Genomic DNA, 71,432 nt, shown 5'->3' on the forward strand with positions numbered 1-71,432 from the left:
GTAACAGTGGTACATGTAGACTGCAGCCAGAAACTCCTGAATGCTCAGATGAACAAAGCTGTAGACTGTTTTCTGGAAGATCACACTCTCTCTTTTGAAGATCTCTGTACAAACTCCTGATAACACAGAGGCCTCTGTGACATCAAGACCACATTGCTCCAGGTCTTCTTGGTAGAACATGATGTTTCCTTTCTCCAGTTGTTCAAACGCCAGCCTCCCCAGCTTCAGAAGAAGGTTCCTGTCAGCCTCTGTCAGCTCCTGTGGACTCGTCTCATGTCCCTCATCATACTTGTTCTTCTTCCTCTTTGTCTGAACCAGCAGGAAGTGTGAGTACATGTGAGTCAGGGTCTTGGGCAGCTCTTCTCTCTGGTCTGGAGTCAACATGTGGTCCAGAACTGTAGCAGTGATCCAGCAGAAGACTGGGATGTGACACATGATGTGGAGGCTCCTGGATGTCTTGATGTGTGAGATGATTGTGCTGGACTGCTCTTCATCACTGAATCTCCTCCTGAAGTACTCCTCCTTCTGGGGGTCAGTGAAGCCTCGTACTTCTGTTACCCTGCTAACACATGAAGGAGGGATCTGATTGGCTGCTGCAGGTCGGGAAGTTATCCAGATGAGAGCCGATGGAAGCAGCTTCCCCTTGATGAGGTTTGTCAACAGCACACTGACTGATGACTTCTGTGTGACATCAGACACGACCTCACTGTTGTTGAAATCCAGTGAAAGTCTGCTTTCATCCAGGCCGTCAAAGATGAACAGAACTTTACAGACAGCGAGCTTCTCTGCTGTGAGCTTCTGTAATGTTGGATAGAAAACACGGATCAGCATGATCAGACTGTACTGCTTATCTTTGATCAAGTTCAGCGCTCTGAACGAGAACAGAATCAGCAGACTGATATCTTGGTTTTTGGAGCGCTGTGCCCAGTCCAGAGTGAACTTCAGCACTGTGAAGGTTTTTCCAACGCCAGCGACGCCGTTCATCAGAACCACTCTGATGTGTTTCTGTTGGCCAGGTAAGACTTTAAAGATGTCCTGACACTTGATTGGAGCGTCATGGAGGGTCTTCATCTTGGAAGCTGTTTCAAGCTGCCTCACCTCATGTTGAGTATTAACCTCTTCACTCTGTCCCTCTATGATGTGGACCTCAGTGAAGATGCTGTTGAGGGGGATTTCACTTCCTGCTTCATCAGTTCCTTGAGTCACACATTCACATGTGCTGCTCAGACTGATCTGATGTTCATCTAAAAGCTCCTGCACACCACTTTCTGCTGAAAGACAGAAAAAGAAGGTATCATTAAAAATATATTTTCAGCAGGATAGAGGATAGATTCCTGTCCTGTTCTCAGAGATGATGACATCAGCAGACAGATCTTCAGTCTTACTTTGTACAGTGCTGGTCTGACTGTCTGTCTGCAGTCCAGCTCTGGTTCTGGATCCTTCTGCACACTGGGGAAAGGAGGATTCTCCTGATGAAGCAGACTGCTCCTCCACAGAAACAGCACTCCTCTTCCTCTCTCTGAGGACATGAAAACATTCTTTATGACACATGACATTAGTGGAGGCCAAGCGACAGCTCACATGCTTCATGCAGCTCTTTCCCTTCATAAACAGTCCACACTCTCAGTATTTGGATATGACTACATGTGTGTTCTTCAGGCTCTTGAGTAGGTTTACATCCACAGTGAAATAACTGTGTGTTTGCTGTTGGTTTAGTTTCTGCAGCTACATTTACTCTCAGTCACTGGATTCATTTACTGCATCATTAAAGATGGCATGTTTTTCAACAGTGTTTCAATCTGCTGACATGAATAGTTGGAAGGTGTTTTTCTGTAACTTGCATCATTTAGATAGAAATTAAAAAGTACTCATAAATAATTAAACAAGTGAATGAATACATGAATATTAAACTGTCATTGGTTACAGCCTATTATCACTATCAAATATGAATTTAGGACATTCAATTTAGAATAAAATAATGGATACTTCACGTGCAAAGCTTCAGAATTAGTGACAACAAAGCACCAACAAAGACAGAAAAAAAGAAGACTACAAGTAAATATGGATGTAAACAATGAAGGATTTAAGAATCCCCCCCTTGGGAGATCAATGAAGTTACCTTATACCCCATAAGATAAGAATTTACATGCATGCACCTTAATACATTAATTTGATTGATGAAGTTACTAGAAATGTCCTGTATCTCATGCAAGTCCACTCTAATATAAACTTTGTAACTTACCTCAGGTTATATTATATAGCCTGTTTCAATGAGCACATTGCAGGATAAAAGAGAAAAAACAGACGCTGCTACAATCTGCTTAATAATAATAATAGTAATAATAATAATAATGATAATAATAATAATAATAATAATGATGATGATAATGATAATCTCTTTTACAGGAGATCAAGGTCACATGTCAATAGAAAATGGGATCAATTATTAATTCTTCTGTTGAGCAAAAGCTTATAGATATTTACATTGTTCTCTTTCTCCAGATGTAGATAAGATGTAAACCAGTAACACTGGAGACATTCACACTGTAAAATAAACCAAGTCCTGCCTCTCAAGTTAGCAGCTTCCTATACATGACATGACTTTAACTACTAAACACATTAGTGACTGACTTTAAAAAAACAAATAGTGTTGTAATGTAGTTTATGAAATGCCATTTAAAAACTGAATCATCTTCAGGTCAGTTTACAGTAGAAACAGTCTCTTACTTTGTGTCTGAGGGTCCAGGTTCATTACTCAAGTCTTGAGGATCACCTTTAGACCCATCTCTCTTCATAGACTCATAGCCAGATGTTAGAGACTCTGCTCCGTCCTCCTCTTCCTCCTCTTTCTTCATCTTCTGGAGTCTGAGAGGTAAACCAGTAACACTGGAGACACCCACACACATACACACTATAACTATAATTAATATACATCCAGTCCTGCCTCTCAAGTTAGCAGCTTCTTATTAGTTTACATGACTTTAACTACAACTATGTGTGTTTTCTAGTCATCATAAAGATAAACTTTGGTTAAACTCTGGTTTAAATCCAACAATCAGACTTCAGATTCAGATTCAGATCATTTAGATAGATTTGTTTAACAGTGAGTGAGTCATCTCATGTTGTTAGGCCCACAGACAGTACAGGACAAGAACATGATAGACAAAGTGACGACAGTGCTCAGACTGAAAGGACAAAAGAAGATCGGCCCCAAGAAAACAAGATACAAGAGTAAAAAAGAAAAATTCAATAAATAAGAAAAATAAAAGACATAAGACACATAAAACCAAGTTAAGAGATCAAATATGTGCCATTAGTAAAAACAAGATAAAAGAAACAATACAAAACATGAAAACATAAATAAAGTTACATTAAGCAGTTTCTGATGGCTGCTGGTGCAAAGCTGGTTTTGTATCGTTTGGTTTTCAAGCAGGTCTCATAAACCTCCGTCCTGATGGGAGCAGCAGGAACTCACCATTAAGAGGATGGGACTTATCTTTTAAAATAGAGCCAGCTATCCTCTGTAATCGTCTGCTGTACAGAGATTCTGGATAAAGCTGAGACTCTCCAATCAGTTTGCTCGACCATTTCACGATTTGGTGTAAACAAGTTTTGCTTTTGAAGGAAACGATTCCAAACCATGAAACAAGACAGAAAGATAAACTGATTCTATAAAAGCATGATAAAACAAGGTCAGCATGGTCCTGTCAATGTTCAAAGTGAACAGTTTCCTCTAACAGAAAAGGCGCTGGTCCCTTTTTACACACAGCTTCACAGATAAACATCTGTGTGATTCCTAGCTGTGACTTCTCTCTACTTTAATCAAACCGATGTGTCACATTACATCACTGTGAAGATACAGAAACCAGGAGAAAAGAGGAAACTACTTTTAAAAGACACTAGGCCAGAAAAAAAATAAAAATGAAACACCAACGGCAGCGACAGATGAGGGGAAATTTAAAGGAACCTTAACTTATATTGTTGAGCGACCAATGCTCTGTTTTTCTGCACTTCTTACTGTTATAATAGCGTGTTAGTCATTAGATAGAGCCGTACTGTTTTCTGAGACACATTCACATTTATTTCATTTGTGGAAAAATAACAAAGGGAAAGCTTTTACCTATTTGTGTAAATGCATTTGTTACGTCCCGTCAGAGGTGTGTATGGGGTGTGTATGTGGGTTCTCTGTGTGTTCTCTTTCTTTTGTTTAGTTCCCTCCTCTCCTGCCTAGCCAATCCCTGGTCCTGGCTCCTCCCACTCCTCTGGCTCCATCTCTGGTTCCTGATTGGTGCAGAGTTGGTGGTGTGCTCCAATCCCTAGCTCCAATTAGAGTATGAGCTTTTAAATGCTCTGCAGCCTGACATTCAGGGCGGCTAGATCTTTGTGGCCAGTCCGCCTCTCTTTGCTGCTGCGCTGTGCTAGGTTTTGTTACCGTGAATTGTTGCATGTGGGCCAAGTCTTAGTTTTCACTGACACACACCATCCTTAGTTATTTATTTGTATTAGCTCACTAGGAGTAGGGGTGCTGCTCACCTTTTGTATTTTTGTAGCAACTATTAATAGAGGTTTGGTAGGTTTCCTTTCTGTTTTTTGTTAGTTGTTTTAGGATTCCTCTTTTGGTTCTATTTCTTTGTTTATTTGAGCAGCATCAACCGGCCCTTCTTTTATTCCTCTAATCCCGTGGTTCTCAAAGTGCGGAGCGCGCCCCACTGGTGGGGAATAGAGACATGACTGGTGGAAAATGGGAGGAAATTTTCCTTTTTATGACTATTTATATCAATGCCTTTCTTTAATGACAACAAAGATCATACATTCAAAACAAAACACCCAAAACAAAGTAATCATTACTAGCCTACATACAGCCTGAATTAAAAGAACATTAGATAGGAGACCCCGAGAAAAATGTAACCTGGAACCAAAGTGTGCAGCCCCGCTTCTGCTTGCGCTCCCTCCGCCGGCTCTGCCGCCTGCCACTCGGTATGATCATCCACGGAGGCCCCAATGGTCTGGCTATCTCTGCTGGTATCCGGTGACTATGGGGGCAAAGTATCCATATCGGGTAGTTGTTGTTGCGTGATCCCGATTTGTAATAGGGATTCTTGACTGTACTGTATTAAGTTTGATCTACCTGAGTGAAATTCAAAATGAGTGCTATCAGAACAACAACAAACATGCATACATGCATTTTATTTATGTTGTATGCTACTTACTAACTGGAATGGATTGTTGTCAAACAAATTTCTTTGTGTTTATTATGCAATGACAAATAAAGTAAGCCTATTTATTTATATTCTATCTGCAGCACCTGCTGATTTTAGGTCTGCTGAGGAGGACCAGTTCATTGAAATGACATCTGACTCCACCCTGAGGCTGAGGTTTACAGACTCTTTGTGAATTCTGGTTTGGAGTGGAGAGGGAGTACCCACTCATTGGTCAGAGAGCTGTGTGCATTCTTCTTCCCTTTGCCACATCATATCTCTGAGATGGGCTTTTCAGCTGTTGCTTCACTGAAAACAAAACACAGATCTCAGCTGAACATTGAGCATGACTTGAGAGTGGCAGTATCAAGCCTGCAACCCCGCTTTGAAAAGATGTGCAATGCAAAACAGGCTCATTGCAGCCACTAATGCAGGGGTAAAACTCATATGTTCACTTGCTCACCTGTCTTGCCAAATGCATTTATTTTCTTTTCTTAACAGATTGCAAAGTGGCACTTTCATTTTCTCTATTTTTGAACTTAATACAGGTTATGAAACAGCTGCACTTTTATTTTCTCTATTTTTGAACTTAATATAGGTTATGACACAGCTGCACTTTTATTTTCTCTATTTTTGAACTTAATACAGGTTATGACACAGTTGCACTTTTATTTTCTTTATTTTTGAACTTGCTGTTATTTTATGTTATTCAGTTAGAATTTAGATACAACATGATGTTACTTGATGTTATACTTCAATAAATTGGAACATTTTAAGCTTGCAGCTTTGCAGCCACTAATGCTGGGATAAGTCTCATAAGTTCACTTGCTCACCTGTCTTCCCAAATGCATTGCTCGTCTTTTTTTTTTCTTTTAAACAGATTGCAATGTGGCACTTTTATTTTCTCTATTTTTGAACTTGCTTTTATTTGATGTTACTGAGTTAGAATTTAGATACAACATGATGTTACTTCAATAAATTTGAAAATGTTAAGCTTGGCGTATTTCATTAGCATTGTGTTGGGTCGATGGGGGCAGGTGTGGCTTGAAAATTCCCCCTTGTCCAAAGTGGGGAATGACGGAAAACGTTTTAGAACCACTGCTTTAATCCTTGGTTAATAAATAATTTAGTTTAAACCTTAACATCTGGTTTTTATGTTACATATTTCCTTTAACGAGCTGGGTTGTAACAAATTAAAGGCAGATTTCACTGTTTTGTTTCATCTATTCCTGCATGGTCTGAAGTGGTCTACATATGACTAACACGCTGTTATAACAGTAAGAAGTGAAAACAATACAAAGGATCAGTCACTCAACAATAAGCAAACTCTCTGGCTGCTAGTCTAGTGCTAGACTCACACACCAATGACTGAATATGATCAGAACTCCATTGCTTTCATATCAGAGGACAGATGAGGTGGAGCTGCCTCAAGACAAAGATGGTGACACAGGGAGAAGCAGCAGAAGCACAAAGTTGCATGAAATGCAAATTATATCAAACATAATCAGAAAATAAAATGATTCTCTCAAGTCCTGTCTACCTGCTCCTCTATTAGAAACTACAGAAAATAAGACAACTTTGTCTTTTACATGTTTTACTACTTTACATTCTGGCAGAATACATCATTATGACCTACTTAATTATTCCCTGGATTTTGTATCATCAGTCCCTAAATGTATAAAATACAGGAAATCGAAAACATTTTTGTGGTGGAGGGCCCCCCCAGACCCCCCCCCCCCACTTCTCAAACCAAAGTTACACCCTTGCATACACAACATATTATGTTCTCCATATGAGCACTACAGACCAGCCACCTACGAGAAAATAAAGTTAAAAGAAATGTCGAAGTTTACATTTGGATGGACCAGATCTCACCAGAGCAAAAGACAATATAACAGCAGTTATGTGTCTATCATTATGAACCAGAGGGGAATGTTTGAATGTGCTTTCATCACGCAGTAAATGACGTCAGCATCCAGGTATCATTTTGTTTTGGGCTGACCTCAAACAGCTGGTTACTCTGGGCTTGCCTTGAAAATACTTGAACCTTTTTCCTTGAAGGTACAAACATATTTAGCTCTTCTTTACAGCTCCCACAACACTACACATTATGACAAAGAGTGATGTTTAAACAGTGATGATGTGACTCAGACAGTACTATCACTAATCATTATTTATAGTGCTAATATTAACACTCACCTGCCTTAAAAACGCTTTTTCCTTCTTCTGCTCCGCTGACTTAAAATGGCATCTAAAGACTGAATAGTTTCACTTCCTGTTTGCTTCTCTTTACTAGCAGTAAAGATGAAGTGTGTGTGTGTGTGTGTGTGTATGTGTGTGTGTGTTTGTGGTGAAAGAGGAAACGCAGAAGGGCAAAGAACAAGAGCAATTGCAGGTCAGCAGTAAATACTAAACATGAACTGACAGCGAGGGTGTTTTTTTACAAACATATATATACACACACATATATATATATATATATACACATACATACATACATAGTTGATATAAACACTATGTAGTGTAAACATGTTGACATTTGACTGCATGAGGGTTAGTTATCATTTAAAAAAATGATGTGCAAGAAACTGATAATAATGATGATGATGAAAATAATAATAAACATCTTAAAATTAAAACAATGTGAATAATTGCATTGCAGGTTGATTTAAGGTGTGCCCACACATGTTCTGCTTGTGCTCCTAAAAATTTCAGTCAGGGGCTCCAGTGCTCCTAGTAAATAAAGTTAGTCTGGAGCCCTGAACTCACTTATATTTCCCTTCTCTCCTTAATGTTCTGTTTCTCTCTCTGTAGCTAAAAGTCAAGATAAGTGAACCGTCTGCTTTAAAGTTAGTCAGTTTGACAGAGTGAAACTTTGCTTGACTAAACAGGCATCATTTTGCCTCTGTTGGCATTTCTATCTTCTACATCTGCTAAACTTCTGCTAATCATAATGTAAAATTCTTCTCAACTTTACAGAATCACTTCACAGCTCAAAGTGTGAGCAGAGAAGAAAAACTCTAGTACTTGAATGCACATATAATTCTCACATGTGATTCTGTGTCCTTGTATGTATATTTTAGTACAAATACATCTTCCAATCCTTTTAATAGATGTGTGATACACATGAATAAATACATAAATAAATAAACATTTTCCTGAGGTCTAGACACCACCAGACCTGTCCCACCAGCAGATGGCAGTATGGTGTCACTGGAATAGACCAGTAGCAGTGACTTTTACACAGTCCTGCAACATTGTCCATCATCGGTTGAGAAAACTGGATTTATTTTTTTAAATTAGACTTTTGACTTCATCAGTGTGCTTTAACTATTATTCTATTGATTTGTTACTAGTACATTAAATCTGTTTTAGTCATCAGAACATGCTGTATTTGACCATCAATTTTATAATTCCATTAATTCATGACCATAAAACAATACTAAGAATATAAACAACTTCTTTAAGTGATCAGAGTTTGCCTGACAAAGCTATGAATGGAAATAATACAAACCTCATCAGTCCATGGCATGTTGAAACCCTTTAGTGTACAAGTTAACATAATAAATGACCTCCTTGGTGGAAGTACTTCAACTGTAACTTACTATATGTGGGATTCCTCTTTTCAAGATGATGCAGTACTCGTCCTTCTTGTACTTGGGACTTTTATCTTGGCCTCTCCATCTGTTGTCTGAGTCCCTGTGGTCTGCATTCTTCTTGTAGTGCATGCATGCTAAAAGCAATCCAAATATAAAAAAGGGACTATTAGTAGGCCTACAACACATGAGGATATCTAAAGTAAAAAGTAAGAGGCTTAAACATTATGCAAAATGTTAATGGATAAAAGAAATGACTTCCCAAAAGTTTTAGTACCTATGAAGTATGATATGATAAAACAAGAAGCAGGGTTTCAACATGAACTCCATGAAAATGTAAATAAGTCATAAAGTTATAGATTAAAATCAAACGTGACCAGCACAAAGGAAAATAAAAGTGCATTTTTATTGTTGTATATTACATGAATAATATTATATGAAGATTAATGTATGATTTTAATTTTTGCTTCTTTAAGAATGTCAAAACAGCTCTAGCAGCCTCTTTAATAATCAAAACAGATTTGTTACACTACTTTGGCTGTTTCTTTGTTGATAAAAATAAATCTCATATCTGTGATTTTTAATTCAAGAACAGTCATGAAAAAGTATGAAACAGTTTCAGGATGTCAGCTGCATCATTCACATGCTGTAGACTGACATGTAAATGTCTCACTTGGTCAAAGCTGTGCTGCATCTTCACAGAGGGAGCTGGACACTTTTGGGGACGACCTCATCGTGGTGGTGGTGGTGAATATTCTGCACATGGTTGGTGATGGAATTGCACTGAGCTCCTTCACCACTCTCTCTCCAGTGCAGGTGGTTTAAGGTGTTTTTCTCCTCACAGCCACTTTCCTCCCTGAGTGTGTCCAAATTCTTGGACAGGCCTTTAAAAAGGGTGAATAAAAATTGTGACTGAGATACATTACTATTACAATTAAATGATAAATACTGTAAATTTGATGTTTTCACTTTTTATCAGTTAACCCATCAATAACCAAAATGTATGAAAAATATGTTAAATTCAAATAAACACAAAAACATGATCAATTTACACAGTTCAATATAAACTGTGTAGAACAGTGCAACTACTGGCTCAATCTCACTGTTGCGTCTTGTTGCCTGTCTCAGTATCCTAACGTGTGATTCTTTGAGCAGTTATCCGGTTGCCATCCATGATTCCATCACTTCTCCCTGGTCTGCTGAACTCCGCTCAGTCCTGTGCTCCAGCCAGACTCACCTGACAGAAGTCCCGCTCTGTCCTACCACTGGATTCAAGGAAAGAGACACTCACCTTCATGGATCCAGCCGGTCCTGCCTTGACCACTCTGTTGTCAATAAACCTGTTTGGTTTTTGTTTTGTTCACCACCTAACCTCTGAGTCCAATGTGGGTCTGAACAATAGACATTATGAATGAAGAGAGGGAGCACTGACACTGAAAGCCGGTGACTCTAACCAGTAAAACATTATTTTCTGATTGTTTCACCGCTTGATTTGGTGTAAATATGTCCTTATCAAGCCTCTGAATCCAGATGGTGACTGTGTGGGACTTTGTTTGTTTTTGTTTAGTTTAATAGCTTCACCAGAATACTGACATGCGCACTTCATCTTTCAGTTGATGGGAGGTAACGGCTCAGTGGATTCACACACATTATGTTACAGGGAGAAAACTACGACAGAGTTTAACTATTCATTTCAGATTAATTCCTTCTTCTTTTGTCCTAATTCATGACACAACACTTAAGGCCACACTTTACCTTTATATCTTCGGTTGCCAGTCGTCCTCAGCGAAAACTAAAGGGTAAAAACAGCAGGGAGATAGAGAGCACTGTTATCGCTAATAAAAACATAACATAATAACATAATAACCAAAACATAGTAAACAACGGTCCAAATATTTCCAGACGAGGTAGCTAATGTCCCAGAGTTACTATAATTAAATTAACATTACACCAAATGTCTATTAGGAGTTAAAATTAGCGCTTAAACCTGCCGTTATTAGCCGTTAACGTCCGTTATCTCTGTAGCAAACTCCTCACTTCAGCTACAAAAACAAACAAATGATAACAGCACTTAAAAGTAACGTTGTTTGGTCCGTGTGGTTCAATAATATTAACTACATATCAAAACAGTCATTCTTAATTGACAAAATTTGACAGTGGGAGACTTCAGAGTGAGGCAGCTCCAAGTATAAAATTATAATTGGAGTATAATAAAATGCAATAAAATTCTGAATACGGTATGATATTGTAAAACTTCACAGTAAAAGCATATAAAGTGATAATACATCTAGTGAAATCTCAGAAATAATTTACAGTGTGCTCACCATCATCTATTAATCAAACTGTTATGGTCTTCTTGAGTAAACTTTAGCTTTTATGCTTTTTTGGTTTAGATTGTATTCTGTAATTTAATTTAAGGTGGTGTGCACAAACCTGTTTGTAATGATGAACTACGTGCCTGCGTACAGCGTGACATGCCAGTTTTGCACCCGGTCTTGTTGTCACCGGGACGGTATAAAAGCACCGCCTCCTCTTCTCCCAGTCACAACAGCACTTCCAACGAGAAGAGACATCACTGCTTCACACTCCAAACAAGAGAACTACAACTACTGAGAAAAATGGACCCTTGTGAATGCACCAAGAGTAAGTTAAACAGAAAGCTGTCGTTGGTTTTAATGTTTGGTTTAGTGTTGTTTTGAGACCAGTTGTCGTATATATTCCTAAAGCTTGACCTGTTCTCTTATTTTCAGCTGGAACCTGCAGCTGTGCTGAATCCTGCACCTGCACAAACTGCTCCTGCACCTCCTGCAAGAAGAGTAAGTCACATTACATCTATACTCACACATCTGTCAGCTGGTGACTGAATCCAGTCAAGGTGACTCTTCATGCATTTTTTTTTTCTGTCTAAGACTGAGTCGTCTAAATGTATAGTTGGCCATGCTTTTAATGCTGCCTCTCTGCTAAAGATGTAGAAACCAGGTGGCTGTAATTGGCTTAATTGGCTACATCAGGGGGGTCTTGTCTAATCTACCGCAACACTAGTTGTGTATTATCCTCACCCTGGACTTACAGGGTAGCTTCAACTACTGCTTTTTTTTCAGGAACAGATTAATCATAGGATTTTCTAACTGTTGTTTTTCCTGTTGCAGGCTGCTGCTCATGCTGTCCATCTGACTGCAGCAAGTGTGCCTCTGGCTGTGTGTGCAAAGGGAAGACCTGTGATACCAGCTGCTGTCAGTGAAGAGCCTGCATCAGCAGCACTCCATGTCCATATGATGGAGCCTGTGTGAACTATCTGGCAATCTGATTTGTTGCAACAACTGAGAATTGTCATCACTTTGTTTTGTACTCTTCTTTAATAATGAAAAATGTTTAACATAGCTGTTTGTTGCACTCATTTTGCTTAAAGTGGGTTAACGAGGTCATGAAACTAAGGTCACAATTAGGGCTGTCAGGGTTAACCATTAATCGTGATTAGATTAATGCAATCCATAACGCGTTTATTTCTTTATCGCATTTCAATGTTGCAAGCCTTTTTGTCCCTTCTACTCACCCGTAGACGGCTCCTCTAGCTGTAGCGCTATGCTTTGAAGTGGCCTCCTGCAGTAAACCTACCGCGCTGATGGAAAGTAAGAGAGCTACTGGACTTTTGAACGGCTTTAACTTTAAAACACTTCCAGACGCTTCAGTTGACAAGTCAAAAGTAAAATGCAACCTGTGTCAAACGGAGTTTAACTACCACCGGAGTACGTGGAGTTTGAGTTAGCACCTCCACGCTAAACACCCAGGTGCAGCCAAGCCAGCCTCAGCTCCACCAAAGGACCATTTTGGAGTGTGGGAGTCGCAGCAGAGCCATGATTGATTCCCAGTTAAGACACTCTGGTAAGAAATGCTTTACATTATGGGCTTAAAACTGCCTTCAAATGTAAAACAGGATTTAAACCCTTCAACAGGCAGGGATGGAAAATGAGATCTAAGTAAAATATTTCCACTCATATTTTTAATATATTGTAACGTCCATCAATAAACACAGACGTTAGCCGGTTTAGCTGGCTCTTTCTTCTTTTTTATCACGGCTACTGTGGGCCGTAGCCAAAACAACAAAACCTAATGTAGTAGCTCCTTAGCCACACACATGCTGCTGTCTTCTTCTCAGAGGCTAACAACAACACACCTGCACGCTGGCTGCAAGTCTCACTCTCAAGATGCGTTCAGACACGCGCGGGAAAAACGGCACTTTAACTGAAGAGAACAGAAACTGGCTTACACTCTCAAATTTTATAACACAAAACAGTAACATGCCCAGTTTGTTACAACATTTTGGATTTCATGAGTTGTATCTCCACCAGGATGAGTTGCCCTTATTAAGGTATAAAATGGTGGTAATGATAAAAATACCTAAGTGTTATTTAACATAAAAGTGATACATTCTGGTCATATCACACATACTAGTTTCTAAACTGATTTCTATAAATTCTATCAAAGTATAGACCTACCACAAGCTTCAACAGGATGTTAAAGAGTCTATCTCCTGGTGCACACTGCCTGTTTAAGGGTTAAACATGCAATTCAAAATGTGATTAATCACAATTAACTATGGAAATTCTGAAATTAAAAAAATTAATCATTTGACAGCCCTAGTAAATTAAGCACATCAGTAGGGATTTACCTGCATATTTGCAGGATATGTTTGACCATTTCATCAATAAAAACAAATAAAATACAGTTTCATATGTTTACAAAGCACACTTTGTTGCCCAGGATGAAACCTGTAATTGAAGTGTAAGAAGAAAAAACAAGCAGATATCTACTCTATCTTAAGATATAAAATAGTGCTGGTAAAGAAGAGTGGGGCGGCTTCTCAATGCTACTACTAAGCAGATGTAGATGTCATACCTATATGACAGGTTGATGACACTCTGTCAAAGACCCAGCTGTCTTCTTATGTATAAAGTAGAATTTATACTAGCAAGTAATTCAGAAAAGTAAGGCACATTTTGCTGGTTATGATTGTGCCTTGCTTTGGTTTTATTCATAGTTGTAGGTTATTAAAGGAAATATTAATTCAGTGGTTATTTCAACATGTAGTAACTTAAACCCCCAACAGAAAGCTGTTTAACACATATGTCCTCTCATCTAATATCCTGCTTAGTAGATTAACACTTTACACTATTTTAACTATTATACATATTGGAGTCATTGATTTTAAGATTAAAATGTGACAATGTGTACAATAAAATACTTCTTAAAAATAACAAGAAGGCAGATATGGCCGGAGAATGTTAAGAAATGATTGAGTGTAATGAACAGTGATACTGCATCTCCAGACATAAGTGTAGCTGAATTTGAATAAACCCTCGTTATCAGGGGCACCACCGGACGCAAGATCCGGAAGTTATGATTATTTAATTATACTTAATTAAATACCATAACTCAATTTAATAGATTTAATTAAGGTCAATTTACTGAATCAGTCAGATATCTTTAGGCTCATGAATTCTAGGCGTCAGGGAACTTATAGTGTATTCACACCAGAAATAACTTGCACACACACACAGTTTGTCAATGATACTAACATGCTATTTATTTAAACACATGAATTAAGTAACAATTAATATAGCGTCATGAAAGCTACCTCCTTGAGCTACTACCTTACCGTGGTGGAGGGGTTTGCGTGTCCCAATGACCCCAGGAGCTCAGTTGTCGGGGGCTTTATGCCCCTGGTAGGGTCTCCCATGGCAAACAGGTCCGGGGGGAGGGGCCAGACAAAAGGTAGCTCAGAAAACCCCGATGACGAGTAAAATATTTGGTTTTTTGTGTCCCTTGCCCGGACGCGGGCCACCGTGGCCACCCCCTGGAGCCAGGCTTGGGGGTGGGGCTTGGAGGCGAGCGCTTGGTGGCCGGGCCTTCGCCCATGGGGCCAGGCCGGGCACAGCCCGAAGAGGGGACATGGGACCCCGCTCCCGCAGACCCACCACCAGTGAGAGGGGCCAAAGGGGTCGGGTGCAGCGCGAGCTGGGCAGCGGCCGAAGGCGGGGAACTTGGCGGTCCGATCCTCGGCTGCAGAAGCTAGCTCTACGGACGTGGAACGTCACCTCTCTGGTGGGGAAGGAGCCTGAGCTGGTGCGTGAGGTTGAGAAGTTCCGGCTAGATATAGTCGGCCTCACCTCGACGCACAGCAAGGGCTCTGAAACCAGTCTTCTCGAGAGGGGTTGGACTCTCGTCCACTCTGGAGTTGCCACTGGTGAGAGGCGCTGGGCAGGGGTGGCAATACTTATTGCCCCCCGGCTTGGTGCCTGTATGTTGGAGTTTACCACAGTAGACGAGAGGGTGGCCACCCTCTGCCTTCGGGTGGGGGGACGGATCCTGACTGTTGTTTGTGCCTATGGTCCAAACAGCAGTCTAGATGAGAGCGGTGAGCTGGAGACAGTTTTTCTACGGAAAGAACGGAAAGAACAGAAAGTAAAGGAAAGAAAAGGAAGAAATGGATGTATATTGTTTGTTTATGTTTCACAAGTAAACCTTTTTTGAAAACAAGACAACGCCTAATTCTTTCCAGTACGAATACCTCCCCTCACCCTCTCATGTGGCTTTTGAAAGTCAGAAGGAAAGGCCACGACAGGTGTCCATATGTGCACTTGGCACCAGGACACCCTAGGCCGCAGTTCGATGATTGACTTTGTAGTCGTGTCGTCGGACTTGCGGCCGCATGTCTTGGACACTCGGGTGAAGGGAGGGCCGGAGCTGTCAACTGATCACCACCTGGTGGTGAGTTGGCTCCGATGGTGGGGGAGGATGCCGGGCAGACCTGGCAGGCCCAAACGTATTGTGAGGGTCTGCTGGGAACGTCTTGCAGAGTCTCCTGTCAGAGAGAGTTTCAACTCTCACCTCCGGGAGAGCTTCGACCATGTACCAGGGGAGGCGGGGTACATTGAGTCCGAGTGGGCCATGTTCCGTGCCTCCATTGTTAAGGCGGCTGACCAGAGCTGTGGCCGCAAGGTGGTCGGTGCTTGTCGGGGCGGCAATCCCCGAACCCGCTGGTGGACACCGGCGGTGAGGGATTCCGTCAAGCTGAAGAAGGAGTCCTATAGGTCCTTTTTGGCCTGTAGGACTCCGGAGGCAGCAGACAGGTACCGGCAGACCAAGCGGGGCGCAGCTAGGGCGGTCGCTGAGGCAAAAACCCGGACGTGGGAGGAGTTCGGTGAGGCCATGGAAAAAGACTTCCGGACGGCTTCGAAGAGATTCTGGACCACCATCCGGCGTCTCAGGAGGGGGAAGCAGTGTACCGTAAACACTGTGTACGGTGGGGACGGTGCGCTGCTGACCTCGACTCGGGACGTTGTGGATCGGTGGAAGGGATACTTCGAAGACCTCCTCAATCCCACCGACACGCCTTCCGGTAAGGAAGCAGGGCCAGGGGACTCGAATGTGGGCTCTCCTATCTCTGGGGCGGAGGTCGCCGAGGTGGTTAAAAAGCTCCTCGGTGGGAGGGCCTCAGGGGTGGATGAGATCCGCCCCGAGTTCCTCAAAGCCCTGGATGTTGTGGGGCTGTCATGGTTGACATGACTCTGCAGCATCGTGTGGACATCGGGGGCAGTGCCTCTGGATTGGCAGTCTGGGGTGGTGGTCCCTCTTTTTAAGAAGGGGGACCGGAGGGTGTGTTCCAATTACAGGGGAATCACACTCCTCAGCCTCCCTGGTAAGGTCTATTAGGGGGTGCTGGAGAGGAGGGTCCGTCGGATAGTCGAACCTCGGATTCAGGAGGAACAGTGCGGTTTTCGTCCAGGCCGTGGAACAGTGGACCAGCTCTATACCCTCTGCAGGATTCTTGAGGGTGCATGGGAGTTTGCCCAACCAGTCCACATGTGTTTTGTGGACTTGGAGAAGGCATTTGACCGTGTCCCTCGGGGAATACTTGGGGGGGTTCTCCGGGAATACGGGGTATCGGACTCCCTGATAAGGGCCGTCCGTTCCCTGTATGACCGGTGTCAGAGCTTGGTCCGCATTGCCGGCAATAAGTCGGACTTGTTTCCAGTGAGGGTTGGACTCCGCCAGGGCTGCCCTTTGTCACCGATCCTGTTCATAATTTTTATGGACAGGATTTCTAGGCGCAGCCAGGGTGTGGAGGGGGTCCGGTTTGGTGACCTCAGGATTGGGTCACTGCTTTTTGCAGATGATGTGGTCCTGTTGGCTTCATCAGACCGTGACCTCCAACTCTCACTGGATCGGTTCGCAGCCGAGTGTGAAGCGGCCGGGATGTGAATCAGCACCTCCAAATCCTAGGCCATGGTCCTCAACCGGAAAAGGGTGGAGTGCACTCTTCGGGTCGGGTTCAAGTACCTCGGGGTCTTGTTCACGAGTGAGGGAAGGATGGAGCGGGAGATCGACAGGCGGATCGGTGCGGCGTCTGCAGTAATGCGGACTCTGCACAGATCCGTCGTGGTGAAGAGAGAGGTGAGCCGAAAGGCAAAGCTCTCGATTTACCAGTCGATCTTCGTTCCTACCCTCACCTATGGTCATGAGCTTTGGGTAGTGACCCAAAGAACAAGATCACGGGTACAAGCGGCCGAAATGAGCTTCCTCCGTAGGGTGGCTGGGCTCTCCCTTAGAGATAGGGTGAGAAGCTCAGTTATCCGGAGGGAGCTCGGAGTAGACCCGCTGCTCCTCCGCGTCGAGAGGAGCCAGATGAGGTGGTTCGGGCATCTAATCAGGATGCCTCCCAGACGCCTCCCTGGTGAGGTGTTCAGGGCACGTCCCACCGGTAGGAGACCCCGGGGAAGACCCAGGACACGCTGGAGAGACTATGTCTCTCTGCTGGCCTGGGAACGCCTCGGGATCCCCCGGGAAGAGCTGGACGAAGTGGCTGGGGAGAGGGAAGTCTGGGCTTCCCTGCTTAGGCTGCTGCCCCCGTGACCCGACCCCGGATAAGTGGAAGAAGATGGATGGATGGATGGATGGATGGATGTTTGACCATTTCATCAATAAAAACAAATAAAATACAGTTTCATATGTTTACAAAGCACACTTTGTTGCCCAGGATGAAACCTGTAATTGAAGTGTAAGAAGAAGAAAAAACAAGCAGATATCTACTCTATCTTAAGATATAAAATAGTGCTGGTAAAGAAGAGTGGGGCGGCTTCTCAATGCTACTACTAAGCAGATGTAGATGTCATACCTATATGACAGGTTGATGACACTCTGTCAAAGACCCAGCTGTCTTCTTATGTATAAAGTAGAATTTATACTAGCAAGTAATTCAGAAAAGTAAGGCACATTTTGCAGTTTATGATTGTACCTTGCTTTGGTTTTATTCATAGTTGTAGGTTATTAATGTAAATATTAATTCAGTGGTTATTTCAACATGTAGTAACTTAAACCCCCAACAGAAAGCTGTTCAACACATATGTCCTCTCATCTAATATCCTGCTTAGTAGATTAACACTTCATACTATTTTAACTATTATACATATTGGAGTCATTGATTTTAAGACTTAAATGTGACGATGTGTACAATATAATACTTCTTAAAAATAAGGTAGATATGGCCGGAGAATGTTAAGAAATGATTGAGTGTAATGAACAGTGATACTGCATCTCCAGACATTAGGCATTGACAATTAATTCTACCTTGATATCTATCAGATTGTGAAGAAATGGACCATCCATGTCTGGTAGCTGGCTTCAGGTAGAAACTCAGGGTTTCTTAAAGAAAATGTTCAGAGTCAGTTACCATGGTGACTGACTCAGAGTCTCAGTTACCTCTCTTTCTGGAACAGAGTTTCCTCATCTCAGGGTTAACTTACTGAGTTTTCCATATAACCTGCTTTCTGGAATATCCCCCTGGTGTATTATGCATGCTGGTTCACTGTACTGTAATGCACTTGAGCTGAAGTCAACTTATGTTTAAAGGAACTGTGATGGCCACAGCCACACAATGGTATAATCTAATCCACCTCACACTCCACTTTAGTTTGATTTCCTATACAGGTTCATTTCATTTGCAGCCAACCACACCAAACAATTAACATTACTTAATATCAGTTGTTTTGATTTAGAAGTTTGTTTATCTTGAATTTTCTGCTGTATTAATAATCTCTATTGTTTCAGTTACTGTGAGGTCTCTTCCTGGTGGACCAGAATGCGGGGCTAAGGGAGAGTGCTCAAGGGAAGCCAAATTAGTCAGGCTGGACTACTTCCTACTGCGCCATGGGGGGATTTGGGGTTTAGTTAGGTTGCTTTGTATTTAGTTGCAGTTGGCATCCATTTTGGTTTCCCCTCGGTACTATTTGGTTTGGCTAAGCCACTAACACACACACACATATACATATATACCCTTATGTTGTTTCCAGAGGTCTGTTCAGTTAACACCTCAGTTCTTTGTTGTTATATTGAGTTAAGTTATCTTTTGTTGACTTCTATAGTTTGCCTTGGTTTTTGTAGAAGATTTCATTTTTTGGATAAATAAAAGCCTATTCTTTTGAATTTATATTCCTGTGTCCTCATTTTCTCACTGCTCCATCCCTGACAGGAACTAAAAAGCAAGTCAGGTCTTGACTTACTGCTTCAGCTTTATACACTGCCTACATATTGTAACCTTAGTTTCATGACCTCGTTAACCCACTTTAAGCAAAATGAGTACAACAGCTATGTTAAACATTTTTCATTATTGAAGAAGAGTACAAATCAAAGTGATGACAATTCTCAGTTGTTGCAACAAATCAGATTGCCAGATAGTTCACACAGGCTCCATCACATGGACATGGAGTGCTGCTGATGCAGGCTCTTCACTGACAGCAGCTGGTATCACAGGTCTTCCCTTTGCACACGCAGCCAGAGGCACACTTGCTGCAGTCAGATGGACAGCATGAGCAGCAGCCTGCAACAGGGAAAAACAAAACAGTTAATCCTATGATTAATCTGTTCCTGAAAAAAAAAAAGCAGTAGTTGAAGCTACCCTGTAAGTCCAGGGTGAGGATAATACACAACTAGTGTTGAGGTGGACTAGACAAGACCTCCCTGATGTAGCCAATTAAGCCAATTACAGCCACCTGGTTTCTACATCTTTAGCAGAGAGGCAGCATTAAAAGCATGGCCAACTATACATTTAGACGACTCAGTCTTAGACAGAAAAAAAAAAATGCATGAAGAGTCACCTTGACTGGATTCAGTCACCAGCTGACAGATGTGTGAGTATAGATGTAATGTGACTTACTCTTCTTGCAGGAGGTGCAGGAGCAGTTTGTGCAGGTGCAGGATTCAGCACAGCTGCAGGTTCCAGCTGAAAATAAGAGAACAGGTCAAGCTTTAGGAATATATACGACAACTGGTCTCAAAACAACACTAAACCAAACATTAAAACCAACGACAGCTTTCTGTTTAACTTACTCTTGGTGCATTCACAAGGGTCCATTTTTCTCAGTAGTTGTAGTTCTCTTGTTTGGAGTGTGAAGCAGTGATGTCTCTTCTCGTTGGAAGTGCTGTTGTGACTGGGAGAAGAGGAGGCGGTGCTTTTATACCGTCCCGGTGACAACAAGACCGGGTGCAAAACTGGCATGTCACGCTGTACGCAGGCACGTAGTTCATCATTACAAACAGGTTTGTGCACACCACCTTAAATTAAATTACAGAATACAATCTAAACCAAAAAAGCATAAAAGTTAAAGTTTACTCAAGAAGACCATAACAGTTTGATTAATAGATGATGGTGACCACACTGTAAATTATTTCCGAGATTTCACTAGATGTATTATCACTTTACATGCTTTTACTGTGAAGTTTTACAATATCATACCGTATTCAGAATTTTATTGTGAAATTACCGTAACACAGGAAGCTGCCGTTGAACCTGGAGCTACGTCACTCTGAAGTCTCCCACTGACTCAGTAAAGGTAAGTGTTAATATGTCAAATTTTGTCAATTAAGAATGACTTTTTTGATATGTAGTTAATATTATTGAACCACACGGACCAAACAACGTTACTTTTAAGTGCTGTTATCATTTGTTTGTTTTTGTAGCTGAAGTGAGGAGTTTGCTACAGAGATAACGGACGTTAACGGCAAATAACGGCAGGTTTAAGCGCTAATTTTAACTCCTAATAGACATTTGGTGTAATGTTAATTTAATTATAGTAACTCTGGGACATTAGCTCCCTCGTCTGGAAATATTTGGACCGTTGTTTACTATGTTTTGGTTATTATGTTATTATGTTATGTTTTTATTAGTGATAACAGTGCTCTCTATCTCCCTGCTGTTTTTACCCTTTAGTTTTCGCTGAGGACGACTGGCAACCGAAGATATAAAGGTAAAGTGTGGCCTTAAGTGTTGTGTCATGAATTAGGACAAAAGAAGAAGGAATTAATCTGAAATGAATAGTTAAACTCTGTCGTAGTTTTCTCCCTGTAACATAATGTGTGTGAATCCACGGAGCCGTTACCTCCCATCAACTGAAAGATGAAGTGCGCATGTCAGTATTCTGGTGAAGCTATTAAACTAAACAAAAACAAACAAGTCCCACACAGTAACCATCTGGATTCAGAGGCTTGATAAGGACATATTTACACCAAATCAAGCGGTGAAACAATCAGAAAATAATGTTTTACTGGTTAGAGTCACCGGCTTTCAGTGTCAGTGCTCCCTCTCTTCATTCATAATGTCTATTGTTCAGACCCACATTGGACTCAGAGGTTAGGTGGTGAACAAAACAAAAACCAAACAGGTTTATTGACAACAGAGTGGTCAAGGCAGGACCGGCTGGATCCATGAAGGTGAGTGTCTCTTTCCTTGAATCCAGTGGTAGGACAGAGCGGGACTTCTGTCAGGTGAGTCTGGCTGGAGCACAGGACTGAGCGGAGTTCAGCAGACCAGGGAGAAGTGATGGAATCATGGATGGCAACCGGATAACTGCTCAAAGAATCACACGTTAGGATACTGAGACAGGCAACAAGACGCAACAGTGAGATTGAGCCAGTAGTTGCACTGTTCTACACAGTTTATATTGAACTGTGTAAATTGATCATGTTTTTGTGTTTATTTGAATTTAACATATTTTTCATACATTTTGGTTATTGATGGGTTAACTGATAAAAAGTGAAAACATCAAATTTACAGTATTTATCATTTAATTGTAATAGAAATGTATCTCAGTCACAATTTGAATTCACCCTTTTTAAAGGCCTGTCCAAGAATTTGGACACACTCAGGGAGGAAAGTGGCGGTGAGGAGAAAAACATCTTAAACCACCTGCACTGGAGAGAGAGTGGTGAAGGAGCTCAGTGCAATTCCATCACCAACCATGTGCAGAATATTCACCACCACCATCACGATGAGGTCGTCCCCAAAAGTGTCCAGCTCCCTCTGTGAAGATGCAGCACAGCTTTGACCAAGTGAGACATTTACATGTCAGTCTACAGCATGTGAATGATGCAGCTGACATCCTGAAACTGTTTCATACTTTTTCATGACTGTTCTTGAATGAAAAATCACAGATATGAGATTTATTTTTATCAACAAAGAAACAGCCAAAGTAGTGTAACAAATCTGTTTTGATTATTAAAGAGGCTGCTAGAGCTGTTTTGACATTCCTAAAGAAGCAAAAATTAAAATCATACATTAATCTTCATATAATATTATTCATGTAATATACAACAATAAAAATGCACTTTTATTTTCCTTTGTGCTGGTCACGTTTCATGGAGTTCATGTTGAAACCCTGCTTCTTGTTTTATCATATCATACTTCATAGGTACTAAAACTTTTGGGAAGTCATTTCTTTTATCCATTAACATTTTTCACAATGTTTAAGCCTCTTACTTTTTACTTTAGATATCCTCATGTGTTGTAGGCCTACTCATAGTCCCTTTTTTATACTTGGATTGCTTTTAGCATGCATGCACTACAAGAAGAATGCAGACCACAGGGACTCAGACAACAGATGGAGAGGCCAAGATAAAAGTCCCAAGTACAAGAAGGACGAGTACTGCATCATCTTGAAAAGAGGAATCCCACATATAGTAAGTTACAGTTTTGTTTTTTTTTGTAACTTATTTTTTTTAATTCAAATTTTCTTTCAACAATTAGAGTGTCAGGGCACATCATACATACATAGTTAAACACTCATCCTTATATCAATGTCCTTATTGTTAAGTGGTAATGGTGGTGTCCTCTTCTCGTCTTTTGTAATCAGTCCATTTTCCACATTTATCCTCAAATTGTGTCTCCTGTAGTCTCAGTTTATGTGTAATTTTCTCCATTACAAAAATCTCTTCCACAGTGCACATCCACTGCTCCTCCATTGGGGGGGGGGGTCTATTTTGTACCACATTGTGGTAATTGTAATTTTTTTACTAGCTGACAGCAATACTTTAACAAGATACTCATCCTCTTTCTGTATTGTATCTTGTGTTAGATTCCCCAAGTAGAGTATCCTACATGTTTTTGGTATCTCGTATCCTATTATTTTTTGTAAACCCCACAAAAACGCTCTCCAGCATGGCTGCTGAATAGACACCGCCCCTTTTCTAATCTTGGGGGTTATAAAAAATCTGACCATATTCTTCCAGTTGAATTCTCTCCAGATCCTGGAGCTAGTGGACGTGCACTGTGTTTTACAAATATTAAACCACTCTTCCTCTGTTATCGGTTCTTTTAATTCCTTTTCCCATTTTTCTTTGATATAAAGGGAGGAAGACTTTCTACATGACATCAAACTTTGACTGAGATTACTCTGCATTTTTTACCTCAACAACCTCATTATCAGTATCAGTTTAGTAGTATCAGTATCATCCTTTATTTGCAGGTAGCGATATTGTTCATGTTCATCTAAACCAAATCTATCCCTCAACTTCTCAAAACTCTGCAGTTTAACCTTCAACCATTGTACATATAGTAAGTTACAGTTGAAGTACTTCCACCAAGGAGGTCATTTATTATGTTAACTTGTACACTAAAGGGTTTCAACATGCCATGGACTGATGAGGTTTGTATTATTTCCATTCATAGCTTTGTCAGGCAAACTCTGATCACTTAAAGAAGTTGTTTATATTCTTAGTATTGTTTTATGGTCATGAATTAATGGAATTATAAAATTGATGGTCAAACACAGCATGTTCTGATGACTAAAACAGATTTAATGTAGTAAAAAATCAATAGAATAATAGTTAAAGCACACTGATGAAGTCAAAAGTCTAATTTAAAAAAATAAATCCAGTTTTCTCAACCGATGATGGACAATGTTGCAGGACTGTGTAAAAGTCACTGCTACTGGTCTATTCCAGTGACACCATACTGCCATCTGCTGGTGGGACAGGTCTGGTGGTGTCTAGACCTCAGGAAAATGTTTATTTATTTATGTATTTATTCATGTGTATCACACATCTATTAAAAGGATTGGAAGATGTATTTGTACTAAAATATACATACAAGGACACAGAATCACATGTGAGAATTATATGTGCATTCAAGTACTAGAGTTTTTCTTCTCTGCTCACACTTTGAGCTGTGAAGTGATTCTGTAAAGTTGAGAAGAATTTTACATTATGATTAGCAGAAGTTTAGCAGATGTAGAAGATAGAAATGCCAACAGAGGCAAAATGATGCCTGTTTAGTCAAGCAAAGTTTCACTCTGTCAAACTGACTAACTTTAAAGCAGACGGTTCACTTATCTTGACTTTTAGCTACAGAGAGAGAAACAGAACATTAAGGAGAGAAGGGAAATATAAGTGAGTTCAGGGCTCCAGACTAACTTTATTTACTAGGAGCACTGGAGCCCCTGACTGAAATTTTTAGGAGCACAAGCAGAACATGTGTGGGCACACCTTAAATCAACCTGCAATGCAATTATTCACATTGTTTTAATTTTAAGATGTTTATTATATATATATATATATATATATATATATATATATATATATATATATATATGGCCATGTTTACACTATGTAGTATACATATATATATACATACTATAAACATGGTCATATATTTATATACTATATGGTGTATACATGGCCATATATATATATATATATATATATATATATATATATATATATATGTGTGTTTACATTATATAGTGCTTATATCAACTATAAACCTGAGTAACCAGCTGTTTGAGGTCAGCCCAAAACAAAATGATACCTGGATGCTGACGTCATTTACTGCGTGATGAAAGCACATTCAAACATTCCCCTCTGGTTCATAATGATAGACACATAACTGGTGTTATGTTGTCTTTTGCTCTGGTGAGATCTGGTCCATCCAAATGTAAACTTCAATATTTCTTTTAACTTTCTTTTCTGGTATGTAGTGCTCATATATAGAACATAATATGTTGTGTATGCAAGGGTGTAACTTTGGTTTGAGAAGTGGGGGGGGGGGGGGGGCACAACACACGGGGTCTGGGAGGGAAAATGTTTTCGATTTGAAGCCCATTTCCTGTATTTTATACATTTAGGGACTGATGATACAAAATCCAGGGAATAATTAAGTAGGTCTTAATGATGTATTCTGCCAGAATGTAAAGTAGTAAAACATGTAAAAGACAAAGTTGTCTTATTTTCTGTAGTTTCTAATAGAGGAGCAGGTAGACAGGACTTGAGAGAATCATTTTATTTTCTGATTATGTTTGATATAATTTGCATTTCATGCAACTTTGTGCTTCTGCTGCTTCTCCCTGTGTCACCATCTTTGTCTTGAGGCAGCTCCCCCTCATCTGTCCTCTGATATGAAAGCAATGCAGTTCTGATCATATTCAGTCATTGGTGTGTGAGTCTAGCACTAGACTAGCAGCCAGAGAGTTTGCTTATTGTTGAGTGACTGATCCTTTGTGTTGTTTTCACTTCTTACTGTTATAACAGCGTGTTAGTCATATGTAGACCACTTCAGACCATGCAGGAATAGATGAAACAAAACAGTGAAATCTGCCTTTAATGCATTTTCACAAATAGAATAAAGCTTTCAACAGTCTGAAACTGTGTTTTAAAGAGTCTTTGGCCGCTCTGAGATAATCCAGTCCAGATTTAGGTAAAGCGGTTTTCTATCTGGACCTGGTCTACATATGGAAACCAAAAGAAAGAAGATTTTCTTTTTCTTTTTTTGTTGAGGTGCTGCAACCTCAACAAAAATACTGAATGACAGCAGCTAAAAATGATGTATTAAAGGCCAACTTCCACCAGTCCGTCTGTTTTTAAAGTGCACACGACGTTCCTGGACGCTGCCTCTGGTCTTCAGTCAGCTGACTTGGATTTTGTTTTTGACATCAGTGTTTACTGACTAGCACATAACAGAGAAATGAATAATGTTTAATAACGCAGACTGAGTGAATATTATATTGTCAGTATTTCAGAGACCCTCAAACTTTCACAAATCATGTTTTTAGAGGAGCTCATGTCTTATTGAGGAGAGCCAAGCTAACCAAAGGCTCCCCTGAACTTCTCACTAATGGATTATGTCCCGTTGTTTAAATATTCTGATCCATAATCATGATGACATTACTCTGTTTGTAGAAGTATTAGACTACTTTAGTATTAAGGTAGTAGACTATTTAACAATGTAGGTAGATATATCAGTCATTTAAATTGACAGTTGAAACTATGATATAATGCAAGCTTATAATATAAATATTAACAACTGAAACTACAAAGCAACTTGTCCACAGTTACTTCCCACAATGCAAACTGACTATTAATGAATTACTTTAATTCATTTAAATGAAATATTGGTTTATAAGTTATAGTTTAGCTCCCTGGCTAATGACTGCACTAGTGAGATGTTTTGGCTCACTCATAAAGGTTCACCTCACAAAAAAACATGATAAATTTAAGAAGAAAATATGAACATGCTCTTACATCTGGCCCAGTGTCTTTAAAAGTAGTTTCCTCTTTTCTCCTGGTTTCTATGTCTTCACAGTGATGTAATGTGACACATCGGTTTGATTAAAGTAGAGAGAAGTCACAGCTAAGAATCACACAGATGTTTATCTGAAGTCTGAGTCTGAAAACACACATAGTTGTAGTTAAAGTCATGTAAACTAATAAGAAGCTGCTAACTTGAGAGGCAGGACTGGATGTATATTAATTATAATTATAGTGTGTGTGTGTGTGTGTGTGTCTCCAGTGTTACTGGTTTACCTCTCAGACCCCAGAAGATGAAGAAAGAGGAGGAAGAGGAGGACGGAGCAGAGTCTCTAACATCTGGCTATGAGTCTAAGAAGAGAGACGGGTCTAAAGGTGATCCTCAAGACTTGAGTAATGAACCTGGACCCTCAGACACAAAGTAAGAGACTGTTTCTACTGTAAACTGACCTGAAGATGATTCAGTTTTTAAATGGCATTTCATAAACTACATTACAACACTATTAGTTTTTTTAAAGTCAGTCACTAATGTGTTTAGTAGTTAAAGTCATGTCATGTATAGGAAGCTGCTAACTTGAGAGGCAGGACTTGGTTTATTTTACAGTGTGAATGTCTCCAGTGTTACTGGTTTACATCTTATCTACATCTGGAGAAAGAGAACAATGTAAATATCTATAAGCTTTTGCTCAACAGAAGAATAATAATTGATCCCATTTTCTATTGACATGTGACTTGATCTCCTGTAAAAGAGATGATCATTATCATCATCATTATTATTATTATTATTATTATTATTGTTATTGTTATTATTAGGTAGATTGCAGCAGCGTCTGTTTTTTCTCTTTTATCCTGCAATGTGCTCATTGAAACAGGCTATATAATATAACCTGAGGTAAGTTACGGTACAAAGTTTATATTAGAGTGGACTTGCATGAGATACAGGACATTTCTAGTAACTTCATCAATCAAATGAATGTATTATGGTGCATGCATGTAATTTCTTATCTTATGGGGTATTAAGTATTAAGGTATTAAGGTAACTTCATTGATCTCCCAAGGGGGGGATTCTTAAATCCTTCATTGTTTACATCCATATTTACTTGTAGTCTTCTTCTTTTCTGTCTTTGTTGGTGCTTTGTTGTCACTAATTCTGAAGCTTTGCATGTGAAGTATCCATTATTTTATTCTAAATTGAATGTCCTAAATTCATATTTGATAGTGATAATAGGCTGTCACCAATGACAGTTTAATATTCATGTATTCATTCACTTGTTTAATCATTTATGAGTACTTTTTAATCTTTTAATATTTTTCATTTAAGTCAAGTCAAGTTTATTTATAAAGCACATTTAAAAACAACCCCAGTTGAACCAAAGTGCTGTACATATATTAAAATACAATATAATCACACACAATATAAGAATAAATAAAAACAATAAATGAATAGCTCAGTTTAAAAAACTAAAATTAGAATAAACAAATAAAAAGTAAAATAAATAAAAATAAATAAAAAGTAGGAAGCCAAGGATTCTCGCCTAGCTGGGATTGAACGCCAAGGAAAAAAGATATGTTTTTAATAGTGTTTTAAAATGCTCTACAGACTGTGCAGCTCTAACGTGGAAAGGTAGGCTGTTCCACAGCTTGGGAGCCGCCACTGAGAAGGCTCTGTCCCCCCGAGTAGCGAGTCTGGACCGAGGTACAGCCAAGAGCAGCTGGTTCGTTGACCTAAGTGCTCTAGATGTACTGTGGGGCTGTATAAGCTCTGATAAATAAGATGGTGCCAGACCATTAAAACACTTAAAAACAATGAATAAAACCTTGAACTGGATCCTAAAGTGAACAGGCAGCCAGTGCAAAGATGCAAGGACAGGACTGATATGGTCACGCCGTTTCTTTCCAGTCAGCAGGCGGGCGGCTGCATTCTGGACTACCTGTAAACGGCGCAGTGCTGACTGGTCGAGACCAACAAACAAGGAGTTACAGTAGTCTAACCGTGAGGTAACAAAGCTGTGAATGACTTTCTCCAGATCATTCCTGGGGAGATAAGCCTTTGCTTTTGCTATTATTCTTAGCTGGAAGAAGCTTGTTTTCACGATTGAGCTTATCTGCTTCTCAAACCTGAAGTCACTGTCCAAAATAACACCAAGGTTCCTTGCAGATGGGTGACAGTGAGGCTTCAGGGTGCCAATGGCGCTGTCATAGCCATCTAGGAGATTTTGTTTCCCGAATAAAATAATGGGATGCTGTCAAGAGGACAGTGAGAAGGTCTGAGGTGCTGGACAATATCAGTTAAAGCTGAAAGAGACACTTGCTCAAATGTGTCAAAAACAGCAGGGCAAACAGGAGAGACGGCAGGATCCAATGCAGACAGCGAAAGAGAGGACCTAATATCGGAGATCTTGCCAATGAAAAACCTTAGAAAATCTTCACATAATTTAAGTGAAGGAACAACACCATTGTGGTCACAAGGGTTTAAAAGAGTATTTAAAGTATTGAACAGGAACTGAGGTTTATGACTATTAACTGACACAAGATTGGAGAAAAACTGACTCTTGGCAGCTTTAACAGCTTTCTGGTACTGCAATAGGCTGTTATTTAAAATGTCCAAAGAAACATGTAGATGATCTTTCTTCCACTTCCTCTCAGCGCGTCTACATGCACGCCTTAAAGTGCGTGTGGTGTCATTAAGCCATGGCTCTGTTACAGGCTTAGGACGTTTGCACCTAAAAGGAGCCACCAAATCTAATATGTCAGTACAAGTACAATTAAAAGTGTCTAAAAACTCATCAGGAGTAAGAGTACCGTAATGATCCTGAGTATGTAGCACAGAGTGATTAAATGCTGCAGAAAACTCTGAAGCAGTTGAAGGGTTAATTGTGCGCACACAGCGGTTTGTGGCGCACAGTTTCACATGGGAGAGAGGCAGTGTAATATTAAATAAAACAGCGAAGTGATCGGACGTGTCACAAATCTCACTGACATTTAATTGCAGACCAAAGGATAATATAAGGTCCAGTGTGTGTCCCTTCTCATGTGTTGGATCAGACACGGACTGAGTAAGATTAAAAGAGTCAATGAGATTCAGAAAGTCTTTCACCAAAGGACGGGATTCACAGCAGACGTGGATATTGAAATCCCCAACAATTAAAAACCGATCATAGTTCACTGACACTCCTGCCACAAAGTCTGTGAAGTCCTTAATAAAATCCTTATTGAACTGAGGCGGACGATAGACTACAGCGCACAGGACAGGTGTAGTAAAGTCTACAATGAATGTCTGCAGCTCAAAGCTGGAGAAGGAGATTGACGGTGACAATCGACATTGAAAACTGGATTTAAATACAGATGCAACCCCTCCACCTCGGCCAGTGGTACGGGGGGAGTTAAAGAAGAGACAGTTAGGGGGTAGCAACTCGGAGAATTGGATAGACTCACCGACTTGACTCCACGTCTCTGTCAGAAACATAAAATCCAGTTCACGTGAAGTGAAGAAGTTATTCAAGATAAAAGTCTTGTTTGCTAGCGATCTAGCATTCAAGAGAGCCAGGCTGAGAGTAATCTCCTTGCTGGCCTGGGTGGAAACGCGGCACAGAGGCCGAAGATTCCTGAGATTTACACCGCCGTTGCGGACCCGACATCTGGGAGGGGGGACCTCCGCTGGCAGGTGAAGGCCTCCAGCGGCTTGGCGGGAAGGGACGACAGGCTGGATCCAACGAAGACACAGCGGCCGCACCTGGGATCCTCTGACAGGAAGGCGAGGATCGGTCCAACAGGTGGATCGTCTGAGGATCTTGAGTTTCACCAAGACACCTGCCCTCTTTCCGCGTCTTCTGGATCGCTTCCTCCGATGGATGACAGCCGGTGAGTGCAGCAGGTAAGCTGGCACAGACGCCAGTGGAGGAGGAAGACCCGAGGTTTGATCACCCAAATCAAAGCTTGGCAGTGTTTTTTGGGATGCTCTAATGTCAAGAAGTGTTTGGCGATCATATACCAGCAGGGCAAAGGAATCTTGGCAGAAAACACAGAGTAATACAGCAACAAACATCAAACATAGCAGAGTCGGCAGACGGCAGGCCGCACACGCTGGCGCCATCTTGAAAACCTGTAAAATTTAATCTAAATGATGCAAGTTACAGAAAAACACCTTCCAACTATTCATGTCAGCAGATTGAAACACTGTTGAAAAACATGCCATCTTTAATGATGCAGTAAATGAATCCAGTGACTGAGAGTAAATGTAGCTGCAGAAACTAAACCAACGGACTTCCGGTGTAGCGACTGATGGAGTAGGACGCCTCGCCCCGTGCTCCTGCAACAACCTTTGCTAAAAGTTTTTAAGGCACACTTTTTGTTTCTTTTTTCTGTATTACGTGATTTCTCTATCACCATAATCTAACTTCAAACGCTGGCGCCAGTCTTTTTTCCTGCTTAACATGCTTCCGAAACCCAAACCGCCAGCCCAACCACAGAGGCCTACTTCTCACACCACAACCCCGCCTCGGAGTGACTCTCCCACCTGTCCGGCCGGAGCCGAAGACGGCGCTCACTCTTCCGCCTTCAAGGCCGAGCTGCTATCGTCCCTCCGCGTCGAGATGGCGGCTATCTTCAAAACCGAGCTTCAAGCGGCCATGACCGAGAACTTATCCAACATTAAGACTGAACTACAGTCTGTGAAGTCGGAGCTGTCAGCCAGTATTACAAAGGTCCAGACTGAAGTGAGTACTTTGAAGGTCACTATGGGGACAGTGGAAACATCACTCTCCACCTGCACCGACGACATTGCTACTTTGCAAGCTAAAGTGGAGCATATATCTGCGGAACTGGTGAGATTGGATAATAAATGCGATGATTTGGAGGCGAGATCTCGTCGCAATAATATAAGGTTAGTAGGGATTCCTGAGGATTTTTCCACCTCCTCTACTGCTACGGCTGTCTCCTCTTTGCTAAAAGAGGCTTTCAAGCTGGAGAAAGAGCCTCTTGTGGACCGCGCTCATCGTACTCTCCAGCCGAAGCCGAACCCGGTGAGCGCCCTCGCCCGGTAATCGCCCGTCTACATTATCATACGGACTGTGTGGACATTTTGCGCCAAGCCAGGGCCCAGCAACGGATCAAGATCGGAGACATGACTTTCTCTGTGTATCCTGACCACACTCCCAGGACTGCTCGCGCCCGAGCTGCCTTTAATGATGTACGGCAACAGCTTCGTGAGATACCGGGGATACGCTTTGGTCTGCTCTACCCGGCGCGCCTTCAAGTTACTCACAACGGCATGGAGAAGGAGTTTAAATCACCGGAGGAAGCCAGCGCATTTATCAGGTCGCTCAACATGTGAGAACTGAGAAAAGATACACAGCATTGGTGTTGTAGTGACGCTCCATTATTAGTATTGACTTTATTTATGCAGTTCTTATATGGGCGCCTTTTTTTTCTTTTTTTTTTCTCCTTTCTCATTTTCTTATTTATTTCTTCATTTTTACATTTTTATATTATGTGCTGCTTTACTTTTACTTGAACTTGACAGACTGTGCCTAGCTGTCAAATGTGGCTATGTTTGCAGGGGCACAAACTGGAGCCTAATCGTCACTATTGGTCCAAAAACCGTGAGTATTTGTTTTGGGGATTTGACTCCTTTTGGAGTTAGCACTGGGTTCACCATCATTTGGGGATGGGGTCGTTGTAGGTGCTATAGGGGTGGGATGGGATTGGGTGGGGAGGGGGGTTTGTTCAATTCACAAATGTTTTATTTTGTTGTTGTTGTGTTTCGTTTTGTTTTGTTTTTGCTTTTTCTCTCTCCCTCCTTTTTTTTTTCTTTTTTTTTTCTCTCTCTCTTCCTTTGGGGTCCACACTCAGCCTGTTTCTTCTCAAACCTCCTTTATATGTATATATACACAACAATAATACCTTATGGCTGCTAATGCTAGTACTGCTGATATTACAAATACTCAGACTTCTGTGAGGCTTTTGAGTTGGAATATTAAAGGAATGGGGAGCCCAATTAAGAGATCAAAGATATTTGCTCATTTGAAACGTCTTAAAGCTGACCTAGTGTTTCTACAGGAAACCCACATGCGCACAAAAGATCAGGTTAGACTTAGGTGTCCCTGGATTTCCGAAGTATTTCACTCGAACTTCAACTCTAAAGCCAGGGGGGTTGCTATTCTAATTGGTAAGTCAATCCAATTTTCAGCCTCTAGGGAGATATTTAATTATTATGGGTACACTATTCCATGTTCCTGTTTTATTGGTTAATGTTTATGCCCCCAACTATGATGACCCATAATTCATGAATAAACTCTTTGAATGTCTTCCCTCTGTGAACGACAATCTCCTCATAATAGGAGGAGACATGAATTGTGTAATTGATCCCAAACTGGACCGCTCTAATCCACGCACTCTGACCCCTTCATTAATGTCCAGGTCACTTTCAGATTTCATGTCAAAAAATGGTTGCATTGATCCTTGGAGATTCCACAACCCCCACAACAAGGAATATTCCTTTTACTCCCAGATGCATCAGTCTTTCTCTCGGATTGATTATTATTTTATTGATGCCAAGCTAATTCCCAACGTGCTGACTGTTAATTATCACCCTATTGTCATTTCTGACCACGCCCCTCTTTCTTTAGATATTCACTTTCCTTCTCAATCTCGGTACCCAACATCCTGGAGGTTCAATACTTTGCTTCTTTCAGATGATAAGTTCACTGAATTTATTGAAGCTAAAATTGATGACTTTATCGCTATAAATCAAAATGAGAGAGACCCAGTGTCATGTTCATTGTTGTGGGAATCATTAAAAGCATATTTACTTGGACAAATCATTTCTTACTCTGCACATTTAAACAAGTCTCGTAAAGTCAAATTGCAGGAACTCAGTGTTAGTATTGCTAATTTGGACCAGCAACTTGCTACTTGCCCTGCTCCCACTTTACTCAAACAACGTGTCGACTTGCAGACAGAATTTGATCTTGTCACCACCAGCGATGCAGAGCGACTTCTCTTGCGATCACGCTCCTCATATTATGAACATGGGGATAAGGCGAGTCGGCTCTTGGCTCATCAATTACGTCGTCAAGCAGCCTCACGTATGATTCCTCAGATTAAGGATTCATTGGGCATGTTGCACAGAGATCCCACCACCATTAATTCTTTTTTTCACTCGTTCTACTCCTCTTTATATGACTCTGAAGCTCCCCCGGACACTACTGAAATGAATTTGTTTTTAGATAACCTTGATTTCCCTGTAATAAACGCAGATGTTGCTCAAAAACTTGACTTGCCTTTGACAGTGGAAGAAATCACTCTGGCCATGAGGAGTATGCAAAATAATAAAACCCCTGGTCTGGATGGATTTCCTGTTGAATTTTTTAAGAGATTTCAGGATAAACTGTCTCCCCTATTGCATGCTGTTTATATGGAATCTCTGCAACGTGGCACTCTCCCCCCTACTTTAAGACAAGCTTCCATAAGTCTCCTCTTAAAAAAAGATAAAAATCCAGATCTTTGTAGCTCATACAGACCTCTCTCCTTGATAAACGTGGATGCTAAGATTCTTGCTAAGGCTTTGGCGCACCGTCTTGAAAATGTTGTTCCTACAATTGTTTCACAAGAGCAAACTGGCTTTGTCAAGGGGCGACAAATGTTCTTCAACATCCGCACACTCTTAAACATTATTTACACTAATGCTACCACAACAACACCTGAAGCAGTGATCTCGATCGACGCTGAAAAAGCATTTGACCGGGTTGAGTGGAACTATTTATTTACTGTGTTAAGGAAATTTGGATTGGGAAGCACATTCATTTCGTGGATACGTCTCCTTTACATATCTCCTCAAGCTAGCGTCTCCACCAATGGTATTCAATCCAGTTTCTTCACGCTATCTCGCGGCACCAGGCAGGGATGTCCCCTTTCTCCCCTACTGTTCGCATTAGCTATAGAGCCTCTGTCTATTTTTCTGAGGTCCTCCCCTACTTTTACTGGGATTTCACGATCAGGAGCACAGTTTAAATTATCGCTTTATGCTGATGATTTGTTGTTGTATGTCTCTGATCCAGTCTCTTCTATACCTACAATTTTATCTGCATTTCAGACATTTGGATCTTTCACAGACTATAAAGTGAATATCTCTAAAAGCGAATGTTACCCTATCAACGCTTCAGCGTTACAGCTCACACAGTGTGATGTCCCTTTTAAATTGAGCCCCTCTGGCTTTAAATATCTAGGGATCAATGTAACCAGAACTTTAAATTCTGTTTTGTAACCAGAACATTAAATTCTGTTTTGTTATTCTGTAATGCTAATTTTTCACCTTTGATGTCGAAAATGAAATTGGACCTCCAAAGATGGGGAAATTTACCTCTCTCATTAATTGGAAGAATTAATGCAATTAAGATGAACATCTTTCCCAAATTTCTATTCTTGTTTAATTGTCTCCCACTTTTCCTACAGAAGCTTTTTTTAAAAACAATTGATAGTATTATCTCTGACTTCTTATGGGGTGGAAAGCCACCCAGGATCTGCAAATCCACGCTTCAGAGATGTAAGTTCGATGGTGGTCTGTCACTTCCAAATTTTCAAATGTATTATTGGGCGGCACATATTCAGAAAATTTTGTTTTGGTATAAATCTGTAGATCTGACATGGTGTAACTTGGAGGCCCACTCGTGTATTTCATCCTCCCTGGTTGCTTTACTTACCTCCTCTATTCCATCCAACCTCTCTAGATTTTCAAATAATCAAGTGGTTTTCTCCACACTCAAGGTTTGGTATCAATTTAGGAGACACTTTAAATTTAAGTCAGCTTCTACTTTAGCTCCTTTTTTGAGAAATCGTCTGTTTCAACCGGCACTTACTGATTCAACTTTCTCCACATGGCATAATAAAGGCCTGAAATGTTTCAATGACCTTTACAAGGATGGCATTTTTCGCAGCTTTGCGGATCTTTCAGGAGAATTTCATCTTCCTCCCTCTCATCTTTTTCGATATTTCCAAATTAGACATTGTGCTAAAGTATTGTTTCCGGTCTTTCCGTCCTCTCCCCCCAGTCTAAAATGGGAGGAGTTCTTGTGTCATGACCCACTTCAGAGATCTATCATATCTAGAGTTTATACTGAAATTCTGTCTTTTGATTCCTCCCCACTTACTAAAGTCAAGGCTGCTTGCTTCTGTCCCTGGAGGAGGATTGGTGGGTCACTGCTCTTAAGAAAATTTATACAAGCTCACCCTGTGCCCGCCTCACACTTATACAGTTTAAGGTTTTATTCACAGTCCACTTTTCCAAAACCCGGTTATCACAAATTTATCCTGATGTCACCGATGACTGCGACAGGTGCCATGCTTCGCCATGCAATTTAACCCATATGTTCTACTCATGTTCACAACTTTCTGGCTTCTGGCAGAACTACTTTGATACCATGTCAAAAATACTTTCCCTAACTATAGAAGTCTCCCCCCATGTCGCTATATTTGGACTTCCAGAAGATCATAATCGGTTTACTTCTGATCAATTAGATGTTTTAGCATTTACCTCCTTACTGGCTAGACGCCATCTCCTTCTACACTGGAAGTCTACCAAAGCTCCATCTAGTTCCCGGTGGTTCAATGATGTTATGTCTTTTCTAAAGCTGGAAAAGATCAGATATTCAATGAAAGGTAACTGACAAATTCTATACTAAGTGGCTTCCTTTCTTGGTTTTCTTTCGCTCTCTCAATTCCCTCCCCCTTGACTGATGGACCCCCACTTTCTCTCTCTTTCCTTTTCTCCCCTTTTTATTTTATTTATTTATTTATTTTTTTAAATTTATTTATTTATTTATTTTTTTTCTATTATTTTTGTCATTAACTATCTTTATTTTATCGTTTTCCTATTTTTCTATTTTTCTTTTTATTCTCTACATAGAGTTTGGAATCGTAGTTTCTTTTTTGTCATGCCCACTTATGTTCCTGTGGGCCACAAGAATAAGAAAAATCCTAGGATGTTAATTGTGCACTTTGCTTTCTTTCGACTGAGATGCATATATATTTATGTATGTATATATACATATATACTTTGTTGTACTATTATTATTATTATTTTTTTTTTTTTGCATCTAAATCTACCTGTGACATTGTGATCCAATTGTGACATAGTATTCAATGTAAACTTGTCATTGGTCATGTACAGTACTGTGCCTTAACTCCTAATAAATATATCAAAAAAAAGAAAAGAAACTAAACCAACAGCAAACACACAGTTATTTCACTGTGGATGTAAACCTACTCAAGAGCCTGAAGAACACACATGTATAAATATCCAAATACTGAGAGTGTGGACTGTTTATGAAGGGAAAGAGCTGCATGAAGCATGTGAGCTGTCGCTTGGCCTCCACTAATGTCATGTGTCATAAAGAATGTTTTCATGTCCACAGAGAGAGGAAGAGGAGTGTTGTTTCTGTGGAGGAGCAGTCTGCTTCATCAGGAGAATCCTCCTGTCCCCAGTGTGCAGAAGGATCCAGAACCAGAGCTGGACTGCAGACAGACAGTCAGACCAGCACTGTACAAAGTAAGACTGAAGATCTGTCTGCTGATGTCATCATCTCTGAGAACAGGACAGGAATCTACCTCCTCTATCCTGCTGAAAATATATTTTTAATGATACCTTCTTTTTCTGTCTTTCAGCAGAAAGTGGTGTGCAGGAGCTTTTAGATGAACATCAGATCAGTCTGAGCAGCACATGTGAATGTGTGACTCAAGGAACTGATGAAGCAGGAAGTGAAATCCCCCTCAACAGCATCTTCACTGAGGTCCACATCATAGAGGGACAGAATGAAGAGGTTAATACTCAACATGAGGTGAGGCAGCTTGAAACAGCCTCCAAGATGAAGACCCTCCATGACGCTCCAATCAAGTGTCAGGACATCTTTAAAGTCTTACCTGACCAACAGAAACACATCAGAGTGGTTCTGATGAACGGCGTCGCTGGCGTTGGAAAAACCTTCACAGTGCTGAAGTTCACTCTGGACTGGGCACAGCGCTCCAAAAACCAAGATATCAGTCTGCTGCTTCTGTTCTCGTTCAGGGCGCTGAACTTGATCAAAGATAAGCAGTACAGTCTGCTCATGCTGATCCGTGTTTTCTATCCAACATTACAGAAGCTCACAGCAGAGAAGCTCGCTGTCTGTAAAGTTCTGTTCATCTTTGACGGCCTGGATGAAAGCAGACTTTCACTGGATTTCAACAACAGTGAGGTTGTGTCTGATGTCACACAGAAGTCATCAGTCAGCGTGCTGTTGACAAACCTCATCAAGGGGAAGCTGCTTCCATCGGCTCTCATCTGGATAACCTCCCGACCAGCAGCAGCCAATCAAATCCCTCCTTCATGTGTTGACAGGGTAACAGAAGTACGAGGCTTCACTGACCCCCAGAAGGAGGAGTACTTCAAGAAGAGATTCAGTGATGAAGAGCAGTCCAGCACAATCATCTCACACATCAAGACATCCAGGAGCCTCCACATCATGTGTCACATCCCAGTCTTCTGCTGGATCACTGCTACAGTTCTGGACCACATGTTGACTCCAGACCAGAGAGAAGAGCTGCCCAAGACCCTGACTGACCTGTACTCATACTTCCTGCTGATTCAGACAAAGAGGAAGAAGAACAAGTATGATGAGGGACATGAGACGAGTCCACAGGAGCTGACGGAGGCTGACAGGAACCTTCTTCTGAAGCTGGGGAGGCTGGCGTTTGAACAACTGCAGAAAGGAAACATCATGTTCTACCAAGAAGACCTGGAGCAGTGTGGTCTTGATGTCACAGAGGCCTCGGTATTATCAGGAGTATGTACAGAGATCTTTAAAAGAGAGAGTGTGATCTTCCAGAAAGCAGTCTACAGCTTTGTTCATCTGAGCGTTCAGGAGTTTCTGGCTGCAGTCTACATGTACCACTGTTACACCAGCAGGAACACAGAGGTACTGGAGGACTTCCTGGGAGAAGACTACAGGTACTCACCTCTGGATGACATCCTTGGAGTAGAAGAAGACGATAACCTATCTCTGGATGTCTTCCTGAAGGGAGCCATGGAGAAATCACTCAGAAGTAAAAATGGCCACCTCGACCTGTTTGTTCGCTTCCTTCATGGCCTCTCTCTGGAGTCCAACCAGAGTCTCTTAGGAGGCCTGCTAGGTCAGACAGAGAACAGTCCAGCAACCATCCAGAGAGTCATTTACAACCTGAAGGAGATGAACATGTACAATATCTCTCCTGACAGAAGCATCAACATCTTCCACTGTCTGATGGAGATGAACGACCGCTCAGTACATCAGGAGATCCAAGAGTTCCTGAAGTCAGAGAACAGAGAGAAGAAACTCTCTGAGATCCACTGCTCAGCTCTGGCCTACATGCTGCAGATGTCAGAGGAGGTTCTGGATGAGTTGGACCTGGAGAAGTACAACACATCAGAGGAGGGACGAAAGAGACTGATCCCAGCTGTGAGGAACTGCAGAAAGGCTCGGTAAGTCCAGATGTGATTAACATTATAAATCAGTGCAGATTAGTAGTTTAGTTCTTCAAATAGAAATAATTATTAGTTATTCTATTTATTTCCAGTAATTATTGGATTTTATAGTTTTTTATATTTCTCTTCAAATGAAGGACTCTGAGGTTGTGGTTGAGGTTTTATTACAGCAGCATTTTATCACAACATATATCAGTATTTTATCAGTGAATGCAGTAAAGTTATTATTACATGAGCAGGTTCTATAAATCATATATAATCACACACACACTGTTTTCACCATTATGATGAAGAGCTGAAAATAAGATCTGTATCATTTTCCAAAGAAGATTTCTGAAGTCATCATTTTTTTCTTAATGGTTTCTGAGGCAGACGGGTCATATCAATGATATAATGTCAGTGTGTGGATCATTAACCTTGTTGCAGTGTGCTCCCTGGTTATAGTTAGTGAACTATCAGCTTCTACCTGCTGAGATCTCACAGTCACCAGCAGGAGAAGAGGAGAGCAGCAGGGGAATCTAGTGTACATAGTTAGTATGGTAGCCTACTGATGGAAAAAGTAAAACTGGTAACTACAAAATAAACCACTGTAAATACTGTAAATATGTAATTTCACAGACACATTGTTGTATTTCTTTCTGGGTTGTGTGTGAAATCATTAAGAATAATATCAAAGCAGTCTGTACACCACCGAGCTGAACTGGTTTAGACTTTATTCTTGGTTGACACTGCTGGAGGGTAACACTGATTTATAAGTGTGCTCTATTTGTGTGAAACAGGTTTTTATTACCAATATGTTATATTCTGTTATATATCCCTTTGTGATATATAATATAACTCTTTTTGATTTATATACTAGAACCATGTTGAAACAAATCCTGTTAATAGTTTTATAATTTACATTTTTGTTCCAACAGCTCAGGTGGATCAACAGAAAATACCTCTTTTTGTTAAGCATACATGTTATTTTGTTAAAGCTATCAGACATCATCATTTAGTTGTTTTCTTTATAATTTAATATTACTTTAACAGCTCAGGGATGTCCAAGCAGCAACCTGTTGTTTGAGCACTTTTTTGCATTGTCAATTTGAAATAATGTTCTGTTTTTGAAAGTCGACAACTAAACGTCTAAATGTTTAATGACATTCATATTTAATGATGTACAGGTGTAATATTGTCAGGTCATTGGTTTCATTAGTGTTTGTGAACAGTCAGTAAATGTAGCTGCTTATGGATGTGAAGCTGACAGCAGCAGGTAGCAAAGAGAGATGATCTTTATCAACTGGAACTGTTCACTGAGTTGAACTGAGTCTAAATATCCTGCAGTCACATTAAAATAGTGGAGAGTAAAAGTGGTTTTCTAATCAAGATGTCCTCATGTTAACTTTGTGGAGACAGACATGGGATCAGATCACACACACACACACACACTGTGCACATTATGGAAGCCTCAATGTAACTCCATTTTCTCTCCTTCATCTGCAAGATTAAAGCAAAACAAAGATTAAAGTGTGCAGCTATGAGATAGAGTGATGAGAATGATTGTTTCATTCAAGCACAGTGAGACCATCAGCTGAACTGGGAGTGTTCTGGTAGCTGACTGGTTAAGATGCATCCAGTATAACTGCAGCGTCCACTGATCTCTCTCCTCTTGTTTCCTGTTTATCTCTCAACTGTCCTTTTACATTAAAGGAATAAAATGAAATTTTAAAAATGGATTTGTAAACATTATTTGAACCACTGATGTGAAGAGCAAATGTCCATCCATCCTCTTCTGCTTATCCGGGGTCGGGTCGCGGGGGCAGCAGCCTAAGCAGGGGAGCCCAGACTTCCCTCTCTCCAGCCACTTCGTCCAGCTCTTCCCGGGGGATCCCGAGGCGTTCTCAAGCCAGCCGAGAGACATAGTCTCTCCAGCGTGTCCTGGGTTTTCCTTGGGGTCTCCTACCGGTGGGACGTGCCCTGAACACCTCACCAGGGAGGCGTCCGGGAGGCATCCTGATTAGATGCCCGAGCCACCTCATCTGGCTCCTCTCGATGCGGAGGAGCAGCGTGTCTCCTCCGAGCTACCTCCGGATAACTGAGCTTCTCACCCTATCTCTAAGGGAGAGCCCAGCCACCCTACGGAGGAAGCTCATTTCGGCCGCTTGTACCCGCGATCTTGTTCTTTCGGTCACTACCCAAAGCTCATGACCATAGGTGAGGGTAGGAACGAAGATCGACTGGTAAGTCAAGAGTTTCGCCTTTTGGCTCAGCTCTCTCTTCACCGCGACGGATCTGTGCAGAGTCCACATTACTGCAGACGCCGCACCAATCCGCCTGTCGATCTTCCGCTTCATCCTTCCCTCACTCGTGAACAAGACCCTGAGATACTTGAACTCCTCCCCTTAAGGCAGAATCTCATCCCCGACCCGAAGAGTGCACTCCACCCTTTTCCGGTTGAGGACCATGGACTCGGATTTGGAGGTGCTGATTCTCATCCCGGCCGCTTCACACTCGGCTGCGAACCGATCCAGTGAGAGTTGGAGGTCACGGTCTGATGAAGCCAACAGGACCACATCATCTGCAAAAAGCAGTGACCCAATCCTGAGGTCACCAAACCAGACCCCCTCCACACCCTGGCTGCGCCTAGAAATCCTGTCCATAAAAATTATGAACAGTATTGATGACAAAGGGCAGCCCTGGCGGAGTCCAATCCTCACTGGAAACAAGTCCGACTTATTGCCGGCAATGCGGACCAAGCTCTGACACCGGTCATACAGGGAATGTACGGCCCTTATCAGAGGGTCCGTATTCCCGGAGAACCCCCCACAGGATTCCCTGAGGGACACGGTCGAATTCCTCCTCCAAGTCCACAAAACACATGTGGACTGGTTGGGCAAACTCCCATGCACCCTCAAGGATCCTGCAGAGGGTGTAGAGCTGGTCCACTGTTCCACGGCCTGGACGAAAACCACGCTGCTCCTCCTGAATCCGAGGTTCGACTATCCGACGGATCCTCCTCCCCAGCACCCCCGAATTGACCTTACCAGGGAGGCTGAGGAGTGTGATTCCCCTGTAGTTGGAACACACCCTCCGGTCCCCCTTCTTAGAAAGAGGGACCACCACCCCAGTCTGCCAATCCAGAGGCACTGCCCCCGATGTCCACGCGATGCTGCAGAGTCGTGTCAACCATGACAGCCCCACAACATCCAGGGCCTTGAGAAACTCAGGGCGGATCTCATCCACCCCCGGGGCCCTCCCACCAAGGAGCTTTTTAACCACCTCGGTGACCTCCACCCCAAAGATAGGAGAGCCCACACCCGAGTCCCCCGGCCCTGCTTCCTTACCGGAAGGCGTGTCAGTGGGATTGAGGAGGTCTTCGAAGTATCCCTTCCACCGATCCACAACGTCCCGAGTCGAGGTCAGCAGCGCACCGTCCCCACCGTACACGGTGTTTACGGCGCACTGCTTCCCCCTCCTGAGACGCCGGATGGTGGTCCAGAAGCCGTCCGGAAGTCTTTTATAATAAGTATTGCCACCCCTGCTCGGCGCCTCTCACCAGTGGCAACTCCAGAGTGGACGAGAGTCCAACCCCTCTGGAGAAGACTGGTTCTCACCTCGACTGTGCGTCGAGGTGAGGCCGACTATATCTAGCCTGAACTTCTCAACCTCACGCACCAGCTCAGGCTCCTTCCCCACCAGAGAGGTGACGTTCCACGTCCCTAGAGCTAGCTTCTGCAGCCGAGGATCGGCTGCCGCCCAGCTCACACTGCACCCGACCCCTTTGGCCCCTCTCACTGGTGGTGGGTCTGTGGGAGCGGGGTCCCGTGTCCCTTATTTGGGCTGTTCCCGGCTGGGCCCCATGGGCGAAGGCCCGGCCACCAGGCACTCGCCCCCGAGCCCCACCCCCAGGCCTGGCTCCAGGGGGGGGCCCCGGTGACCCGCGTCCGGGCAAGGGACACGAAAAACGAATTATGTTGCTCGTCATTGGGGTTTTCTGAGCTACCTTTTGTCTGGCCCCTCCCCCTGGACCTGTTTGCCATGGGAGACCCTACCAGGGGCATAAAGCCCCTGACAAGTGAGCTCCTGGGGTCATTGGGACACGTAAACCCCTCCACCACGGTAAGGTAGTAGCTCAGGGAGGGGAAGAGCAAATGTTAATCATAATAATGAGTGACAAACATAACAATATAAATAAGAGTCAAACTCATAATAATAAATGAGAGTCTTGGTCATCATGTTGAAGCAGTTCTTCTGGGCTTTGGGCTGGGTCACCTTATAAAAGCTGGCCTGCTCAGTGTCTCCCTCTCTTCCACCAGCAACATCCCTTTTCTTTCTTTGCTTCATGTGTTTGTTATTGTCTAGCACACATTTTCCCACATCCATGTACTTTCCTACACTACTGATTCGACACATTACACATGTAGCTTTGATTTAATGATGTCATTAAGTTACTTTAATAAATGATTTTAGTTTTTGAGATTCAAACGTGTTCTCCTTGTTTGTCTGAACATTGAGCCAGTTCATGATAATATGTTGTAATATATGTGTCATTACAGACTTACTGGCTGTAGACTCTCAGACACTGACTGTGAAGTTTTGGCCTCAGCTGTGAAGTCCAACCCTCATCTGGAAGAGCTGCACCTGAGTCTCTACGAACTGTCTGATTCAGCAGAGAAGCTGCTGTCTGTTGTAGAGAAGAGTCCAACCTGTAAACTGAAGACTCTGAGGTGAGTTCACTGACTGATGCTTTGGTAGATTTATTTCTTTTTATTTAATTAACATCCTTCACTGTTTGGTTCATAATTTTCAGAATTAGCTTGAATCAGCTGAACAGATGGAAAGACAAAATACAATAATTGTACAAGGTGCATAATCTCAGTGATGAAATGAAATAATCAGCATGACAGTTTTTTCTTAAAATGTCCAATGCACACTAAGAATAATAAACATGTCAATCATAAGGCGATATAATAAAAACAGAGTTCCATTACAAGCAGAGATGCTAACGGGCCTGATGAGTTGAACTGCTACCAATTTGAACTTGTCCAGCCTGACCTGTTGCATGATGGGTCATAGCCAGCAATGCTAGAGATCAGGACTAACTTGTACTTATTAAACTAGGCAGTAACATACAATGATGATTGAATTCAGAGATGATTGGGACTTCCAAGGAGTTCAGCAGTGACCAGAGATCAGAGAGCAGCAATGCTGCTGATGCATCTATATATAAAATAAAAGAAGCATGCGCTAATAAGCTGCTGCTGAATGATGATTAGTATGAATAGTGATGCGTTACTGAAGCTAAATGTCACGCTGATGAAGATGCAGTCCTTACTGATGAAGTACTGAATACATTCACATTTGATTTGTTTGCTGACTGAGAAAATAAATGTGCTCTCCTCTCTGAGGTGAAGAGACGACATTAGAGACGAGTGTCAGGATGTGGCAGACATGGTCTGAATTTTTACACTCAGATGAATGAAAAGAAACTAAACTAAAAGACGAACCATGAAAATAACTGTTTGCTATATTTAATCATCAGTATCAGAGGAGCAAAATAATACTCTAATACTGATGCTACTATTTAGCCTAGGCAGCTATGTACATGCAGCACTAGCTAGGAAGCTTACTGCTGAATCACTGGAACCCAAATGCAAAGTTAAATGTCAGCATAGAAACAACCTTCCTATGTCCCACCCCCACCTGTCCCCCCCATTTCATCATCAAATGAAGTAAATAAATAAAGTGTCCTCTTTCATGATAACATATGTTGTAATATATGTTTCATTACAGACTTATTAAGTGTGAACTCTCAGAGACTCACTGTGAAGTTTTGGCCTCAGCTCTGAAGTCCAACCCTCATCTGACACATCTGGACCTGAGAGGAAACAAACTGTCTGATTCATCAGTGAAGCGTCTGTCTGCTGGACTGGAGAGTACAAACTGCGGACTGAAGACTCTGAAGTGAGTTCACTGACTGAAGCTTTGGTAGATTTATTTTCTATTAATTAAATTCAAATTCTTCACTGAAGTTTCAAATGTTTGGTTCATAGTTTTCAGGATGAGCCTGAGCACACATGTGTAGAATGTAAATGTTTTCAGGAATTTAAAATCCACAGTCTTGTTGTGAGTAAAAATGACTTCCAGAGTGTAAACTAATATGAGGCTTCAGCAGTCTGAGTTCCACATATCAAGTAAGTATGTTTGTGTTTCTTCAGTGTTTCCTTGCTGAGCTGCAGTGGAGGGATCCAAACCCAAAGAGGGAATTTAGTTCTAAATATTCTGTTTGAAACTGATCAAGTTTACTTGATGAAGGAGAAATATTTGTGAAGAATAAATGTTAATCAAAATAAAGAGCATCAAACTGTTTCATCATCAAATGAAGTAAATATAAAGTGTCCTCTTTCATGATAACATATGTTGTAATATGTGTCTTTACAGACTTATTAACTGTGAACTCTCAGAGACTCACTGTGAAGTTTTGGTCTCAGCTCTGAAGTCCAACCCTCATCTGACAGAACTGGACCTGAGAGGAAACAAACTGTCTGATTCATCAGTGAAGCGTCTGTCTGCTGGACTGGACAGTCCAAACTGTGGACTGAAGACTCTGATGTGAGTTCTGTGGTGAAGTCAGTCCATATTAGTGGTCCCATGTATTTGTCTCAGAGGTGATATTTAGGATGGTACAGTCAGCATCCAATCAAAGATCCAGTATTTCCAGGTACAGTGAAGGTGTGAGAGGAGAATGGAGCACTGAAGTCATGTTGTCATTAAGTGATTGGCATCAGCTGTGTCATTCATGCTTCACCATCATTGGCTCATTCATCAGCTTCTTGGCCACCAGCTGACCAGTCACATCCTTTCATATTCATACAGCTGTTCAGGTGTATGACCTCACACGTATCATTGATTACTCTCCACTACCCAACCTCCTCTTTGATCAGAGCTGATTGATCTAAGATTTAATGTTCATGTTTGTTAAATAAATGTAAAAATGTTTATTAAAAGGTTTTTTTCATTTTCCTGCTGAGTCTCCTCAAACAGCAGAGCTTTTTCTTCCAACTCTAACTGTATAATCATTTCATATGAATGGTCATTTCCCTGATGTAAGTGTCTGAAATATATTAGTGTATCTACTGTCTGTGTCTAGGTTCACTGATTCTAAAGGTTTACTTGTCACATTGACTGGAAACCAGAAGAAGAGAGTTTGTGTGGAGGAAGAGCACAAATCAGAGTCTCCAGTATCTCCCTGTGTGTCCAAACATCCTCCTCCAGACTTCACTCATAAAGCTGGATCCTCAGACTTAAAGTAAGAGACTGTTTCTCCACACTCCACACTTAATTAACTCAATGCTAGATTGGAAAGTCCAGAAGATGATGAACAGCTTGGTGGTTGTGTGGAATCACCAGAGTTATCTTTAGTGAAGAGTCTGATTATTTGAACCCTTTTCATAAGACAGTCCAGATAACTGGTGTGTTTGTATTTATTCCTGCAGGGTGGAGGACAGACGGGGCAACGCTACACCTCCCACACATAATGAACGTGAGTGTTGAGACTGTGACCAGTTCAGAGTGTGATTGTGATTTGACAAAATACAAATCTAAAGACAACTAGTTGAGATTGTGTCTGTGGAGTTAAGTCTGTTTCTGACTTTGCTCTGTCCACCAGTTTTTATTCCACTCTGAATGCACCATGGTGCGTTTGTTCACTTATCAGGATTCAGAGTGAAAACAGAACAGAGTTAATTGTCTGTGTTGAGTTTGGATTTTTCTCCTTGTGTTCAAATGTCCAAAGACGTGGAGTGATCATTTAAATGTTGTTGTTTAGACAGTTTGTTCCATCCATCCATCCATCTTCTTCCGCTTTATCCGGGGTCGGGTCGCGGGGGCAGCAGCCTAAGCAGGGAAGCCCAGACTTCCCTCTCCCCAGCCACTTCGTCCAGCTCTTCCAGGGGGACCCCGAGGCGTTCCCAGGCCAGCCGAGAAACATAGTCTCTCCAGGGTGTCCTGGGTCTTCCCCGGGGTCTCCTACCGGTGGGACGTGCCCTAAACACCTCACCAGGGAGGCGTCCGGGAGGCATCCTGACTCGATGCCCGAACCTTCTCATCTGGCTCCTCTCGATGTGGAGGAGCAGCGGGTCTACTCCGAGCTCCCTCCGGATAACTGAGCTTCTCACCCTATCTCACCAGTTTGTTCCACTGTAATGAAACTATGGAATATAAATATTCTTTATGGACACTTTGTAAATCCAATTTAACTTTGGTTTTGGGTCTTGTAAACATGACTGTGCTTGTGGTCTTTAGTTAGTTTGTTTTTTCTTTTTGACTTTATTGAAAGTTTTTTTCCAGTAGAGAACAACAGAAGACATGTGGAGAAAGTCTCTGTCCAGTCTTAAACTGGAACTTTGTGTTGCAGCTTTCTCTTTGTGTCTTTGCCCACTGGGTCACAAGCTTCATGTCTAGAAGTGAGTTTAACATCTGCTGTGTGTCTTCTCCACATCCTCTAATCTCCCAGCAAATCCGTCCACATCCAACACAAACCTCCATGTGTCTGAGGACAGCAGAGACGATCAGCTGGATCCTGATGATCCAGAGAGGCTGAAGCAGCAGCAGCAGCTTGAGTGCAGAGAGAATCTGACTGGGACGAGTCACTGGCAGGTACAATCAATACAAATGTCCATTTTTCACTTTACGTGTTTCTTCATTTGTTATTGATCAGACTCATATTTTTGTCAGACTCCAAACATGATTTCCTGTCATCTGTAATATCTTCAAGCTCTCGTTTCCTCTCCTCTCACTCATCTGTGAAAAAAGCAGCTGCTGAATGTAGAGTTAAAGAGCAACTGATCATTTATTCAGTTGGACTAGTGATAATCAAATGATGAATAAACAGTAAAGAGTGCAGGTGGAGTAGAGACTGAAGCAGTGAGGATCCTGTCAGCTGTACCACTGTGAGGGTCAGCTGGTCAGTTTGTGTAACTAATGTTGTCTCTTTCTCTGCATTTTAGGACTTCACACCCAAAGTGCTGACTGAGTCTGCAAACATTTCATACAGGTAACTCAAACATGAGATGCAGAATATTTCAACCCTCAACCTCATTGGCTCCTTTCAGTGATGACACTTGACTTTCCCTTCATACTCCTGCAGCTGCTGCTTCACTCACATCTTATCCAGCTGTTCAGTTTGGTCTTTTTAAACACTGCAGCAGTCACAGCAACTTGAGTTTTTATTCATTCAAACCAAGAAAAGGCTCAATGAGCTTCTGTTTGTGTTGTGTAATCAGCTCCTCTGTGTCCTCCAGGTTCAGCTGTCCTTGTCCAGGTGTGTTCAGGTGTACTTTGACTGGACTGGTGTTTGGTACGGTTCAGGAGGCGGAGCTGCAGTACAGGACTGTCCAATGGGACCAAAGCCTTCTACAACCAGCTGGCAAGATGGCTGCAGGGCCGCTGTTCAACATCCACAGTCCTGACGGTGCTGTCAGTCAGCTTCGCCTGCCACACTGTGAAACCAGGGATGGTAAGCTGATCATTGTGCTTTGTGAGTTTTATTAAAACAATAATAAGACTCCTGTTAGTGCCTCCTACAGGCTGCAGAGTTCACTACAACCACTGATGATTTATCAGTTCTTTGATCTTACCAACGTTGGAGCTAAACATGTGAAGTTTATCCTGAGACTGGCCGTCAAGGAAACTGAAAAGGGTTCATCATCTAGAGATACAAATGTGTTCATTACATTTTTGGGAATGACATTTTAAAACATTATGTTATGATGAGTTATGTTAGTAAAATGGAAACAGAACAACCCAAAGGTAATTTTGCCCCATTCAATTAAGGCCAGACTGTCCATTCAAATTGAATCTTTCTTCATTTCATGTAAGTGTGATTTTGTCCCAAAGAGAAAGTTTGGGAGGCCATGTTGTCAGAATTCATTTTGGAACCATGAAAATACTTAAACCTTTTTTTTTAAAATCTGTATTCCTTATATTTTCATTTTCTCATCAACTCCATTTAATTTGCAGTTTAAACAATGTATTTAATATATCTCCTCTAGAAGACTCATAGACTCACCGGCTTCCCATCCACCAACACTGACAGTAGTGTTGGATGATTTGTCCAGCCTGTCCAAACTGTTTAATTCTTCACTGACCAGAATGAGAGTCCTACACATCAAGTAAAATGAGTACTAACATACACTGTCTGGCCAAAATAAAAAGTCGCCACCAAAAAAAAGGTCACACTTTTATATTTCGTTGGACCGCCTTTAGCTTTGATTACGGCACACACATCATGATACAGGTTGATGGTCTACCTGCTGGGCATTTCTGCCTGACGCACCTCCACCGGTGCCTTTAATGCAGGTGTGCTCCTAACACACCAAAAACACCTTTGAGGGCCTAAGCGGGCCATCAGCTGGGGACCACCAGTCATAGATGTTTCGCTCCTTTAACCCCAGTACATCTCCTGGTGGCGGAGCAATGGCAGGGATCTCTCCCTGCCACCCCCTGCTGACACCCTAGGTGTTGTTCGGCCCCCAACTCCTATGCTTCCTCCTTAGCCACAGCCAGAAGCTGCCTCTCTCCGCCTCCTCAGCCAGTTCTTTGATGGCTTTCCGCTGTTCCCCTCCTATGCATCCCATGTCACGGAGTAGGCGAGCAGTTGAGGAGCCAACAAACCCCCGACACCCCACTTCTACAGGGCACGTGATGGCCTCCCAGCCTGCCTCCCTGCACTCTGCCGCCAGGTCAGCATACTTGGCCCGCTTCCGCTCGTTGGCAGCCTCTATACCCTCCTCCCACGGGACAGTGAGCTCCACCAGCAGGACCGTCCTGCGAGCCTCTGACCACACGACTAGGTCCGGCCAGAGCGATGTTTCAACAATCTCCCTGGGGAACTGGAGTCGTTTCCCCAGGTCGACCCTCATAGACCACTCACTGCAGGGTGAGAGGAGTTTTGCTGTATGTCTCTGCCGGGGGGGGGGGGTTGATTTTCTCTCCAGCCCTCGCGAACAGGATGGGATGTCTCGCTGGAGCGGAAGGTCTGCTGTTCGCCTCCTGTCTGCACGACTCTGCCACCTCTGCCAGCTTCCTCAGCACAAGATCGTGTCGCCACCTGTATCGGCCTTGTGACAATGCTGTCTTGCAGCCCGACAGGATGTGCTGGAGGCTAGCATTGACCTTGACGCACAGGGGACAGGTCTCTTCGGTACCGAACCATTGGTGGAGGTTTCGGGGACAAGGTAGGGTGTCGTATGTGGCTCTGATCAGGAAACTGAGCCTTGCCTGGGGGATCTTCCACAGGTCAGACCAGGACATAACCCTGTCTGTGAGTCCTTCCCATGATGTCCAACCTCCCTGCCGACTCTGAGACACCGCCTTGATGTTGAGGCGTTCCTGCTCAGACCTTGCCACTTCAGCCACCACCATGGCTTTCCGCTCTTCCTTGGAGGCCTTCGACCAGAACAGGGGGGTCTCGCCCCTCCCAAGGCCTGCTCTACCCTCCTGGACTCTGCCAACTACCTCCTGGTGCTTCAGCCTGCCGATTGCCCTGTCGACCTCTTCCTGGGCTTTCCACTTCCTTCCTGTTCTCACCTGGGTGCCTGCTGCTCTCACCAGCTGGTCAGAGGATCCCCTCAGTTCCAGCACCATCCGTGCCTTCTCCTGCTTGTATCCCAAGCTGATGGATCGAAGTGGCAATTGCAGCATGGTCCTACCGAAAAGGCCTACATCTGAGAGGCATCTCGGCAGCCCCAGCCACTTCCTGATGAACGAGTTTGCCAGCCTGTCCATCTTGCTTGCCACTGAGGAGGGGAGGTCACACATCTTCACACATTTACTGTGGCATTGTTTCGATAAGCTTCTGCAATGTCACAAGATTTATTTCCGTCCAGTGTTGCATTCATTTTTCACCAAGATCTTGTATTGATGGTGTGAGAGTCGGACCACTGTGCAAAGCCTTCTCCAGCACATCCCAAAGATTCTCAATGAGGTTCAGGTCTGGACTCTGTGGTGGACAATCCATGTGTGAAAATGAAGTCTCATGCTCCCTGAACCACTCTTTCACTATTTAAACCTGTTAATTCCTGGCATTGTCATCTTGGAATATGCCCGTGCCATCAGGGAGAAAACAGTCCATTGATGGAATAACCTGGTCATTCAGTATATTCAGGTAGTCAGCTGACCTCATTCTTTGCTGAACCTAGACCTGACCAACTGCAGCAACCCCAGATCATAGCACTGCCCCCACAGGCTTGTACAGTAGGCACGAGGCATGATGGGCGCATCACTTCATCTACCTCTCTTCTTACCCTGATGCACCCATCACTCTGGAACAGGGTAAATCTGGACTCATCAGACCACATGACCTTCTTCCATTGCTCCAGAGTCCAATCATTATGTTTCCTAGCAAATTGAAGCCTTTTCTTCCGATTAGCCTCACTGATTAGTGGTTTTCTTAAGGCTGCACAGCTGTTCAGTCCCAATCCTTTGAGTTCCCTTTGCATTGCGCATGTGGAAATGTTCTTACTTTCACTATTAAACATCGCCCTGAGTGCTACTGTTGTTTTTCTACCATTTGATTTCACCAAATGTTTAAGTGATTGCCGATCACGATCAATCAGGATTTTTTTCTGACCACATTTCTTCCTTGAAGACGATGGTTCCCCACCATCCTTCCAGTTTTTAATAATGTGTTGGACAGTTCTTAACCCAATTTTAGTAGTTTCTGCAATCTCCTTAGATGTTTTCTCTGCTTGATGCATGCCAATGATTTTAACATCTGTTCCACGACCACAGGATGTGTCTTTCAACATGGTTGTTTAAGAAATGAGAATCTACTCATTGCATCAGTTGGGGTTCATCCATGCAGTAATTATCCAATAGGAGGCTCTTACCTATTTGCTTAGTTAAATCCAGGTGGGGACTTTTTTTTTGGCCAGGCAGTGTATATTATGGTTGTTATTAGTAACATAAATCTATTTTCACAGCTCCACTCCCTGATGGTTTGCTGTCTGTCGTCCACATCACTGATGATGGAATGAACATCCTGGAGCCGCTGGAGATTACAGACACTCATGTGGTTATGAACGTCCCTCACTTCTCTCTCCTGGGCCTCGTCTGGGACGTTGTTAAGAGGTTCCTGAACATCACACGACCAATTAAGGGCCAGGTTCTGCTGTTCCTCCGACCTCCGGATGATGATGATGATCAAATACTTGATGTATTTCTGCTGCAGGGCAACATTCCTCTGAGCGAGGTAAAAGTATCTGTCATACAGTATGTGCTTACCATCAGCCTCAACTTGTTTTATACCACAGCTGTTTCCACAACAAGCTGAACAGTCAGTCCTGCTTCAGTCCTGCTTCTCTTCTCTGTACCTCTTAAACCTTTTCAAGCTGTGGTAAGAAAAGTGTGATTGTCCAATCTGAACTGGACATCTTCAGAATAAACTTTTGCTTTCAGTTTTTACTTTAGTGTTTGTTTTGTTTAACTTTACTTTTTTCTGCATTATCTCTACAGTCTATTATTGTCTGCCACAGTGTCACTTGTGATACCACCATCAGATGTAGTGAAAATGTAATTGTGGGATAAATTAATAAAGAATTAATTATCTAGGTATTCAATATGGCAGCGTGTTAATGCCACCATGATATTTTACTTGTTGTAAACTTTTTTTTAGATTTCTTTTTCAAGATATTTTTCATATTCATGTTTTTATGTGATATTTTATCAGAATAACATTTTAATTAACAACATATAATTGTGTCTATATTTTCAACATAGAACTGCTTCTACAGGATCTCATGGAGAGATAAAAGGAGAAACAAACATTACAGTTTAATAAGATGCCACTGCAGTGAGGGAGACTTGTTTATTTCCACCTACAACATGTCTAGATTCATCTATAGATGTCCAGCATGTACAATAACAGAATATGAATAACTCAGAGAGTTCATTGTCTATCTCTCTGTGAATAATCGCCTCAATAATCATGCTGTGTTACTGAAGGTTGCTGCCCAACGAGGAGCAGCTGAGAACATTGAGATCTCTTCTCACTGTGATCTCAGCATTGGCCAAAGCTACAGTGTTCACTGTGAACCTGAAGCCTCCATAATCCAGCCTGAGGTGAGTCTGATACACTTTTAATGGTAACGAACTTAATTATTATTATTATTATTATTATTATTAATATTACTATGTTCAGTTTTGGAAAATAGATTCACGATCAAGATAAAAACATTTACAACAGGTATGAAAGTGATGCTTTGCTTCTGGTTTTCAGTATGCAGAATTTGACACAAGGCTTGGACCAAACTTCTTCCCAACGTTTGAGGTTTTCCTCACAACAAACCAAAAGAAAGTGACTTTGATGGTCCAAGACCAAGAGGGGACACAAAAGTGGAATCGGGTGGTGAAACTGACAGGTAAAGTTTACACCTCATGTAAGCATTAAGACCCCAGTTCTAAAATGATTACTGGCATTATTACTCTAATAACAAATCAAAGATTCCACTTCTGGATTTGTTATGCAGCCTTTAGACAACTTTACAGAAGTCTGAGGGTTTTGTATTTAATAAAGTAAAAAGATTTATTTTAGATGTATCTATCTGGATGGAAAAATATTTGGTCCACTGACTGGTGGAAAAGTTTTTTACACAATTCCTTTCTGAATCAAAACAAAGATGGCAGCCCGCTGGCTACTTGGAGAGGAAACTTAGTTCAAATTTGGAAGAATCTTTCACTCTGGGTGAAAGTGTCTGAGGATTCTTGAAATACAGAGCATCCGGAAAGTATTCACACCCCTTCACTTCCCCCACATTTTGTTATGTTACAGCCTTTTTCTAAAATTGATTAAATGCCTTTTTTTCTCATCAATCTACACACAATACCCCATAATGACAAAGCGAAAAAGTTTTTTTTAGAAATGTTTGCAAATGTATTAAATATAAAAAAACTGAAATATCTCATGTACATAAGTATTCACTCCCTTTGCTATGGCACTCAAAATTGAGCTCAGGTGCTTCCTGTTTCCACTGATCATCCTTGAGATGGTTCTACAATTTGATTGGAGTGCACCAGTAGTAAATTCAGTTGATTGGACATGATTTGGAAAGGCACACACACCTGTCCCACTGTTGACAGGGCATGTCAGAGCAGAAGCCATGAAGTCAAAGGAATTATCCCCAGATCTGGGGGAAGGGTACAAAAAAATGTCTGCAGCATTGACAGTCCTGAAGAGCACAGTGGTCTCCATCATTCGTAAAGGGAAGAAGTTTGAAACCAGCAGGACTCTTCCTAGAGCTGGCTGCCAAACTGAGCCATCAGGGGAGAAAGGCCTTGGTCAGGGAGGTGACCAAGAACCCGATGGTCACTTTGACAGAGCTCCAGCGTTCCTCTGTGGAGATGAGAGAATCTTCCAGAAGGACAATCATCTCTGCAGCTCTCCACCAATCAGGCCTTTATGGTAGAGCGGTCAGACGGAAGCCTCTACTCAGTAAAAGGCTCATGACAGTTCGCTTGGAGTTTGCCAGAAGGCTCCTGAAGGACTCTCATCAGACCATGAGAATCAAGATTCTCTTGTCTGATGAAACCAAGATTGAACTCTTTGGCCTGAATGCCAAGCGTCACATCTGGAGGAAACCAGGCACCTCTCATCAGCTGGCTAATAGCATCCCTACAGTGAAGCATGGTGGTGGAGCATCATGCTGGAACTGGGAGACTAGTCAGGATGGAGAGAAAGATGAACAGAGCAAAGTACAGAGTGATCCTTGATGAAAACATACTCCAGAGCGCTCAGGACCTCAGAGTGGGGCGAAGGTTTACCTTCTAACAGGACGACGACCCTAAGCACACAGTCAAGAAAGTGAAGGAGTGGCTTCCGGACAAGTTTGTGAATGTTCTTTTGAGGATCTGCAGAGAAGAATGAGAGAAATACCCCAAGTACAGGTGTTCCAAGCTTGTAGCTTCATACCTTAGAAGATTTTAGGGTGCCTCAACAAAGTACTGAGTAAAGGGAGTGAACGACAAACAGAAAAACACAACGACAAAAAGGAAAACACAACAGCTGCAATATGATAGGCTGACAAAGAAGGTGTGTCAGCGTGCTATTGGTTAGATGTGAGCAGGTGATGTGAACAGCTGACGTCTTAATTGATGCCTCAGAAATGACAGAAAGGAAATGATGAGCTGTGAGAGACATCAGAATGACTGAGGGATGAGAAATAAAACTATAGATGTGAGCTTGTAAAAAAGATCATCTTCCTGTCTGAACCTTCGCTGAGCTTCATTTGTGAAATTATTATTTTATCATTATTATTATTATCAAATCACAACAAAGTCATCTTGAGGCTGAAACTGATCCGGCTGATGAGAAACTGATCAAGTTGAAGTGTTGCATTGAGGAATCTGAAGACTGGGTGGTGGGACGCACAAAACAGCATCAAGAAAGCACCTGAGCAGAGAGGGAGAATATTTAAAAAGACAGCTGCAATATGATAGCCTGACAGTGAAAGTGTGTCACCCTGCTATTGGTTAGACTTGACTAGGTGATGTGAACAGCTGATGTGTCAATTGATACTCCAGAAATAACAGCAAGTAAGAAATGAACTTTGACAGAGATCAGTATGAGCTGTGAGAAGGATCAGGGTGACTAAAGAATGAGAAATAAAACTATGATGTGAGCATACAAAAAGCTGGTCTTACTGTCTGAACTTTCGCTAGAACAAAAGGTATGTTATGAAGGACGTGTGACTCTGCATTTTAACGAGCATAAGCATGACTTGACTGCTCATAGTTTGAAAAGTTTACATGTTATGTAAAAACAGTGTGGTGTTTTGGAGAGAGCACAAGTTTTCCTCCGTTTTAAAGTTCGAATCACATTTCTACGTGCACGTATGAGCGAGCGAGGTGACTCTGGAAAAAGGTGAAATTTTTGGGGCATTTTCAAAAAATTCCCATTAATTTCCAATGGAGAAATCTAACATGTTTTTAGGAACAACTTCGGGAAAAATTGGAATTTCAACACCAAAAATCATAGCACCTCTTTCCCAATCGAGCCACACGTTTTGATGTATTATCAGGTTCTCTCAAAGCTGCGGGAGGAGTTACGCACCGAAATTTGGCGGAAGAATAATAATAAGTATGGAGAAGAATTATTGGAGCTGAGCACCCGTGGCACTAATAAAGTAGTAGTATTCCTGCATTAAACAGACTCTCTTGAGAGCAGAGGAGAACGACGCGATGAGAAGTGACAGCAAACAGCAGCAGAGGCTAACGTTAGCTTCTCTTCTTCTCAGCGGGACAGAGCTGAGCCTCCGTACAGCAGAGTCAGAGACAACTTCATTCAGTAATTTGAATGTGACGCTCTATCTATGGTTAAAACATGCTCCAGCCATTTCATCCTACTATGAAGGCTACAGAGAGAGATCTGTCTTTGTGCAGACAGACAGGAGTCAGAAGACCTCAACCTGTGGCTCCTTGATGTGTGTTAGTGCTTATAGACTGTGGTGGTCCTCCTATGTCAGATCAATGAATGAACGACCCTATCTCAAGAGGAATCTCATCATGTCTCAACACAAGCATGAATTACAACTTAAATCATGTACATGAGCCACATTCCTATCCGTTCTCCACACATCGTTTCCTAGTTCCAATATGAGTATTATGTTATAACGTTAAACTTATCACGTTATATGTTTATGCATTTATTCGTTTATACGTTCACGCTTCTGTAGGTTAAAGTGTCTGAGGATTCTTGAAATACATTCTAGATAAAAGGTATGTTATGAATGACAGTGTGACTCTGCATTTTAATGAGCATAAGCATGATGTTAGCCATCTCAGACATCTCAGATATATGGACATACAGGGGGTTATATGTCCAAACATTGAGGCAGTAGGTATAGACTGCTCCTCTAGACAACGTTTTTTGGATTAATTTTGTGGAATCTCAGCTATCTGGATAGACCCTTCCCATCTCATGCCACATAGTGATGTTGATAAAATGTTTAAAAAATGTTTAAAAGTGACTGTTGGGTTGTTATTCTTCCAGGTCCAAGAAGTGGAAATCTACAGAGGTATCTCCCAGCAGGGGACATCAACCCAGCAGAGAAGCTGCGGTTGGTTTGGGAAGAGTTTGTTACCAGAGTGTCTGAACCTAATCTAAACCAGCTTCTGGATAAACTTTTTGGGTTTGGTGTTATAAACGATGATGAAATGGAATCGGCCAGATCAGAAATGCGAGCAAACAAAGCTCGAAAAGTGATCGACATGGTGCGAAGAAAGGGAACCGAAGCCAGCTCATTTTTTATCATTGCCCTCCGTGTGGTGGATCCAAATCTTTCCAGACTGCTCAACTTAGGCTGAGTGTGATGATGAACCTTCTATGTTTCTTTTTGTTACTATACTTCCACCACAGCTCACAGGAAACACTAAGAGGGAATCTGATGCTAAAAAGAAGCTCAATAGAAGCTGATCATCTACTTTTAAATGACTGTGTGGAAACACTGTTGATTTAGTCTCCATCACTTTACATTGAAAGCACATTTGAAGGAGATCTTTTAATAGTCAGTGTGAACAGGAGGAATGATTAGAGAGAGGAAAACCTCTTTACTGTTCATATGGACACCTGATTGCTGGTTTAAGACAGACTTGAACAATTGTGAAACTATTCTTTAATATATGTGTGATTATGAAGATGATACAGAGAAATTATTTAGTCCAAGTTTTATATTTTTCATCAAAATGTAAATATATGTTTTTATGTGGAGTGAAACTGTTAAATGGCTCCAGACTGTAAGATTTTTTTCAGAATAGGATGGCTAAAGGTTGATTTTGAAAAAAGACACTGTTAGGGAAGTGTGTGTTTGTGTGTGTGTGTGTGTGTGTGTGTGTGTCGGATGTGTTTTAATCTGCCTTTGTTAAGCATCTTTTTTTTTGATTCGAGGAGAAGTTCAGGTGTTTTCAGGTTCAACTAAATATATAAAAGCACATTTTTCTCTAAAGGGGTTTTTTCTGTCCTGCTGTAGTTTTGCTTTTTGCCAAAGTCTGATTTTTATATGCTGATATGAATATATAATAAAAAGCCGGCCATGTGATGATAGCTTGCTGATATATCACATAAGTACAAATGGATTCAGTCTCTTTTTTTTCTCATTATCTGTGATCTGAATCTTCTCCACATCCGCTGCTTTAACTCTTCAGCAGTTTTGTTTCATCCTGTGTTGACAGAGATGGTGACAACAGATCAGCCTGCAAATGTACAGACATTTGAGTTGTAACTTCATAAAACCACAAAATACTATATTGTATTTATCTTGAAGCCAGAATGAAAGTTTTCCATGTCAGAAAGTGGCATTAAAGAATCTTTTCCAGCTTGGCGTGAATCATTCAGCGGAAATATTCTACATTTCCTGCTATACTGAGTTGTATTTTTCATTATGTTCATACAATTTAATTTAAATAAGTACAATCATATTAATTGATATATATGGAGCACTTTCTTTTTTTTTTTAAAGGTGCTTAACAGCCATAAAACAAAATACACAATGCAATTAAAGATATACAGTAGAATAATTACAGTGAAAATAAGAAATAGAATAAAAATATGTTGTAATTGTAAAACAAGAAAACAAACTTGATGAAAGAGATTTCTGCAGTGTTCACTTTATGTTTGAGCTTTCAGTCCATCAGACCTTCATCAGAGCAAACCTGATTCAATAACGAACAGTGTTGGGCCTTCACTTTAATGTGTAGCTGAATTAAGAGCACATGGTCTAGGTGTTCCTTTAAGGCCTAGATGACAAGACAAAAACCTGCTCTGAGTTGTGTTCAGACTCACTGCCCCCTTCCTCCCCCGGACTAGGGTCGAATCACCCTAGAACTTAAATCCCATCATCCCCTCTGTATGGGGGAGGATGTCCACTCCTACTCGCTCCATCGGGGTCCCCACCAAGTACTGCTGCAGTGGGGAATGGGAGTGCCGAGTTGGTCCTTTCTGGGCGGTGCCACGACCACTGCCAGCACCTCGTGTCGGGTGACGCAGTAGTTCTTTTCTGCCCGACTCAGGGCACGACTGAAGTAGGCCACTGCATGCTCCCCATCTCCTCCCTGCTGTGAGAGGCCAGCCCTGTTCCCCACATTGCTGGCATCAGTGTCCACGATGAAGGGCTGTTGGGGATTGGGGTAGGCCAAGACTGGGGCTTCAGTGAGGCTCTCCTGGCCGGGTGAAGGCTGCAGCACAGGCATCGTCCCAGGCGAATGGTCGGCCCTTGTCGGTCAGGCGGTGGAGTGGACTAGTGATGGTTGCAAAACTTCTGATGAAGCAGCGGTAATATGAAGCCAGGCCCAGGAAGCTTCACAGCTCGCTGATGTTAGCTGGGGTTGGCCAGTCTCAGATGGTGGCCACCTTAGCTGGGTTGGTGTTTACACCGTGAGCACTGAGGTGTGGCCCAGGAACTCTGTCTCCCTTGTCAGCAGACGACACTTTGCAGGGTTGGCGACTGGTATGGTGATCGTTGGGCTGCTTCTTCTTCCACAGGCCAGACTGGAGTACCAAGGTCTCTGTGCCAAGGGTGATGGTTGCCTTTGACATCAACAAGGGCTCTCCAACGTTTCAGCAAGTCCAGTCCAATGATACACGGGTTTCGGATGTTGGCGAGCCAGAACTTGTTCACCAGCACATGGCCTCCAGCCTGGCTTCTCAGTCCCTTCTTTCCTCTTATGTCTGCTTTTTCTCGTGTCACTGTCATCATTTGGGTGCTAGTTGGGGACCATGCCTTTGAGAGTGGGCCAATGGTGTTTGGGAGGATGCCAGGTCGCACCAGGGAAATGGTAGACCCTGTGTCTACCAGGGCCCGGCAGGATTGGCCATCAAGTTGGCAAATCAATCCTCTAGTGCGACCCAAGCAGCAGACCAGTGTGTACCGGCCTCGTAGGGTGGTTGGAGACTGGAGTGGTGGCCCCCTCACTAGACCACTCCGCTGTTGTTTCCCGCTGATCTTTGGTGCAGGGGCTGGGCAGTTTTGAGCAACATGGCCAGGTTCATTGCATCTGTAACAGCGGTCTGTTTGACGAGGTGGACGGCGCCTGGAGGATGGAGGCCATCGCTGAGACTGTCGTGGTGAAGGTTGAACTTGGCAAAACTCTTCAGCATCCTCCTCCTCCTCATCGCAGTCGGCCATCCTGATGTGTGGTTGCAGCGTGGAAACTTTCTGCTGAGTAGATTGTGTAGAGAGCACCGCCTCAGTCCGTTCAGCTTCACAAAGAGCCTCACTGAGAGACTGGGGCATGGCAAGGTAAACATGCTGGCTCAACCTGTCTGGTGTGAGCCCCCGCAGGAACGCATGGAGGGCCAGCTCCTCTTGGGCAGCTGTGTGGAACTGTGGGTAACCACGTTGGGCATGCAGCTGCACATCTGCAGTGAAGGTACCCAGGCTCTCTCCCTCTCGGTGGTGACGGCTGGCTAGCTGCTCATTACTCTGGTCAGTAAAGAGTCTCTGCCCAAATCGCCTCTGTAGTGCCATGGTCAAGGCTTGGAGGTCTTGTTGCTCTGTTGGGGCAATGTCGAGGAGCACCTGCAACACCTTTCCTTCCAATGCCAGGGCCAGGTGGGTGGCAGCTTCTTCGTTGCTCCAGCCACTGTGTCATGCTGCTAGTTGAACTTGAGAGAAGTATGGCTCCAGTGGTGTAACCCTGTTGTACTTGGGAAGCTTGGCTGGTGTCCTAGGCATGGCTGCAGGGTGCGACGGCCTGAGTGTGGTTACCAGTGGTGATGGCTCATTGGCAGCAGTGGCAGCGAGGGATTGTTGATGTCCAGCATCTGTAGCAAGCAGCAGGGTGTCATCAGCAGTAGCCCTCCTGGTCACTAGGGGACGGTCAGAGGCAGCAGGAATTCTTCTGTAGTAGCATTCCCGACCTCTAAGGGGCCATGGTGCACTGGAATCATCAGGGTGGGCTGGAAAATGTTCATCTTCAGCAGGCCTTGTCTGTCGTTGTTCCAGGCTTTCCAAAATCTTAAAGTTCTGCTCAATGGCTTGCTCTAATTCTTCAATCTGTCTCTCCATTTTTCACTTTTATAATCCCACTTCTGACACCAATGTGGCGAGCTCATATGGAGGAATGTAAAGTGAGACAAATTTCTGATTTCGACTCGGTTTGGTTTTCCATTACTATAGTACCTACTCAACGTGAGCGGGGTTGTCATAGCAACGCTTCATCAAACTGCCGTGACTTTGTTTTATACGCGACACAAACATAAACAATGGAGGCGATGGTGTACTTGCGGCTGTATGTGTCTTTCTGTCACACACAAAGCAAGAGAAGAGAAACCGAATCACTGTAACGCTGTTGTTGGTATCTAAAAATGCCGGCTTTGATTCTTGTGTGGGACGGCTCATGACTCTTCCAGTGACTCTCTGATCAATCAGAGGCCAGCAGTCTGTTGACGTCACATTTAGTACCGGCTCGGCTCGCTTTGAACCTCAGCAGAGCAGGTACTAAAAAAGTACCAGGTACCAGGTACTATCCCTGATGGAAACGCACAAAAAACTGAGTGGAGTTGAGCCAAGTAGAGCTAGAACTGTTTAGTGGAAAAGCGCCAAAAGAGTGAAGATCTGCTCCACTGTTCCACGGCCAGGACAGAATCCACATTGGTCCTCCTGAATCTGAACTTGAGCGGCCAACTGAGCTGCTGCTTCAGGACTTCAGTTAATCATTTCAAAAACAGCAAAGAATCTGCTCAGAAAACCAAAGAGGAGAGTTTGGAGCCATGAAAACAAATGTGAGGAATGTATGATCTGTCTTTTTCTTCAAATGAACAGGCTGAAACAGAAAGCACTTTGTGTCCTGTTGAACGGGAAGAACTCCAATTTTTCCCTCCTTTCACTTTTATTGAAAAGAAGTCTTTTATTTAGCGGAGGCTCTGCAGAGAAACACTGTGCTGAACAAACACAATAGGCCGGTTGTTGTTGTTCACATAGTTCAGTCAGAGAGAATTTACTACAGGGCTTGACACTGAAATGTCAGCGCTGGAGGCAGAAAGCACATCTAGTTTATTTTTTACTTCATTCAGATTTCTTTAACTGGATTTTATGAGTTGAAAAAATGCAGTTTTAGACACAAAAAAGTACAATGAAATTATTTCTGCTTGTTTAAAAAATGATAATATTGAACTTTATTTTTCTAAGTGCTTCCATTGCAGTCTTCATTAGTAGCCTGTCTGGTCTAACGTGGTATGACACTGTAATCCATCACCTGGAAGACAATAGGAGGGGACCAACAACTCCAAACATACCATGATTATAAAGTGGTGGAAGGTTGTGTTCAGTGTTAAAATCATCAATGCCACAGAAAGGTCCATTTAAAAAATAAGAAATACACAAAATGCAGCTTCACAACGTTAAAAACGTAGAGGAATCAGTGGGTCCTACATTTCCCATAATGCAACATGAGAGCGTCTTTTCTTTAGACCTGTCCTGCCTGTCTTGTTTTGTCCACTATAATACTGCAGTACTTTTACTGTGATACTGCATACTGCATCACTCATAATACTGAAATACTTTTACTGTAATACTGCATACTGCATCACTCATAATACTGCAGTACTTTTACTGTAATACTGCATACTGCATCACTCATAATACTGCAATACTTTTACTGTAATACTGCATACTGCATCACTCATAATACTGCAGTACTTTTACTGTAATACTGCATACTACATCACTATAATACTGCAGTACTTTTACTGTGATACTTCATACTACATCACTCATAATACTGCAGTACTTTTACTGTAATACTACATACTACATCACTCATAATACTGCAGTACTTTTACTGTAATACTGCATACTACATCACTCTAATACCGCACAACAAACACATCAAACATATAACAAAAGATGCACACAACAATAATATATTCAAATATGAAAATAAAAATAAGTTAAGTAAGATCAAGAGAAGTACCAGTTAATGTAAAGTGAGTCTGTGCTCCTGTCAGTGTGAGATGCTGCAGAGTGAGGAGTGCAGTGTTTAGTGTGTTGTCCTGTGGTGATGAGATGTGTAATGTTTGTGTATATTATTGTGTTTAATAAACTATATATATCAATATTTAGTACACTCAGTTCTGACATCCATAAGTTATTGTGTGTAGTCTTTTCCTTTTTCCCTTTTTTACTTGATAGTCGAAATATCTATTGGAGTATTTATACATTGATATACTTCCATCACTGTTTATATCTCAAAAGAAATTCACACACACACACACACACATACCATGTTTGACCACTCTTTTTCATGTGGACCAAACTCCATAAGGTGCTGTGTTCTTTTAATGACGACTGAGCAAACTCCAGCTGTGATGAAGAGCGGACTGGAAGCGTTGTGGTCCTTTGTGCTCACCGCGGTCGTAAAGAGCGGTTTTCTGAGTCACTGGAGCTTTTCTGTCGGCTCTAACCAGTCTGTTCTTTCTCCACTGACCTCTCTCATCAACAAAGCCTTTTCCGTCCGCAGAACTGCCGCTCGCTTCTGAGTAACCTCCACAGACTGTCCTGTGTGTGTGAAGGAGATCAGCAGTTCCAGAAATACTCAAACCAACGAGCCCGTCTGGCACCAACAGTGACGCCACAGCGAAACTCTGTCACATCACTTTGTTTTTTGTTCTTTTTGTTGTTTGTCCTTCATTCGGATGTTTGATGTGAACATTAACTGAAGCTGAACTGTATCTGCAGGGTTTTTACACTGTTTGACTGATTGGATGAATCAGGAATAAGCAGGTTAACAGATGACAACCCTTCATAGGTCTGCTCACTTTGTGTCATGATATCTGCTCAAAAACTAAAATCTATTGAACCCATTTAACTTTTAGGTCAATCTTTACCACTTGTATGAGGAATGTAATGTACAGACCATCAGATTGTGTTATGGTTGCTATAGATACAGGTTGTGTTATGTTTGCTATAGATACAGTTATGTTATGGGTGCTATAGATACAGGTTGTTCTATGGTTGCTGTAGATACAGGTTGTGTTATGGTTGCTATAGATACAGTTATGTTATGGGTGCTATAGATACAGGTTGTTCTATGGTTGCTATAGATACAGGTTCTATGGTTTCTATAGATACAGGTTGTTCTATGGTTGCTATAGATACACGTTGTGTTATGGTTGCTATAGATACAGGTTGTGTTGTGGTTGCTATAGTTACAGGTTGTACTAGTGTATAAAGGAAGAATAACACAAATCACTGCTGACATCAGAGATCCTGCTCGAGACATTTTTAAAGTTGAGTTTCATTTTTTCATCTTGTAAACCAGCGATGTCAAACATGAGGACCACGGCCCAGAACCGGCCCGCCCAGGATCCATCTTCTGTCCTTCCTTCTTTCCTTCCTTCCTTCCTTCCTTCCATCTGTCCTTTCTTTCTTTCTTTCTTTCTTTCTTTCTTTCTTTCTTCCTTCCTTCCTCATAATGTTTTCATCTTGTACATGAACAGAATGAGTCTCTAACATGTTTTTAATAAAAGTTTAGAACCAATGAGGTGTGAATGAGTCTGTAGAGGCTGTAAAACATCACATTTAGGCTCAATGAGAAGAAAAATCCATGTTTATGTTGTCATGGCCTCAAAGAGGAAGGAAAAGCTCTTTCTTGGTGTGAGCTACAAACGGTTAAGGTAAGGTAAACTTTTGTTAAATCAACAATCTCCAAAGTAATCTGTAAATCTATAAATCTACAATATACATAAATTCCTTATATTATATTATATTATATACAAGTGTGCAATGTTCCTGGAATGAAACAGTAAGGATTAATAAAATGCTCTGTGAGTGTTAACAATGTATTTACCGTATACATTAATCTAAGTCTGAACATGTTTTACTACCTCTTAATATTTTATCTGATTTTTTAATATATATATTTTAATTGTTGTTTTAATTCCCATCTGTCTCATAGTCTCAACATATTTACTGTTGATCATCGGCCTGTCAGTCGTTCTTTGATGTTGCTCATGTTTTAATATTATATACTGATTACATATATTGATGTTTTTCATTCTTTTTAATCAATATTTTGTTTATATTTAGTAAATAAATCATGATGTGGGCTTATTTGGAGCACACATGGACTTAAATGGAGTCACAGAACCAATTAAACTCACTTTATTCATCAAATGTCTTTATTTTGTATTCCAACATCTACATGAACTAATGAATACATTTTACAATGAGAGATAAATGTTGCTTTATAAGAAATGATCTCCCTTATAAATCATGTCAGTATCCATGACAACACAGCTGGAACACTTACCCTAACAGCTGAGCTTACATCTTAGGAAGGAAGGAAGAAAGGAAGGAAGGAACGAAGGAAGGAAGGAAAGAAGGAAGGAGGGAAAGAAGGAATGAAGGAATGAAAGAAGGAAGGAATGAAGGAAGGAATGAAAGAAGGAAAGAAGGAAGGAATGAAGGAAGGAAGGAAGGAAGGACAGAATGAAGGAAGGAAGGAAGGACAGAAGGAAGGAATGAAGGAAGGAAAGAATGAAGGAAGGAAAAAAGGAAAGACAGAAGGAAAGAATGAAGGAAGGAAAGAAAGGAAGGAAGGACAGAAGGAATGAAGGAAGGAAGGAATGAAGAAAGGAAACGAGGAAGGAAGGAAGGACAGAAGGAAGGAAGGAAGGACAGAAGGAAAGAATGAAGGAAGGAAGGAAGGACAGAAGGAATGAAGGAAAGAAGGAAGGAAAGGAGGAAGGAAGGAAAGAAGGACAGAAGGAAGGAATAAAGGAAGGACAGATGAAAACATTGTTTAGAAAATTAGAAGTCATCAAATGTAAGTTTCATTACTTTGATGAAGTCATTGAAATAGTTACATTACTGATAACATTATAAACAGAGTAACTAGTAATCTATTACATTATAAACAGAGTAACTAGTAATATGTTACATTATAAACAGAGTAACTAGTAATCTATTACATTATAAACAGAGTAACTAGTAATATGTTACATTATAAACAGAGTAGCTAGTAATATGTTACATTATAAACAGAGTAACTTAGTAATCTATTACATTATAAACAGAGTAACTAGTAATCTATTACATTATAAACAGAGTAACTAGTAATATGTTACATTATAAACAGAGTAACTTAGTAATCTATTACATCTCCACAGTAACCTTCCCAACCCTGTTTATGTACCGGGAAACTGATTTGTGTTTCTGAAGTATCACAACCACACATTAACATTTCTGTGGTTGGTGTGTTTGAGCAGAGAGATTAACCTTTGACCTCTGACGTCATTATAATAAAAACTGTAGCTAAGTGACGAGAAACAGTTAAAAAAACAACAACAACAACAACAACAACAAAAAAATCTGCCAACTTAAATTTAAAGCCTCACATTTTAATCACGACTCTATAATTAACTCAGGAAGTTCAAAAACATCTGCGGGTTTATGAAACTCTCATGTGTTGCAGTGGCGGGACTCGGCCAGCAGAAGGCGCTGCCGGCCCGCACCGCAGCACCGAAGCTCGTCTGTGCTCTGACAGGATGACTCACTCTGCACCTGAAAAGCCGTGCACGGATATCCGCCCTGCAAGCTCGTGCAGGTGGGCGTTCACACCTCTCGCCTCGATGATCTCAGTCACACGCTGGAGCTGGAAAAACGTCACCATAGAAACCGACCGTCACCATAGGAAGACGTTACCATAGAAACCAAACTGTACACACCTGAACCACGTGTCTTGATGATTTAAAAAAAAACAACAGCCTTCTATCCTGACGGTGTTTTTGGTTTTGGTCCAGAAATAAACCCAAAAACGTAAAACATGACACTGATGTATAGGCTAAATATTGATGCTGAACTATTTTGGATTGAAAACATTTATTATTTATTACCAGGAATGATGCAAAGTGTGCACTGACATCTTATCCAAGTGTTTACTTTGGGACTTATGACAGTATAAATATTCATATAACTAGTTTATTATAGATTATGTTTATATGTTTGTATATATATTTTTTTTTTAATCGAGCATTTAGGAAGATGCAGAAGCTATAGTTAAAATAAAGGGGATTATTCTATTTATTTATTTTGCTATTTTTATTTTTTATTTTTATTTAATTTCTATTTTATATTTGTTTTGCTCAATCATTGTAATTAATAATTAATGTTATTTATTATGTTATTATTATAATTATATATGAGATGTATTCTATATATTTTTTTCTGTGTAACTCCACAATATGTAACTTTTTAAAAATAAAAAAATATATTTTTTTTTCTCATAAATGTTTTATTGATGTGACAGAAACATAGACACACATAACACGCTGTTTATATTTGTACAACCATCAACCTTTCAACACTTAATAACATCTGTTATTTTTATTATTTTTATTGTCGCAAATTTGTTTCTTTAAAATGTATACGTTTTTGTCGAAATATTACCCCCCACCCCCTCCTCCAGGTCAGGTCTGTGTTTTGTATTTGTTTATTTATTTTCTCGCAAATTTGTGAGTTTATTTCTCCCTAATTTGTTAATTTCTTTCTTGCAACTTTCAGAGTTTTGTATTCTTTTTATTTATTTATGTATTTATTAGGGACTCCGGACGCAAATTAGCAGTTTTGCTTTGCTTTTATAATCCTGCATGTTCACAGAGATGTTTAAATATCGATGTTTATCAAGGTGCATTGTCCCTATCCAAAAATAAAGTATTAATTATTATTATTATGGTTTTGTTTTCTTTCCTCCAGGTCAGGTCAGGTCAGGTCAGGTCAGTATTTTTTTTTCTTTAACCATACGGACCTATACGCAGAGTGCTGTAACCCAGTGAGTCATTTCGGCCCCAGAAGCAGCAGCAGAGTGGGCGCTCTTCTCCTCCACGCTGCTCTGAGAATCTTTCCACTACGTCAGCTCGTCCCGTCCGCTGTGAAGATGTCTGCGACGGGTTCAGGCGGCTGCGGACCCGGACCGGGACCATCCCCGGGCTCCGGCTCCGGGGCCTCCAACCCCAGAAAGTTCAGCGAGAAGATAGCGCTGCACACCCAGAGGCAGGCGGAGGAGACAGCCGCCTTCCAGGAGGTCATGATGGACATCACCTCCACCAGGGTGAGTGTGAGCAGAGCTGCCCGGAGGAAGAGAGGCCTTGCTCGGGCTCGTCTCTTCTGTCTTCTGCCTCTCTGCGCAGAAAGTGTTGACTCTACGTAGTATAAGATAAAGTCTCAGGCTTTTAGTTTCACGTCTAGTGTCAGTAATAAATGTTGTCTGATTCCGAATCCGTGGCTAGCCCTAGTTAGCAGGCGTTAGCTCCACAGGGCTAACTCGGCTTGTTTACTATGTTGCGTGAACGTCCCAGTGAGCCTGAACGCACCGCCGGACCCCGTTCAAAAATCTGACATTTTAACATTAATTTGGCTTGTTAATAAACATATAATACACAAGTGTCATATTTTGTAACATAGTTTGTAAGTTATGACCCTTTTTGTGAATTCGGTGTTCAATTAAGACTCAAAATAGCTCTTAATTGAATAAGATTTTAACTTTTCGTATGTATTGCAGCACGCTTTAGGGCGCTTGTTTTGCGTTCATCCGTATCAGGAGGGGTTTCACTAAATTGCTCATTTTTTGAACGGGATTTGGTGTGACGGTCCACACACGCAAAGTTAAGGCATGATTATGATGCCTTTACCTTTACCAGTCAGGCCATCAGTCAGCACATGTTGGGTTATGAGTTGAGTTGAGTTATGAAATTAGGAAAGCTGTGTTTAGTAATAGTTTGGAATTAGGTGAATGTTTTGGGAACGTTTTGAATTAGAGATGATCCGATCTGATATCAAAGATAACAGATATAAGGCGGGCTGCATGAACTTGGACCTCCCACTTTTACCATGTCAAAAATCAGTAGATTAATTTAATATGAATATAGTGATCATCAATTTCTATATTTAGCTTTTTAATATCTTCTCATTTGTGATTGTAATTATAATATGCACCCATCATTTAGTGAGATCAAAGTGTCAAAACACCTGTTAAAAGGCTCCAGAATACAGGAAATGACATCTACTCTGTTAAAGGACCCCCAGACACCCCCCCCCATTTCACTGTCCCACCCACACTTCAGATGCGTCCATAGTCATGTTTCCTTCCTCCCTTCCTCCTTTCCTTCCTTCCTTCCTTCATTCCTTCCTCCCTTCCTCCTTTCCTTCCTTCCTTCCTTCCATTCCTCCTTCCTTCTTCCTTCCTATTTTTGTCCTTACTCCTTTCCTTCCTCCCTTCCTTCTCTCCTAAATTCCTTCATCTTTTCATCCTTACTCCTTTCCTTCCTTCCTCCGTCCCTCCTTACTCCTTTCCTTCCTTCCTTCCTTCCTTCCTTCTTTCCTTCCTTCCTTCCTTCCTTCCTTACTCCTGTCCTTCCTTCTGTCCTTCCTTGACCTGAGGACAACAGGAGGGTTAAAGTACAAATGGACTAAAAAGATCTTTGACATATGCTCGTGACCATGAAGCCAAACTTTCTTTATAGCCCCCCCCCCCCTTCAAATCTTGCTCCAAGGTTTTCTGAAACGTTGACAGCTCTGATTCTGATGTTCAACAAAAGCCTCAACAAAGCTCTCCAAGCCGATACTGTGCCTTCTAGTCTCTATGTTGTTAGATGAAGTCATGGACATGGGGTCATGGAGTAGTTTAGAAACTTCAATGGTAGAAATGTGTGAGAACCCTGTTGAGTCTTTATTTTCCTTTATAAACAGTTCTGTGTTGGACCAGTGTTGGTTCAGTGTTGGACCAGTGTTGGTTCAGTGTTGGTTCAGCGTTGGTTCAGTGATGGTTCAGTGTTGGTTCAGCGTTGGTTCAGCGGTGGTTCAGCGTTGGTTCAGTGTTGGTTCAGCTTCGGTTCAGTGTTGGTTCAGTGTTGGTTCAGCTTCTGTTCAGTGTTGGTTCAGCTTCGGTTCAGTGTTGGTTCAGTGATGGTTCAGCGTTGGTTTAGCGTTGGTTCAGTGTTGGTTCAGTGTTGGTTCAGCGTTGGTTTAGCATTGGTTTAGCGTTGGTGTAGCGTTGGTTCAGTGATGGTTCAGCGTTGGTTCAGCGTTGGTTTAGCGTTGGTTTAGCGTTGGTTCAGTGTTGGTTCAGCGTTGGCTCAGCGTTGGTTCAGTGTTGGTTCAGCGTTGGTTCAGCGTTGGTTCAGTGATGGTTCAGTGATGGTTCAGTGTTGGTTCAGCGTTGGTTCAGCGTTGGTTCAGCGTTGGTTCAGTGATGGTTCAGTGATGGTTCAGCGTTGGTTCAGCGTTGGTTCAGTGTTGGTTCAGTGATGGTTCAGCATTGGTTCAGCGTTGGTTCAGCGTTGGTTCAGCGTTGGTTCAGTGTTGGTTCAGTGATGGTTCAGCGTTGGTTCAGCGTTGGTTTAGCGTTGGTTTAGCGTTGGTTTAGTGTTGGTTTAGCGTTGGTTCAGCGTTGGCTCAGCGTTGGCTCAGCGTTGGTTCAGTGTTGGTTCAGCGTTGGTTCAGCGTTGGACCAGCAGGACGGGTTAGGGTTAGGGTCTCTCCTTGGAGTAAACCTTGTCTCGTGTGTCTGATGGGAAATATTTGGGTAGTAAGAGCCGTGGTTAGAAATGCTCGTCTTCCAGTCGCCCCAAAAAAAAGGTTTAATGTCAAAAGTTTCCTCAAGGTAGAAGTGTCTTAGGGGCCGTCATCCACTCGGAGACGCTTTTTGGTTTAAACGCAGATGTTTTGCATCGTTTTGGCCAATCGTCCAAACCAAGCTTTCTGAAACCTGGTCCCAGGGTGAAAACGAAGCTTTCTGAAACCTGGTCCCAGGGTGAAAACGAAGCTTTCTGAAACCTGGTCCCAGGGTGAAAACAAAGCTTTCTGAAACCTGGTCCCAGGGTGACACAGCCCTTCAGTGTTCGTTTGGATGGTGAAGACCTGTGTTTCGATGATGTCATGGCCACACCCCTCGAGCTTAGCCTTCCACTGTGATAACATACAGTCAACAGATACAGCCTCAGCCATGGATGTACAGCCAAGGCTTTAACTTATCTTATCTTATATACAGTCTATGGGCTTTAATAGGCTCCCCCGGATGGTTTTGGTGGACGATCACGGGCCCTAAACACACAGTCTTTGAACGCACAACGGGCCCTTGAACGCACCGTGTGTTTGAACATACAGCGGGGAAACAGCTGCAATGGAGTAACTATTGTGTTTGTGCCTGTTAGAGTCTGTGTAACTCTGTTAAAATGACACAGTCACACTTAAACAGAAAAGACTGATTGAGGATGTTAGATGTAGCGCCGCCTATAGGCTGGAATATGAAGTATTGTGTTGAGTC

At 41.9% G+C, this 71,432-nt stretch overlaps 6 protein-coding genes and 1 long non-coding RNA gene across 7 annotated transcripts in view; 5 read left to right on the forward strand and 2 right to left on the reverse strand.

Moving 5' to 3' along the window:
* Positions 1–762, reverse strand: part of LOC128366555 (NLR family CARD domain-containing protein 3-like) — a gene marked incomplete at its 5' end in the record, with an annotated part of 1,287 nt that extends 525 nt beyond the window's left edge. Inside the window, one exon of the mRNA XM_053327292.1 lies at positions 1–762. This exon is cut by the window's left edge and continues 525 nt beyond it. Coding sequence (XP_053183267.1) covers positions 1–762 — 762 coding nt within the window.
* Positions 763–11,365: 10,603 nt separating this feature from the next.
* LOC128366314 (metallothionein A-like) lies at positions 11,366–12,133 on the forward strand. Its single transcript, XM_053326996.1, has 3 exons — positions 11,366–11,437; positions 11,545–11,610; positions 11,944–12,133. The coding sequence occupies exons 1-3, from the start codon at positions 11,413–11,415 to the stop codon at positions 12,033–12,035; spliced, it is 183 nt and encodes a 60-aa protein (XP_053182971.1). The 5' UTR covers positions 11,366–11,412; the 3' UTR covers positions 12,036–12,133.
* A 7,347-nt stretch (positions 12,134–19,480) lies between these two features.
* Positions 19,481–20,243, reverse strand: LOC128366255 (metallothionein A-like). Its single transcript, XM_053326937.1, has 3 exons — positions 20,180–20,243; positions 20,007–20,072; positions 19,481–19,670 (listed from the first exon to the last, which is right to left on the reverse strand). Exons 1-3 carry the CDS (start codon positions 20,202–20,204, stop codon positions 19,579–19,581), a joined length of 183 nt encoding a protein of 60 aa, XP_053182912.1. The 5' UTR covers positions 20,205–20,243; the 3' UTR covers positions 19,481–19,578.
* A 6,689-nt stretch (positions 20,244–26,932) lies between these two features.
* On the forward strand, positions 26,933–37,434 carry LOC128366736 (uncharacterized). The gene is made up of 3 exons (XR_008321892.1): positions 26,933–27,065; positions 37,054–37,187; positions 37,304–37,434. It is a non-coding gene; the product is annotated as an uncharacterized LOC128366736 (long non-coding RNA).
* Positions 37,435–37,812: 378 nt separating this feature from the next.
* On the forward strand, positions 37,813–39,138 carry LOC128366612 (NLR family CARD domain-containing protein 3-like; the record flags this gene model as incomplete). The annotated part of the gene is made up of 1 exon (XM_053327349.1): positions 37,813–39,138. A coding segment is annotated over one exon (1,326 nt), but the record flags the coding sequence as incomplete, so codon positions are not given.
* Positions 39,139–46,208: 7,070 nt separating this feature from the next.
* Positions 46,209–57,482, forward strand: LOC128366930 (uncharacterized). Its single transcript, XM_053327691.1, has 10 exons — positions 46,209–46,225; positions 46,270–46,428; positions 46,616–46,662; positions 47,635–47,777; positions 48,128–48,174; positions 48,422–48,636; positions 52,103–52,371; positions 53,124–53,240; positions 53,398–53,539; positions 57,166–57,482. Exons 1-10 carry the CDS (start codon positions 46,209–46,211, stop codon positions 57,477–57,479), a joined length of 1,470 nt encoding a protein of 489 aa, XP_053183666.1. The 3' UTR covers positions 57,480–57,482.
* A 10,509-nt stretch (positions 57,483–67,991) lies between these two features.
* Positions 67,992–71,432, forward strand: part of LOC128366627 (CREB-regulated transcription coactivator 2) — a 41,260-nt gene continuing 37,819 nt past the window's right edge. Inside the window, 1 exon segment of the mRNA XM_053327364.1 lies at positions 67,992–68,219. Coding sequence (XP_053183339.1) covers positions 68,046–68,219 — 174 coding nt within the window. The 5' untranslated portion in view covers positions 67,992–68,045.

Source organism: Scomber japonicus, chromosome 10, assembly GCF_027409825.1.
Source record: "Scomber japonicus isolate fScoJap1 chromosome 10, fScoJap1.pri, whole genome shotgun sequence".
NCBI lineage: Eukaryota > Metazoa > Chordata > Actinopteri > Scombriformes > Scombridae > Scomber > Scomber japonicus.

What these genes read in the sequence shown, in the direction of transcription:
- LOC128366314 (XM_053326996.1), top strand. Translation starts at nt 11,413, where the DNA reads ATGGACCCTTGTGAATGCACCAAGA. An exon ending in CCCTTGTGAATGCACCAAGA is followed by an intron (nt 11,438 to 11,544) that starts GTAAGTTAAACA and finishes TCTTATTTTCAG; the next exon opens with CTGGAACCTGCAGCTGTGCT. An exon ending in CTGCACCTCCTGCAAGAAGA is followed by an intron (nt 11,611 to 11,943) that starts GTAAGTCACATT and finishes TTCCTGTTGCAG; the next exon opens with GCTGCTGCTCATGCTGTCCA.
- LOC128366255 (XM_053326937.1), bottom strand. Translation starts at nt 20,204, where the DNA reads ATGGACCCTTGTGAATGCACCAAGA. An exon ending in CCCTTGTGAATGCACCAAGA is followed by an intron (nt 20,073 to 20,179) that starts GTAAGTTAAACA and finishes TCTTATTTTCAG; the next exon opens with CTGGAACCTGCAGCTGTGCT. An exon ending in CTGCACCTCCTGCAAGAAGA is followed by an intron (nt 19,671 to 20,006) that starts GTAAGTCACATT and finishes TCCCTGTTGCAG; the next exon opens with GCTGCTGCTCATGCTGTCCA.
- LOC128366930 (XM_053327691.1), top strand. An exon ending in GCTGGATCCTCAGACTTAAA is followed by an intron (nt 46,429 to 46,615) that starts GTAAGAGACTGT and finishes TTATTCCTGCAG; the next exon opens with GGTGGAGGACAGACGGGGCA. An exon ending in TCTGCAAACATTTCATACAG is followed by an intron (nt 48,175 to 48,421) that starts GTAACTCAAACA and finishes TGTGTCCTCCAG; the next exon opens with GTTCAGCTGTCCTTGTCCAG.